Below are 50661 nucleotides of genomic sequence, written 5' to 3'. Positions count from 1 at the left end.
GAGACCAGTAAGTAAAAGACGTAATCTAAGATACCTATATAGTAATATTAGCTAGATTATTATTTAGAGCGCTTATTATAATATTAGCTAAGTTTAATTTAGAGCTAATCTAATTCAATATAGTAAATATATCTATATATACTAATATAAATAAAACAGGCTTTATATAATTACCTCTAGGGTATTTAAATCATAGTAGTATAAGAATTACTAACCTGTTAAAAGCCTTATATAGTCTATAAAGATTACTACTACTATAGTAAAGGCACCTTAAAAAGCGACTTTATAATTTTAGATTTACACTAGTTACTAGTAAGCTATACTGTTAGTAAGAGGGCGCTATTACCTTCTTTTTCTATATTAATAATTATGTCTTTATGTTCCTAAAGTCCGCCTAAAGTAAGGCTAACAAACTAATAAAGGGAATAAAAAAAAGGTACTACTTAAAGGGTAGTAATAAAATATAATAGTTTCTTAGTATAAAGGTTATTTATAACTATAAGTAGCATAAGATATAGCTTTTATAGGTAATATATATTAATAAGATCTTAAAGTTAATTAATAATAAAGTCTAGCTACTACTAGACTATATACTAATAGGTAATAAAAAGCTACTACTATTAAAGTAGACTACTATAACCTTTAAGATTACTAATTACTAACATAAAGTTAGTTTAATCCTATATATAGTAGTAATAATAAGGCTAGACGTTATATTTACTACTAGCTAGCTAGCGTAATTTAATTAAAACCTGTTAGGAGTATATTAGAGGGTAGTAAATTATATACTATAATACCTTTACTAAATAAAAGGACTTTACCTTAAATTTAGATCTAATAAAAAGATAATAGTTACCTCTAACGTAAGCTTTACTAATAATTTAATTAACTATAAGAGCTTATAGGCGTACGTAATTAAGATATTTAGTAGCCTTATTAGATAGAGAGTAAATAAGTAATAGACTATAATAACGTTAATAACTAAGGCTAAATTACTAGCACTATTATAAGTAGTAAAGAAGTTAATCTTTACTAACTAACTACTTAAAGAATTAATAATCTAAAATTAATTAACTAATAATATATATAATAAGCAAGCGCACTAGACAAGCAAGCGCGCTACTAAACCACGACTATCTAACTATCTGACTTTTCTTTTTTATTCTTTTACTAATAATAATAAAATTAACTTATAATAAAGCCTAGGTATAGCTAGCTGTCTAAGCGTATAAAAAAGATCTAAAACTTAGTATTTAAGCTATAGTAAAGATATATAACGTTAGTTATAATTTAGTAACGCGTTAATTAAAGGGTACACTATTATAATATAATATTATACCTAACTAATAGAATTTAATAGAACTTAAAGAGAGGAAGCTAGTTAAGTTTATTTTTAACTTAGATTCTTAATTATTTTCTTTTTACCTTAGTAGTGTTAAAGAAATAGCTAATTAACTACTTACTAACTATAATACGCCTTTAGTTAGTAAGCGCTAGGCCTTAAACTTTATTAAATAAACACTAGAGCTCTAAATACGTTTTTTTATAAGTATAACTATAAGAAGGCTTAATATAAAGATCTAGATATAATAAACATATAGTTTTACTTTATAGTAAATATAATTATAAAATATAGTATTATAAAGTCTAATATCTATAACTTTAATAAGACTAGCTTTATAATAGGCTAGATTATATCTAGAATAGTTATTATAAGCTTTAAAAGACGTTTAAATATAAAAATAGTATAGCCTAGAAATTAAGAATAGGTTATAGTTATTTAGGCTATTAGTTTATTTAGTTATAGTGTCTTATTATATATTATTATTAAAAGTAAAAATCTCCTTTTTACTTAGTATATAGAATTTAGTTTTTTACCTAACTAGGTTACTATAATATCTAAAAATAAATAAATAATAAATAAAAAAGGCCTAAATTAGCTTTAGTACTTTAATTAATATTTAAAGTTATATATAAAAAAGAAATATTACTTTTTTATTATTAATAGGTATAAAAGTTATTATTCTATAGACTTTAAGCTATATTATAAGGAAAATAATATTATTACTTTTTATATACTACCTTATTTATTTTATTTACTTTAGCCCTTAAATATTAGGTGTTTTAGGCCTTTAAAGCTAGCGTATAGTTAAGAAATTAAGGATAAGATATAATAAGGTAATACTTATATTATAAAGGATAACTTTTTTTTAGTATTTTATAACGCCTTTAAGTAAGCTCTTATAAAAGTAAATATTTAAGGAGGCTTTAGAGGGGTAAGACTTATCCCTCTAAGTCTAGAAAGTGTGCTATTAAAGCTAGATATTAAGTTATACACTTTAATACCTCTAGGATCTCTTCTAATAACACTACTAGCTTAGACTTCCTAAATATTATATAACATAATAGAGATATCTTCTTAAGGAACTCTTATTAAGGATTACTTTATTAATTATCTAGATAGCTCCTTAATATATAGATTAATAGCTACTAAGTATATTCTTAAAGGAGCGTTAGGAATTATATATAAGAATACTTTATTAAAGGCTAAAGTTAAAACCCTTTATAAGGAGAATAACCTACTTAACTAATATAAAAAAGTAAAAAAAACTTATTTAAAGTAAGGAGGAAGTCTTAGTATAGCTAATATATAGGATATTTAGTTATAAAGAGAGGTAATAACCTAAATTAAGAAGGAAACGTATTAGAGTAGTAGTTATAAATTAAGGATAAAAACAGGTAAACAGTAGTATAGCACCTATAGGAACGCTAGATATAATATATAAACGTACTAGTTTAATAAAGAAATATCTAAAGAATAGGATTCTAAGTAGTTTAAATTAATTTTATTATTTTATAATTACTTTTTAGTTATATTTATAAGGTAGCTATAATTAGGTAGCGCGCTTACTTATCTAGTGCGCTTACTTATTATATATGTTATACCTATTATAATCTAATATAATAACTAATAGATAATTAGATTAGTTAAAAAAGAGCTTATTTAATTATAGACGTAACTATAGTATATTAATATTTACTATTATTAGCTATAGCAGGAGATTACTAAAGGATAAATTAATATTATCTATACGCTATTAGCTAAGTTAATAGTAAATAGATTAATAAAGGCCTTACTATAGTAAAAGTAGTAATTATTTATTTAATAACTAGGACTATTTAACTAAAGTAAATAGATATAAAAAAGCTATAAAGCTAAATTACATAATAAAGAAGAGTAATTAACAAAAAGTAATTAATAAAAGGTAATTAATAAGGTAATTAATAATACTATTAGAGGCTAGGCATAACAGAGGAATAGGCTTTAGTAGGTATAGTTATAACTAGGATAGTTAACATATAAGGCTGTATTTACTAGATAAGTAAGGCTACTTTCCTCTATAATATTATTAAGAATACTATAAATAAATACTAAAAAGTTTATACTATAATACCTCTATAATAAAGAGGATTCTATAGTTATAAATTATATAGTTAGATTTACCTTAATTAGGGCTATAAATTTATTAAAAGGCTAACTAGAAAAGGTTAAATAATATAATCTAAAGTAGTAAAACCTCTATTTACTAGGGGACTAGCTATATTAGTAAATATATTTAAGGAGAATAGTAATTTTAAGGTAATTAAACCTTATACTTAGTAATCTATATTTAATAAAATAAAGGGATTAGCTTACTAAGTAAATTAATACCTACCTTTACTATATTTTATACTATTATAGCTCTAGGTAATTTACTATATTTTACGCTATCTATAGCTCTAAGCAGATATCTAATAACTAACTAATTATAAAGTTAGTAGGCTTTATAGACGTTACTATAATTAAGTCTTTCTACCTCTACCTAGGATTAAACCTAAGAGCTTTAATATAAGTTACTATTTTATATTACGTTATTAAGTAGTAGGTAATACTACTTAACTATACGCACTTTAGTTTTAGTTAGTTACCTAGGTAACTAAATAGGTAGATAGAGGTAATTTATAGTTATAGTAACTGTTATAATAGATTATAACTATAGATATTATTAATTAAGGGCTAGATTAACAGCTCTAAATAGCCTTAATCTAAGAGGGCGTGTTAAAGTAGGCTAATTAGCTAGAAATACACAGTCGCTTGTAGGGCAATTAGCTGCAAATACACTAGTTATTTCCTAGATAGATTTCTCCACTTAAATCAAGAGAAAATAATAATCCAGGCATTTACCCCTTTCCAAAGGGCCAATTAGCAATAGCCGCGTAACATAGTAGTAGATACACATATAACAGAGCAATCAATCAATCCAGGGTATCGCTGCCAATTACGCGCTTCAACACCATAGCCAAATATCTTACAAAAGGCATAAGTAATAAGGTTTAGGATATAGCTAAAGTAATAGAGGCGCTACTCCTTATAGTCCTACTTATCTATTAATAGGTTAATAAGGGGATATAGATACTATATATAGGTGTTATTATTAGTTATATTATTATAAATAATTAAACCTAGCTTTCTAGTAATACCCTAGTTATTATAGACCTTATAGATAGTAGTAGTAAGATTCTTACTATTATAGGCACTAATCTGCTCCCTTAGAGTAAGAAGATATTTCTAACGGTGCCCTTAGGGGTTAAGGAAGTATAAGGTAATTACTATAATAGCCTTATTATTAGGTAAAGTCTAGAGGTTAAAGTAGATATAAATCTTAGAGATAGATTAATTTAGCTGCTGCTAGATTATCCTTTTGCCTTATTAATATAGGCAATAGATATACTGCCTTATCTAATTTCTTCCTTATAATACCTAAGAGAATAATATACTATTATGTTACTAGAGTAGGCTCTTCAAGTAGAGGTCCTTAAAGATATTAATAGGTATATTTCTAGACATAATAAAAGTAGCAGTAAGGTTCTAAATAGCCTTAACCTTAGTAGTAAGGACTGTGCCATAGGAGACTTTTAGTTACTTATGCTAGGGAGAAGTAGTGTTATAGTTACTATTATTATTAATAGTAACAGAGGCCTTCTTTGTAATCCTATATAACTTTATAAGGTGCTCTAAAGCAGAGGTTGTTAAGGCAATAGAGAATATCTCTATATATCCCTTCTAGTTATAGATCCTATAGCACTAGAAGGATGACCTAGTATATAGATTAGGTTAACTATAACTATAGATCTTAACAAGAAAAACACTATAGTTTCTAATCTATAATAATCTTCTTTTACCTTTCTTTTTTACTAGCTAATACTTAGGGACAAAGATCCTGTTATGCTAACAGATAACAGGAAGATTATTAAGGGCAGGATAAGGTAGGAGAGTAACTAAAGATATATTCCTTACTTAGGTATATATAGTGTCTTAGGATTATCGGAGGGCAAGGGTATTTATTACTAGTAAAGTTATTATAAATAGCTTTAAGAAAAAGAAATAAATAGAGGTATAAAGAGGGAGTAAATAAATAAAAGGTCTAATAGGGGGGAGGGTAAGTATAAGGGGTTATAACTTATAGCAGAGTATTTACTATATATCTACATAAACACTAGGAATAATATTACTAGTAGGGATATAGTGTAGGTATTTAGCTTTAGAATAAATATATAGCAGAGGAATATATAGATAATCCGACTCTACATAAGTCAACTAACTAACCTAACTTTGGCCTTAAGGTTAGTTGGTTGAAGTGAAGCTATTCACAAAGTTGACGGGTTGGTTGACGAAGTTGGTTGATGGGGTTGATCTGAGTGAAGCGCTGATATGAGCTACATCAAAAGCTTCATTCCCCTCTTCTTAAACATTCATCCAATCAGTTTTGTAGGTTGTATAATTCCTTGGAACCTTGCGAGGCAAAGTCTAAGGTACCCCGCGCAGGTCGCCCCATTGGGTAGCTTCAGAAGCTTCCGAGGCAAACAGCCTCACCTTATCTGTCTCATCATTAGAGCATACTCAGTGTCCCATGCCATCGAAGATTGGTTTATACAGGCCATCTGAATTTTGTTACTCCACGAGGCCGGGATGTGACACTGATGCCGAAGTGCGGACAGAAGATGAAATCAACTCAAAATCATGAGCTCAAACTTTGCCAGGCCTGGCGCCAGAACGCGCAATTCATCTTTCCGCTTTCAAGGCTTTGGGTGCATATCGTAATTCTTTAAATCTTGAACGCCAGTCTTTTTGTTCCTCTACAGTCAAGTCTACAAAGCCCCGAGTACATTTTCAGAATGAAGTCAGTCACCAGCTTTTTGGCATTGTTTGCCGCATTGAGTTGTGCCCTCGGGGACAAGCCACCCTCGCCGAGAAGCATGTCGACAAAGGAATTTCGACGGGCGTTCTTGGATGCTGGCATCATTCCAGATGTCATGGGTTCTTTCAATCCCGCGGTGTCTTTTTATGCAGGCTACAAGTCCAGCGACGGCAACAAAACTCTCATGATGCCAGGTTCCATGCTCCAATTGATGGAGACTAAGCTTCCGTTCGAGTTCAGCGTTGAAAACATTATGAATGCACAGAACGTCACTCGGAATACCCGATACATTCTTTGTATGGTAAATAACTTCGTCGCGAGAAATCAACGTAAGATGCAATCGCTGATGGGAGCTTGCAGATTGGGCCCGACTCACCAACACGCGAGGAACCAACCGAGCGGAACGTGAGGTACTATCTCGCCGGTAACTTTACGGTGGAACAAACGAAATCTGAGATTCTCTCATCGGCATTGATTATGCACAACTCTACACCCGCTTTCAACGACTACATGGTACCAGACCCCAAATCAGGAAGCGGTATGCACAGATACGTGTACCTACTCTACGTTCAGCCCGAGAAGATGAATAAGATGGGGTTCGAGGCGATGGGTGTCGACATGAAGGAACGAAAGAAATTCAGCGTATGGGGCAATCCGAAGTCATTCAAGAAGACAGATTCTAAACTGATTCTCTCAGATTTCCCAACTCCGAAAACAGGCCGGTTTGGACCGGCCGATCGGGGGCACTTTCTTCACAGTGGACATGGCCAAGAACAGCGATGGAGGTGATGGCGGCAATAATGGCGCAGGTGGTGGAAACGGAGGAAGCACTGCCTCTATTGCGACTGTTGGCTCTATCTTCATGTTCATCACGTTGCTGACCACCATGTTTGTGTGGATGTAATCGGCTAGTAAACAAAACAGCGTGTTTGTCGGCGCATCTTAAAGCAGAACGCATGGGATTGTGATATCATTTATCGTCAAAAACGAGGAAGTTTGCTTCCATATGGTTTGGGGTACATTATCAGGATACGCTTTGTTGATTTTATTGGATATTGTACTGGTTTCCATTGAGATGCAGTGACTAGTTTGAATGAGAATGTTATCTTACCAAATCATGCCAAATACATGTCGTACTTTCGGATTCTCTGTCGTCCTATGCCGATGACTGGTTTCTTGAACCCAAGGTCTCTGCAGCAAGCCCCTTTTTGTTCATTTAGCATCGTCGGTTGATAGGAAGGAATGGCTGGGCATACAGGGCCTGAAGCTCATTGGTAGACTTTTGCATAACCTGTGCGCCTTGAAAGAGCAATACCAACCAATATATCGACCTGATTTACACCTATCACCGATTGTCTTGTCAACCAAAAGCCATCGGTTATCGAAATGGTATCAATCTCTCAGATGAGTTTCAGACTTTGTCACAGCTTTTCCCGATGGAAATTCAGCAAAATTAGAAGCCACAATGACTGTCTCCCCTGCCATTGATGACTTGGTGATAACCTCGTATCTAGTTGGATTATAATATTTCCGCCTACTCTCCAATCCAACTACGATATCGGAGAAACTAGTGATTTTGGAAAAAAGTAAAGTCAACCGCTCAGATTTCATAGGACTGAGAACTTGACAGTGATAACTTTGAGGTATTTTAGGCAGTCTTTCATCGACTAGTTAAGCAAACTCATACAACGACTGCTTATGTCAGCAGGGCCTCCATGTTCCTGACCGAGAATTCCGGCCCACCGCCTTTCCTCCTAGTCACCACGCGCGCTAACCGTCAACCTGAGTTCTTTCTCAGACTTCGTCTTGTTAGCTCTCAACTGTCACGCTTGCAGTTATTCGTCATACAGTACCTTGAGCGATTGCCTCCATTCGTTGACTCGGAGATTATGTCAGCTTTACCTAGGACATGGCGCGACAACGCGTACCTTGTCATCTCAAGCATCCAGCTTTCAGCAATTCTGCGTGAGTCCATGATCTTTCGAACATCGTTCAAAATCATTGCTACCTCTTCGATTTGCACTGCAAAGCTTTAATTGCACGGCCTTTGAGTTGAGCGAATGCCAATTGGCCCGCTGATGCTGTACCTAGTTGCCAAGTGGAATAACTTCGGTAGTTATTCCCATAATCCATCTCATCATTCTCACTATGTCCTGTGGGAGCACAAACTAACAAAATCCCCACTAGTGGTTGATCTGGTCCCTTTTTACCCGTCCAGCCTCTACGCAGACCCGTCGTCGCCCCTGCACTTCTTGCAGCTGCTCCGCGACTTCTACATCCAGACCTACAATGACCCCTATTTCGTCACGCCGCACGACGGCCTTCCCTCATGGTTCAAGCTGTTCACCTATATCGAGATCTTCTACCAGCTTCCCATGGCCATCTGGATGGTCTACGGGTTCTCTAGGCGGACAGGTACGACGCCCGGCTTCGAGCTCGCCGTCCTTGTCTTCGCCGTCGAGTGCGCCTTGACGACGCTGACCTGCATCTACGACACCCTTCACTGGGATCCGGCTGTGTATAGCCAAGCCCAGAAGAACGTCTTCATCTTTAACTTATATGGCCCTTGGGTCGTAATTCGTAAGTTCACATCCTCATCGAAGAGCCCATATCAGCACTGACAAGCGTAGCGGCACTGATGGGGGTAGACATGTGCCTGCGCATTATGAGAAGGGTGCAAGTCACAGACAAGGCGAAGTCGCAGTGAAAAGCGGATGTGTGTTTGATTCCAAGCAGCCGTGGTTCCATTGAGGATATCATGTCATCCTGCTCGGTCAGACAGCATGCCCGGTTCCAGTCAACCTGTCCCAAACTCCTTTCCAGTCCACATCGTACATTGTACAGTACAAGGCCATATCCCAGCTAAATTTTCGTTCCCAAGATGAACTCCGAGCGTTCGTTACAAAGGTCATTCAGAAAGGCGGCGTCAAATATACATGAATCGAAAACAATCATACAAATCCCCGCCTCGTGCGAGGCCTGTTCTAGTCCATCCGCTTGGCGGTCTTGGAGTATCCCCAACCATTACCGACACCGTTGAGGCCGTAGCCCAGCGGGGTAGCGCCGCCCAGACCCCTTCCCCGCAGCCTCTTGGGTAGCACGACGCCGAAGAAGTACGTCGCCGCGACGAGCACGCCGGCCATGAAGGACGTGGCGATATAGAAGATGGTGCTCGCGTAAATGTGGCCGCCCATGCCCTGCCACTCGACGTGGCCCTCCGACTTGGGCAGGTTTGGCGTGGGGAACCATCTCACAGAAAGCCGAAGGGGCAGCGGATCTCCAATGACCAGCCTCTGCGTGTAGATACCATCCATGTGGCTCAGCGGGCTTGTGCTGTACGCTGTGCCGGAGTCAAGAACGCCCGAGTCGTGCGGCCGCAGGTGGTGCTTGGGCATGCTGTGCAGCAGCACGTTCATGTGGGTGCTCACGTGTAGGTGGCTCCGCTGGAGGGTGCCGGCGAGGGCGAAGACAAGGGGGATGTGCTCCTGCTGGTACGGCTTCTCGCCGACGACCTCGATGGTGGGGGCGGGACGGGCCGGCAGGCGGCAGGCAAGGGGCGCGTCGTTGTGGATGAAGAACTCGAGCAGGTGGAAGAAGGGGTCCGAGACCATGGGGATGGTACAGTTCAACTCGCCCTCGTGGCCGTAGCGGAACTCGAGGGGCTTATTCGTCTCTTCGCATACGGGGAAGGGGATCCACTCGATTTCGTGGTTGGAGTTTTCGATGTGTTCGCCCGTTTCGCTGCAGGGAGGAGAGAGATGTGTTAGCTAGAGGCTGAGCCGATGGATGGGATAAAGTAGGTGCGAGGCCAATGACATCCCGCAAGCCGGCAAAGGCATCGAGCTATACTCACGAGCTGCGGTTCATGCACTCGACGTGGATGGGTGCGCCGTAGTGGTACGAAGGGAGGCCATCCTCAGGATGCGCAGCGACGAACTGGACCATGCAGCAGACAGCAAGGCCCAGCAGTACTTGCGCAAAGGACGCCATGATGCGGGCGGTATGCGTATTTTCGACTTCGTCTCTCGCAAGCAGCCGCAGCAGCAGGGACCACCACTGTGATGGAAAATGAAAAAGGGTCTTCTCAGGTCGACCGGGGCATTGCCTTGAATTGGAAAGGGACGCGCACGACGGAATGCGATCCCGGGACCATCTTTCCCCAGAGTTAGGCTTTGCAGGATGGGCATTCGAAAATAACAGCTGGCGCCGAGGCCCCCCTGCGCTCCGTCCGATCCCGATAAGGGATAAAGGTGGCCCCACCTCGTCGATGTCACGTGTAGCTTTGATACGGATATCGACTTTGGTTTCAACTCTTCACAACGTTAGGCCAGGTTGTTCAGTCTGGACGAGATGGACTTATTCGATTTGATCTACTCTATAACGAACTCTTTGTCCCATTCCTCACGTATGATACTCAGGCTCTTGCTCTGCTGTGTGGTTGCGAGCAAGCATTTGTTGAAAGGCCGGGCAGGCCTCGTCAGAGGCGTTGTTCGCCATGTTAAACATCATTTTAATGAACACCAGATTTTCCAAGGACCATAATGGCCATAGAATGAGGGCGTACTTACATAGAAGCAGGGTTTTCAATATAGAAGACTGGTAACGACCGCGGCGTCGATGCATTGTCACTGAATGCCAATCATGCTACTCGATGCCATTGCTGGTTGATATCGTCTTTCGGAATGTATCCTCGACACGTATTTGCATACTAGCGCATGATTAATGCCTGGGCCATCAGACACCGCCAGAAATCCATCTTTGATAGCTGAAAACATATATTTGGAACATTCATGCCTCTCCCATTCACGCTATATCTCCAAACTTTCACACTCGACATCATTGTCCACCACTTCTCTCAGGTAACCCGATCCTGCCACGTTCAGTCTAACTTCTGAAGCCTCCTGCAGTCGACCTAGTTTACTCAGCACCTCGATAAGTTCCAGTTGAACTTCTACTGCCCGAGGACGGTATCCAGCAAAACTTCCATGCTTTTCGACCAGGTAGTTAAGCATACGGATGCATTCTTCTGAATAAAAAATGCACGAGTCAAAATTGTCGGCGTCCTCATGGAATTGAGCCAAGTACCGTAGCATGTAAGCAACGTCATTGAGATACTCTGGATCCCAATCATGCCAGTGACATCCGTTTTTGGTCTGTATACGACGTATGTAGCGTTCGCATGAGTGCTCAAAGCCATCATAGCTCAACCACTCCATAGCACGTATGCGATACCATTCGACCGTCATGGCTTCGTATAAATTTTCCCCGAATAAACCAACAGCCTCGTCCCAGAGATCGCTGTAGATTTCGAGAACATTTTCAATGTCTGAGATTGAAATTTCATGGCTGTTCCCGCTCACGAGTGCAACTTGCCGTGCATACAGACTTTTCAAGTCATCAGAACCGCGGGTGGCTATGAAACAGTCCGCAGTCACGTCGCATAGTTGCTCCAGTGAGTGCGAGAACTGGGCTAGGGACTCGAGAAATATTGCGTGCGTGGTCTTCGCCATCGCTGTAATAGGCATTCCGGGCTTTTTGGCATTCAGCATTTGGGAAATGTGATGCAGATAAACCTGCAGCTCTTTGTTCCGCTCATAGGCGAATAGGTTCCACGGAACGTCTAAAAGCAACAGTCGGACGATCGTGCAACTTTCACTGTCGATGAGCATTTCAACCGTACGAAACGCCTCGCGAATGACAGCGCCATACTGTTGGAAATCTTCCACTTTCAGAAGTTCGTGGGCTAGTCGGAACTGACCCAGTAGATTTTGGTTCTCAGATGGGAATTCGTCGAACTTTGAGCAATTTCTCCAGACGGGGCATTGCCGCGCGCTCCCGTGGATGAGGTCACTGAGACTAACATAGAGCTCTTCCGTCCACCGTTGGCATTGGTTGCTGAATAGTATCAAGGTTGGAAGCGATGGATCCTGGTGGGCCTTTCGGTCTAAGCGTGAACCGTGGCAAGTATTATAGCCATACCCGGAAGAGCTCCGTGTCTGGTTCGTCAAACCTATCATACGTCGTCTTGTCGGCCGTTTGCAAGTAGGCTTTCCGCAACGAGTTTCCAAAAGTTCACCGTTGATGTGGCTCTGCTGGCGGCCTTTGGTGTTGTACTTTCTCCAGTTCCATCTCAAGAACTGTCGCTATTAGTATACAGTTAGTATGCTCCAGGGAGGTAGGGTCACGTGATATTCACGTAACACACCGCCTCCCTTAGAAGTATCTACCATCCCCCTGTAACAGGGGTATACCACCACTAAGTGCTAGAAGTCTAAATTCACTTTATAATAATAATAATAACTAATTCCTATAGTTATAATCTATAAAGTAATATAGGATATCCCTCTTTTGTAATTAACTAACACTAATTAGTATGTAATTAATTATAAGATTACTACTAATAATAAATTAGTAAGGTTTTTTTTATATAAAGTAGAGAGGATTAACTAGCCTATTAGTAAATAGTCCTCTATAAAATTAACCTTTATTATTATTATTACTATTATAATTTTTTTTACTTCCTTACTTTATTTTAACTAAGCTTTTATTAATAATAAGTAAAAAAGGGAAAAACAAAGAGCTACTACTAGTAATAGTAGGGCTATTAAATTAACTAGTAATAGATAACTATTCTTTATACCTATTATTATTATTATTATACTTCTTATAACCTCTCTCCCTTTTACTAGTATTTATTTACTATATTAACTTATTAATATAAGGTAACTATATTAACTTTAACCTGACTAAAATAGACCCCTAAAAGGTTAGATTATATATAATATATATAATTACTATATAGTTAGATAGTAACCTTTATAGCTATTATCTTTTTAGCGCTTTCTAATTAGACTTTATAGATTAGACTACTACTACTTTTAACGCTATAGGTACTAAAGCACTATTAATATTTTATAACTACCTTATTAATAATAAAGTTTTTATTAATCTAGTAAAAAGAAGGATTACACCTAAATTAGTAGACCTTCTTAATCCTAATTTCTATATATAGACTAAAAAGGATATTACTTTTACTTACTATAAGCGTCCTATCTTTAACTTATAAATAAAGAACCCTAAATTTATTAATAATATTACTAGTTAGTATATTTTACTTAAAGAAAAGTTAATAATTAAATAAGCCTTATTTACTGCTTTTTTAATATTATTATAAATAATAGCTAATACTACTTTATAAAGGTAGCTAACCTTATTTACCTTAACTTATCTACTAACAGTAGATTATTACTAGCTAAAGTAGGAGTAAAATAGCCTAACCTTACTCTTATAATAAAATAAAATCTACTAGATACTTACTAATCTAAACCTAGTACTTAGAGGTAATATAGGCACTTTATTTATTAATACCTTATTATATAACCTAAGAACCCCTTACCTTTATTACCTTTATTATAACTAGTATAGTAAGTAATTAAGTAGTTAGCTTATTATAATAAATAAGGTAAATCCTTAGTAAGATATACTATTTAATTTATTAAATAACCTTAAGCTTACTACTAACCTCTTACCTTAGGGCACTATATAGAGATTTTAATTATAAGGCTATAATAAGTTATAACGTTAGCTACTATATAGATCTAAATTTATACTTATCTCTTCCTCCTAACTATACCCCTATTAACTAACTAATCTTATAAAGCTACTAATAAATAAAACTAAGTATAGTAGTAAGTTATATAATATTCTTAATCTTAAGTTAAGTATTTTTTAAGATAACTATAGTAAGGTTAGGATTAAGTAATACTAACTTAGTCCTACTTTTTTTATTATATTAAAAGGTAAGGTATTTTTATTTTATATTAACTATATCTATAGTAATAGTATTTAAGATTTTAATAAGATAGTTAACTAAATTTATAACTACTTTAAGATATAAGAATAAATATAGACCTACCTATTTAAATAGTAAGAAATAACACTACCTTAAGTTATATATAATAATCTTATAATAACTAAGATCTAAGCCCTTAAGGAGCTTATTATAAAGCTTACCTTTATCTAATAGGCTCTCCTTTTATTATACTAAAATAATAAAGTACTAAGAAATTAGCTACTAAATACCTACTCTAGAGTTCCTAAGTGTAACCTTTACTTATATACTTTAGTTATAATATTAAAAGGAGTATATAGTTAATTATAATTATTAATTAGTACTACTATAAGATATTCTTACTATAGCTAGTACTTTATTAAATCTTTACTCTTATTACTTAATAATTAATATTAAGTAGACTATACCTACTAAGGCTAAGGCTATAATTAATAGTTTAGTAGTAACTATAGTAGTAGTAGTAACTATTACTATAATAATAATAATAGTAGTAATAGTAGTAACTATAATAGTAAGAAATACTATATTTACTATAAGCCTAGCTACTAGTTAATAAAACACACTACTAATAAAAGATATAAAGCGTACTAGTAATTTAAAGGTAATTAATATATAAAGGATATCTTAGCTACTATATATAGCGCCTTCCTTACTACTTATAAAGGCATAACACTATAAAAAAAAAAAGTAAAGATAATAAGAATAATAAAGATCTTTAATAGTATCTTTAAGGGGCCTACTTTATTATTAGTAGTAATAAAGAATAAGATAACAGTATATTTTATACTTTAACTACGTTTTTTAGTAGCACTAAAGTAAATAGTAATATACTTACTACTAACCTTACTAACTAAGCTATCTATTACTAATTAATAAAAATTAACCCTAATAGTACCTCTACTAAGTCACCTAGTACCTTTATACTAGATTATTACTTATTAGCTACCTTTTAAGGTATTTTACTAGATATAGGCATAGTAAGTTATTTAACTATAGGCTACTTATAAGCTATTACATTATAGTAAATTTAACTATCTATAAATATTAACACTATAGCTATAAGTAAAGTAAAGATTAGATTTAGTAATAGTAATACTATTACTTTATAAGGTATTATTATAGTAGAGACTTCTTTTAGGTATATTACTTTTTATATAATACCTACTAATATACCTTTCTTACTTTACTTAGCTAATATAGATTAGCTATTAATTTAATTCAATAACTTTATAAATACTCTTTAATAAGGTAAACTTATAGTGCTAGTTATATAAAAATAGGGCTACCTATAGATACTACTTAGCCTGCCTAAGTAAAGCCTTATAAGTTATTACCTAACTAACGTTAAGCTATGCTACCTTTATTAATAGTTTAGCTATTTATTAATTTACTAGCTATATAAGATCCTTTATAAGGCTAGCTATAAGATTAAAATAAAAGTAATTAAACACTTAATAAGAAATTATTATTAATATAATATACCTTAATAGTAACCTTATACTTTATATAGTTAATACTACTACTACCTTTAATATAGCCTACTTCTTTTATAATATTTTAGTAAAAACTATATAGGAGGCACTTTACTACTACTAGATTAATATTTACTAAGGTCCTCTAGATTAAGTTATTACTAATATAGGCTAGAACTTTATCTTAACTAAATTTTTATATAAGGCCTATATAATAGGCGTTAAAGTTAAGATTATCCTTATTAAAGCCTATTATAGTATTAAAAAGGTTAAAAGATACTACACTATACTCTAACAGGCGTATAAAATAATCTATAAGGAGTGCCTATCTATGAACTATAAGTCTACACTTTAAAGCGCTACTAAGGTAGTTAATAATACTACTAGCCTAAATAGCCTTATGCCTACCTTATTAGTATTTAGTGCTTACTTTTATATAACTACTAACTTTACCTTTTTACTTAAGATAATTTAATATATAACTACTATTTATAATATAACTAAAGATCTTTATAAATATAATATAATATAGTAAATTAATAAGGCTCTTACTACTTATAATAGCCTAGATACCTTTATAATAAAGGATCTGCCTTTAGGTAGTAATGTCTACGTCTAGTGTAAGAAAAGAGGTTAGTCTAGCCTATATAAGTTACTTACTACTTAAAGTAAAGACTTTACTATTAATATTAATAGCCTTTATGTTTTTTAATCTATATTAGTTAAGCTATATTATATAGTAAATAATAAAGAAAGAGGCTTAACTAAGTAACGCCTTTAATTTATTCTAAATAATAATAATAGTTATAGTAATAAACCTACTAAAAATACTATTATTATTATAACTAACTTAAGGTAGTAGCTATATACTAATAATCCTATTATTATATAACCTTAATTAGTAAATAGGTACGTTAGTTATTATAGACGTATATATTAGACTATTAATTATTAAATTATAAGGATTATAATAGTTACTTAATTAATTATATAATATGTTATATGTATCTAGTTAAGATCCTATAGGAGCAGGGAACTCCCCCTATTTCTTAGTTAGGAAATCCTAGAGAAATCCTAGCTATATGATTAGTGGATTTACCCTAAAAGTGGGGCCTTTTTACTGCCTATTCCCTAACAATTCGCCGTAGGGCAACTATGTATTCGCCGGTTAATTCACGTGTAATTCCGCCACATTTAACACCTTATACTACCTTCCTCTTAGTAAAGGAAGAAGCCTATTAAGCACTTATAATCTAGCTATATAAAAAAAAGGTTATTATAGCGCCTAGTAAGCTATTTAAGTAATTAGTAGCTACTAAGATTAATAGCCTTATTATATAAGGCGTCTTTAAATTTACTATAATTAACTAACTCTAGCTATATAAGTAAATTTTTAAATTATAAATTATAAATAAGGTAAAAGGCACTAATAAGAAGCCTTATAAGAAATTATAACTTATTATTTAAGGCTATACTAATAATAGTAAAGAGGCTATTCTTACTTAATTACTTACTATTTAGTAAGCTAGCTAATAGCTTATCCTTACGCTAGCCTCTTTTTTTTTATTAATAGTAAAGTTATATAGCTATATAATATTATATAGGCCTATATTTAATTTACTTCCTACCTTAACTATACTATTTATACTAAACTCCTAGCCTAAATCTATTATAAGTACCTTAATAATACTATTATAAAGGTTATTAAGCCTCTATATAGGATTACTAAGGTAGGTACGTACTAGTAGGCTACTTATAACTATTACTATAAGGAGAATCTTTAGATAGTCTTTACTATATATAACCTCTACCTTCTCTTATTATCTAATAAAAATCTATACTTTATACTTATTAGTATATAAATAGATAACACTATTAGCCTAATAGACCTTCTGTTTTCTAACTAAGAGAATAAGGAACTAACTAAGGTAAAATTTACTATAAGGGATAAGTTATTTCTTATTATTAATTAACTACTTACCTTTAACAGTAGGATTATTATAGTTATATTTACTATAGACACTTCTATTATACTTAGCTAGAAAAAGTAAAAAGTAAAGCTATAATTAATTAATATAAAGTTACCTATAGCCTACTAAGACTTTATCTAATAATAAGTATAAAGAGTATATATTACCTCTATTTACTAACCTAAAGTATACTATAACTTTTCTATTATAGCCTAATATAAGAAGCTAGATAATAAGGTAATTAAAGACCTTAACTATTAACTATAATAGTAAATAAACTTACTTAACTATAGTCTATAATTTATTTCTTTAAATCTTATATTAGCTAAGCTATTTATATTTATAAATAAATTACTTACTAATATTTATAATATAACTTTATAGTTAGGATTTATTATTTTTCTTATAAATAAAAAAGTTAATAATAACTAAGCTAAATTTTCTTTTTATAGTAACGTCTTTTATTTCTTATTTACTAAGTCTAAATAAGTTATATAAAGCGTCCTTATATCTAAAGTGTATAAAATAGTTATAGGTATTAATATAGCCTACACTATATCTAAAACTATTATAATAGTTACTTAGAAGCTTAATATCTTATTAATCTTAACTATTACTTATATAGACTTATATTTACTTTATAAATATTTAGTTAAGCTAGGAACTACTAAAGAGAAGCGTCTTATAATTAATATTATATTATTAAGATAGTCCTATAAGTAATATAAGCTTTATAAGGTCTAATAGATTACTAGTACTAATAACTTAGCTAATAGGTTTATAAAGGTATTTCTAAACTAAGCACTTAAAGGCCTAGTTATAAATAATAAAGCTAAGATATATATAAAAGGTTAGGTTATATAGGTATAATAGATTATAAAAGGTATATAGTAAAAAATAGATTATAAGTTATATAACTAACTAGACTATAATAGTAGTAAGTAAATCTATTTAATATAAGAATATACCTCTAATAGCTATAGCTAAGAAGAAATACCTCTAGATAAGATAGTGTAAGTCTATATAGTTTATAAGGAATAAAGAATATAAGAATATATAGTATATAACTATAAGAAGTGTAATACTTTAGGAGTTTTACTTTTATAACGTTTTTAGGCTTTTTAAAGCTAATCTAGATAGCTTTAGGCACTAGTAACTTTTACTATAATAAAAAGTTACTAGTGTTAGTATATAGTTAGTATACTCTAGGGAGGTAAGGTTATATAATATTTATATAACATACTGCCTCCCTTAGTAGTATCTACTATCCCCCTGTAATAGGGGTATACTACTACTAGGTGCTAGAAGTCTAGATTTACTTTATAATAGAAATAATAACTAATTCTTATAGTTATAATCTACAAAGTGATACGGGATATCCCTCTTCTGTGATTAACTAACAGTCGCTTATACATTCTCTCGCTTTTGATTCAATGTTAGTAAACCTTTATGCCCGACACTCGGTGTATTTAGAGAGACTTACGTAGCTGAGAAAGAGTGTTTCGATGACATTGTGCTTATAAGGTCCTTGAGTGGCAAGTTCTTGTCTAGATATAGGTTGCGGATGGTCTCCTTCTTTGACTCCCAGTCTTCTTGGCTTTCTGGACGCTGCATTGGAGCTTGGTTTCTGTCGGCCGGCATACTGACGAGAGACTTCGGAACAGGTGGTGCAAACGAAGTTGGTGCTGGGCGGAAGGCAAGGTCCTGTAGGAGGAGCATTGCAGCCCGGGGCGAGATGTTCGACTCAACATTGTCGCTGGGTCGTCAGAGAGTGTCGACATGTTCCAGTTGCCCTCGAACATACCGACGGTCTCCGGCATCAGGCTGAAGTCCAAAGTGATGCGTGGGTATGCAACCGAATACACGGACGAACCAAAAGTGGTTGAGAAGAACGACTGAATTAGGTGTTCTGGTCCAAGGAAGTAATATAATGTTTAGATTAACATGTTAGATGATCTGAATTTGATGCCAAAGGAATTCCGTGCCATCATATACTCTCCGCATTGTGGTAAGCCAAACGGTTCGCCATCACCTACACCATGAACTTGCGATCGGGCTACGGCTGTTGTAAGCCCAACTGATGACAAACAAGGCAACCGGGCCCATTTGTCCGCCCTGGCCTGCGAGGTCTTTTTAGACTCTTGGCCGACACCAATTGGTCGGCACGCGTTGGACGCCACGTTCTATACGGTGGTGCGTACATACCAAGGCGGCCAACAAAGCCCGGCACTTCCCTCTTTTTCTCTACGAGTAAAAGTTCCTCGCGTTCATACCCAATGTGGCGTTGAAGATGTTAAAAGTGAGGCTTTAGTTATTAAGTCATGCCACATACGTGCATATCCAGTCCCGAAGGTCTTTTTAGGGCCCCCGGTTGAAAGATAGTTATCCTCGGTGTAAGCAGTCAATTTGTAGAACGTCAACTATCCGAAACGATTTGCCTCACAACGGTCCGTTGGAAGGACCTCTCATCCAGTCTCGATCTGGCTGACACGTCATTCATTCTCATAACTTCACTTCCGCACAACCCCTGAAGCAACAATGCATGCATAACCCATTTCCCATCCCTTTCCCCCATACTTGTCCTCCAAATGCTGTCCAATCAGGGCCTTCACCTCCTCCAGCCCATGTGCCGCCCTCAACTCCTCGCTCCACTCGATGTTCAACAGGTACGCCGTGGCCGGCCCAAAGATGTCCAGCCAGTGCTTTGCGTTCCTGATTGGCATCGTCCCGCGCTCGACACGCACCTCCACGGCACAGAACCCGTTCTCCAAAAGGTACGTCCGCACCCACGCCTCGTCGTACCACCGCCCGACCTTGTGGACCTGGGACCAGTTCTTCTCGGGAAAGGGCGCTTCGAAGGGTAAGGAAGCGAAGGCGGTCCGCATGTCGACGACCCAGCTCGTGTGATCGGCGTGCGGCGTGACGCAGCCGAAGACGCCGCCGGGCCGGAGGATCCGGACGACGTCTTTGATGACGGTGTCCGGGCGCGGGATGACATGGAGACCGAGGCTGATGACGACGTGCGTGAATGAGTCGCTTTCCAGCCCAGAGTCCTGGCATAGTACACAAACATCAGTATGGTGGTTCATTCCGAGGGTTTAATAGAGTCTCCAACAAACCGTTGCATCTATGACTCTTCCCTGAGCCCCAGCCCATTGCTCGTTCTTGATCCTCTTCTTCACCAAGTCAACCATCATCGGCGACTCGTCGCCACAGACAATTTCGCTTTTCTGGAAAACCTGCCGCGGAACGGCTTTATACAGCTCCTGCGTCGCGGGCCCCGCCCCGCAGGCACTGTCTAGAAACGCAATGGGCTCGTGAGTCTCCGCGCCCAGCCCCATCTGCGAGACGAGCCGCGCGTTTAGTGGCCCCAATATGGTGCGGCTCGTATCGATCATGGTCTCTTCCCAGTGCGAGCCGATGGTCTTGTCCATGGCACGGAAGATGGGAACCTTGGGGCCGTCTGGATGGGTGTTTTTCGTTGTCATATTTACTTCCTCGATACTAACTCAGACGGCACAGGAATATTAGAAAGTTTCAAACCTAGGGCGATGCTTAGGCGGATTCTCTCTAGAAGTAAAATGTCGGCAACTTGTTGTTTAAATAGACCGGTATCAAATGACATGAGCGAATGTAGTACTTAAAAAGTTCCCGAAAAGTCGCCGCCTCACCGAGGAGGCAGTCTAGCGTGGACTCAAGCCAGCAGTCAGCAATCAGCATCATCTGGCACAAGGATGGATGACACCCAGTAATTACGATTTCTAAGAACATCTGACAGAAACGGGATTGCACTTGCGCCTAGATAAAAAGTCACCTGCATGCAGGGTGCCGCAAGAGCGCAGCCAAAGAGAGAAAGTAGCATCTTGAGATTGTGACATCAGTCGTGGACTCGTAGGATATCGCCATGATGAGGCCGCACGCCAACAACACAACATTACTATAGTCGGATCGAGGTAAACATCCGGCACCTGGGCGCTGGGAATGTCTTCATGATAGAAAAAAAATCAACTAGCCATCCAAAGGCTTAGCCCACATCGCCTATCCTAGCCGCGCCTGGCGAAACCCCATCCCCCATCAAATGCAAGGTTATCTTTTGCTCACTTATTCTTTATACACTTCCCAGGGTTCACCGCCCCCATGGGTTGAGGCCGCAATCAGTCTTCTTTGGTTTTATCACTCGTCTTCTTTTTAAAAAACCAACTCCCTTCTTCCCCCTAATGCAGCCAAATATCAGACATTACATGAAGCGTAAGCTTCCAGAAGGGCCTCTGTCAACAAGGCCTTCCACCTCTCTCCGAACCGTCCGTAGACGCCTCCGTATCTCCGCCAGGTCCATGCCACCAGGATTCGAGCCGTGGCCAGCAGGAGGAAGCGAGTTTTCGCATCGGCTAAGCAGATCCTTGACCCAGGCACCGATGGCCCCATCGCCCTTCATCGAGACACCGCCACGGCGCTTCACTTCGCGCTGCCAAACATCAACAGCGAATACAATGAGTTCGATGATGCGGTTGCGATTGTTGCCGCTGAAACCGTAGTCCTGTGTGTCAAACACACTCTCGAGGACGCGAGTGGCCATATCGTGAGAGACGCCAAGACTGAGGAACAGTTGCACTGGCCAGGTAGGGTCGGCGCCAATCTCAGCATCCTGGTGATGCTCAACAGCGTATCGGCAGATTTCGGGCAGAAGGACGGGTACGGGGAAGATGAAGCTGTCCAACGAGGTCCGGTGGGCAATGTTCTGGACCTTGACAGAAACAGATTCGTATGGTGAGGGGAGGACAGGAATGCCAGGTCCAGCTTCCTCCATCCGCTCAACCGCTTCCTCGTGGATCTGCTCGATAAGGCTGATCCAGGTTTGGGCGATCGTTGTCGGATTACGGTAGTCGGCGCTGTGGTAAATGAGGAGGCACAGATCATAATAGTTGGCTTGATCTGCGTACTGGTTAAAGAGCTAAAAGATGTCAGTTTTGTACTGCGACGGGGGTAACGTGACAACCTACGTCGGATAACGATACAACCTGGCCATCGAGCGCTTCCTCAATCTCTGCCTTTCGTTCGGGAGCAATGCGGCTGTCGGCTTTGAGCCTCTCCAAGAGATCGTCTTGAATATTGGCAATGTCGAGAAGCTCACTGACTTCGTGAGCAAGGACCTGCTGTTGTTGTCTACCGACACCGGCCGTGGCAACGTTGGCATTAGCCTTCGCCTTGCTAAGGAGGGTGATTCTGTCCTTAATGCCGATGGCGAAGTCGGATTGCGCAAGGTCGTTCTGAACTTGAGCAGCTTCAAAATACCGTTCCCGTTGTGTGTAGAATCTGCAGAGCAGGTCCGCATGTTCTACGTTGGTTCTGGCCAAGCTCTGGAGGTATGTAATGACGTGTGGCGATTCGATGGCGAGAATTCTATCGGTCCATCCTTGTTCAATGTACCACTCATAGAGGTCAAAGTGGAAGACCTCGTCGTCCGAGTCGTTCACCACACTGTAGGCTTCGAGGCGCTTGGTTCCGATCAGCGTCAGGCGCCCATCGATGGTCTCGGGCTCTCTGCTCGATGCAGCGTCCAGGTGCTGCAGAGCTTCGTGTATAAGTTCGTAACACTTCCGGCGTTCGGCGAAGGCATTCGCGCGAGGGTCGTTACCGGGCTTGCCATCGTGAACCCAAGAAAGAGCACTGTTTCCTCTGTCCTTTTCGCGGGCCACGGTCAAACAGAGTTGAATGGCGCCAGCGTAGTACTTGAGATCAATGTACTGAGACACAGCGTTGTGAAGGTTGGAAAAGGAGAGAGCGCCGGCGACACGTTCAAAGAGTCTTAAGCTCTCGTGCAGAAGCGTGCGAGAAGGGTTGCTGTTGAGCGGCTGCTCGGATGCTCTCTTCAGCTGCTCTTGGGCCTTGAAGATGACAACATCGTCAGGGCTGCAGAAGCTGCCGCAGCGTCTCCGCAGAGCGTCCGCCACCGTCTCGACATTGGAACCGCTCTCGATGTTGCGGTTGACAATCGACTTGACAAGAAGCTTGGCCAAGTCCTTTCCGGGAGCTTGGGAGAAGAGACTCTCGTATGTGAGGTTCCTCAAGTCTTGTTGGGCTGTCGCATCCAGCCTGGTAAAGATGTCGCTCACGCGCTCGTCAAAAAGCATCAAGACGAAAGAAATACCCTCTGAGATACTCTCCATCAGCTTTTGCAGCGCGTGCAGCGCCTGGTGCTCTGCCTGGAGAGCAACCTCCTCTTGCTTGCTGGCTACTCTCTGGAGGTCAGAAGGACCGGAGAGGCCCTGAATAAAGCTCTTGTTCGCGTCGAGAAACCTGCGGAGACGCTCCAGCTGCTCCTGAATAGAGTGAAGTCTTGAGATAGGGACCATGGAGTGGATTGCGATGCCACCAGCAGTGTTTGGCGCAGCAGCGACGACATGGTTCTTCCAAAGTGTACGAATGAGGCGGGTGAGGTACACACAGAGAGCATCATGTCTGGGAGACAGGCGAACCAAGGTTGTGTTGAGAGGGGTGCCGTCGGCCTCGGTGATGGTAGGTTGTCCGCCGAAATCGACAAACACGGCCCGAGCGCGGTCTTCCGTTGCCTGATCAATTGCGCGCGTGGCACCAGGTCTGGCATCCCCGCCATATCCGCAGGCAACAGCAAGGGCGCAAGAGATGGTCTCGACTCGTCCGTAGCGGGAAATGAATTTCCTAGTCTCCATCTCCAAGCCTTCGTCACCAACAGCTCCTCGAATAGCAGCAGCAAAGGTGTCTACCAGTCGTCGACGGCGAATGATGTGAACACCAGTGTTGGTGAGAACGGCGAATTCGGTACTAGGTTCGTCAAACTGGACCGCGAGCTCGTTTCCGAAGCCGATGGGCTGCTTGGCGGCAGCGAATGGCTTCGTCACCAAACCAACATCTTCGGCCCTACTTCCAATGTCGATCCAGTTTCCGTGCTCGTAGTACTTGAGCGTTGAAGAAGACGAGTTAGCCTTGATGCGGCCGGTTTCGGGGGCGGAGACGAAGAGGAGATCAATGTTTGGGTCGTTCTCCTTGACAACAAAGTCCAGAAAGTAGCCCGGCGCAAACCTAGCTCCCAATCTGCTCAATTCCAACGCTCTCGAGCCCAGGTCAATAACGGCATCACCGTTACTATTGGTACCTGAGCGTCCGGGCTTGTCTGAAGGAGGAAACTTGATGAACTGAACTTGCATGCTCTGAGGAGGTGTGTTGGAAGAGATGCCGCCGATCATGTACGAGGCGGAGCTTGTTGCGCTGAGGAAAAGTCGACAACCGGTGTTGGTGAGAGCCATGAGATGGAGCTTCGAGGCCTCGCGCGAGGGAATGGCGCTAATGGAAACAAAGGTTGTACGGTCGTTGAGCAGAGGAGATTGGGTGATCATGTGAGTGATGTCACGGAGACAGGCGTTCCTCTCTTTCTCGATAACTTTGGTGAGCTTGTCCGGCCCATCCATGTGATACGTGCGGATTGTAGATCGGGTCGACAGGGTGTAGACAAGTTTCCGTGAGTCGTCGATGACGATGCTCTGGAGGCCTTCTGGAGACTTGTGTGCCCAAAAACTGCTCTGAAGGGTGACAACCGACGACCATCCGGGGTTGGTGTGGTTGATTTTGCCGCACCTGCTTGAGAACCACTTCTCCTCTTGTTGATAGTAAAGCTCGTGGATGTCGGTATCATTGCTACCCCCGAAGAAGATACGACCATCGGCAGTGCCAGCAATGACCCTTACATCGGTACCTCGGAGGGGGAGGTTGAGCTTTGTACTGTATAGCGAGACGGTCTTCGTCCCTGACGGGGTGGGTTCGGCGGATAGACCAAGCAAGATCATCTCAGACGATGTTGCAACAACCAAAATGTGGGTGATGGTGTTAACAAAGATTCCGGGCTTGGGGGCAACGAGAGCGACAGCGTGGATCGTATGCGGCTGGTCCTCGAAACCGATCAGCTCGGGATCGGGGTGGGTGTAATCCCAGAGAAAGAGCGAGTTGTCAATAACAACCCAAGCATGATTGATCTCGGCGAACAAGCCCATTAGGGTCTGGAGCTGGCCGGTGTTATAGTGGCTAAAAACCTGGTTCGGAATCGGGTACATCTGGGTCTTGTGGAAGGGCGCCCATGGCGAGTCGAGAGTGTTGAAATCATATTCCGACGACGCTCCTGCTATGTGGTTGTCAATTCATCGTGTGTCAGTTGAGATGGCCCAGGAGTTTGGCAAGACTTACGCCTGCAGTAGGAGTCAAGCTCAGGGTAGTTCTCGTCGGATTGGAGGAATTGATTGACCGCTTGAGCGGCCCTTGTGACAGGCGGGAGGTTCTGCTGAGGGGGTTGCGACGACGAAGTTGACACCATTCCACCTCCCGTGCTCATCGACGAGATTGTCGCGGTGGCCAGGCTCGATGGTGGCCCGACTAAAGCGCTGCTACTTGCTGTTGCTGAGCTTCCCTGGCCTGTCTCGGCATCCACAAACAGTCGTCGCCTGGCGGGATCGTTCTCGTTGGCGAACCGCGAAGCTGCGGGCGTGTTGAAGAAGGCGCCCGGCACCGGCCGCGCCGGCGTCAACTGGGGGTATGACATGTTGTCGAACAACAGAGGGAATCGGGTGACTGGCTGGCGGGCAAACGCGTCGCAAACTGCGGCCAGTGATGGCGGATTGAAGTCGCGCTACCGAATCATCAACGGGTGATGGCAGGCTGTTTCCTGTCAATTGGCGTGTTTTCAGAGGGGGTAAATCGGCAAACGCGTTTGCAATGTTGGGACCTTGCACAGCTCAAGCTGGACAAAGAATAATTGCAGATACTAGGAGCTTCGGTGGCTCGGTAAGAAAAAGATAAAGGTGTTTCGGAGCCAGGGCAGCAAAAGTGCAGCAGTAAACAATTTCTGGCAGAGCTCAAAGAGGCTGGGGCGTCGGGTGCTTGGAATTTTCGTGCTGGAGTTGCGCTAAGCCTGATTAGGATACAAGGCTGAACCTGATGTTTCCGTACCGCGATTGACAATAGTTCTTGAGCTACCTTAGGATAGAGTATATCAGAGACATCGTGTTTTTTGATTGGTATTGAATTCTTTAACATATTCGGTTCGTGAACCCATGGTTCTAGTTTATTCTATGGCCAACATCCTCTTGGTGACACGATTTCTTCCTGGGTCACCTATACCGAGCTATCAATGCTTCCTAATGCCTTTCAGACCTAGCTATCAAATTGAACATTGAATCATTCCTCATTTGGCAACTTATTAACCCCAGAGGAGCTAGGTGTCGCATCCTTCTACATCGGCTTTGTGGCCCATTCATCACCATGACTACTGGCTCTTGTCTACTGCTTCTTGGCCTCGCGGGCGGCCTTCCTGAGCGCACGATTGCGAATGTCGACGTGCATCTTGAGGTTAAACCAGATACCCAGGCTGTGGGCAGCGCCGATGGTGCTCTCAACAGCCCAAAGCATCAGTGCATGCGTCCACCAGGGCGTGTAGGTGTAAGCAAAGTTCTGGTAGCCGCCGGAGCCAATCTTGCCAAGGGTCGCGCGGACAAAGTCCTTGGGCTTGGGAATCATGGCGCTCGAGCGGCGAACTTTGCTCATGGCGGTGGTGATGAGGTAGCTGAGGACGAGCTGGACGTCGACGCCCTGTGGCTTCAGCTCGGCAGCGAGAGAGCTGCTCCAGTGCTGGAGGAAAGCCTTGCTGCCGGAGTATGTGGCCAGGTATGGGGTGGGCATCCAGCCAGCAAAGGAGCCCATGGTGAGTATGAGACCACGCTTGCGCTGCTGCATGATGGGCGCGACGACCTGGGTGGTCTTGAGAGTGCCGAGGCAGTTGATGGACACGATGCTCTGGAGTTCGTTGCGGGGGGTCTCGAGGAAGGGGATGGGGATGCTGTGGCTCTGGCCGACGTTGTTGATCAGGATGCCAACGTCGAGACCGTTGATGAGCTGGGCCAGTCTGTCGTAGTCGGCGTCGTCGTCGCGGGAGAAATCCATGGCAAGCACCTTGACCTGGATCTTGCCCGAGAACTTGGCCTCGATCTCGTGAGCGAGAGTTTCGAGCTTGGATTGGGTTCGAGAGACGAGGACGAGGTTGAAGCCCTTGCTGGCAAGCTGGTAGGCAAACTCTTTGCCAAGACCATCGGATGCGCCGGTCACAACGGCCCAGGTGCCTGGCTTGCCATACTTGCGAAGCTGTTGTGAAGAACTGTGTGAGCATCTACTCCTCTACTAGTCACTGGGCGACGGGGAGGGCCACTTACACTAGTTCCGCTAAGCAGAAAGACTCCAAGAAGGAACTTGACGTAGCTCAGGGCTTTGGAGGTGAGAAAAAGGGCGCCAACACCAGCGAGAAGAAGCTGAACAGACTGGGGCACGTAGGCTAGATTATCAATCAATCCTGCCATGATAACTACCGCCACAGGGCCTAGGTCAATATTTTGAGTGTGTAAAGAGAAAAAGGACGAAGAGTGGAGGGCGGCGCAGAGGACCTGGAAATTGCGTCTCGTCCGTGAGATAGGTGAGCACGGACAAAATGTTGAGATGCGCGAATGTTGGAAATCGAATATCCCCCCAGCCACACCTCGGCACCTGCCTCATTTTGTTGAACTTTCACACTACCTAATTGCCTGTTACAGTGGTACAGAGGTACCTTGGAACGCTGGAGGGGCAGAAAGCTCTGACCAATCGTTGGACAACCAGCTCTAGCCAGCCACAGCTACCCAAGGTCAAGCCACAGCCAATTTCGAATTGACAGCCGATGCATTGCGAAGCTATATGATTTTCCACTCTTCTCTGTGGATGCGCCGCAACTCTATCACCAACGCTTCACGCCAATTAACCTAAATCGAGCCTCTAAAACCCCAAGATCAGTCGCAATGCCGTCCTACGCTGATTACCTTCCTTCGGCGAAGGGTGGTATTCTGCCCTACTACATGCTCCTTGTAATGAACCAAGCTATGGCTTCCACGATCATGTCACTGACTATGCTGCCCCTTAGCTTTCCCTAATCTCTATTGGCAACTCAGTGCAGAACCTCATGACCCTGCACTACTCGCGCCGCCTCTACGACGGCAAATACGTCCGCAACACGAAACTCCCCGCCCGATCCGCCACGTTCAATCCGGAGGACTCGGTGGACAAGTACGTTCCCGCCCCCGCAGGCGCGACAGACATTATTGATCAGGCAACGCCCCTTGCGGCCCGTTGCTTCGGCACCTGGACATTCCTTACGAGCATAGTCCGTCTCTACGCTGCGTATCACCTGCGTCATGCGCACATGTATGACCTCGCCATCTGGACATACGTTGTTGCGCTGGGCCACTTTGCCAGCGAGCTGTTCATCTTCAAGAGCATGTCCTTCGGCCTGCCACAGATATTCCCCTTTACTCTGGCTACTACTGCTCTGATTTGGATGCCACTGGTTCGCCCCTTCTACGTCGACAGCCCTTAGGCTGTTCGCAGGAAACCGGGGCGTGACTAAAACTGGACAAAAGACAACACTCATATCATATACTCTACAAACAAAAGTGCGGCGACGGCGTGCGGACATGGGTAGTGTGTCTGCATAAGAAGGATGTTCACCAGATGCTGGCTACTCAGCTACTCGGGCAGATCGATGCGCTATTGCGACTATGTTGATAATAACACAAGAAACCTAATATCCTTCATCGGGAATCGCACGTGATTGACGCAGTTGTATGCATTCCTATTCTACTGGATGGCTTTGCGGTACAGCTCGCCGCCGGTGGCCCGGAGCCGAGCGGCGGCTTGTTCGGGGGTGATGTCACGCTGGGGCTCTGCCATCATCTCGTAGCCGACAAGGAACTTTCGAACGGTGGCAGAGCGCAGCAGAGGCGGGTAGAAGTGCATATGGAGGTAGCTGTTCTCTGCCTCCTCCTCGGTGGCATCAAGTGGTGCTTGGTGAATACCGGAACCTATCATGGCGTTAGCTACTTGGCAACGAAGCAGGTCTTGGGCCTACTTACTGTAGGGGAAGTGCGTCTCGAAGAGATTGTCATATCTCCTTGCGACCTCCTGGATGGCTTCGGCAAACTGCAAGCGCTCCTCGGCGGACAAGTCCACCAGAGCGCGAACGTGTCTCTTGGGCAGAACCAGGACCTCGAACGGCCACACACCCCACCAAGGGACAACGACAAGGAAGTGTTCGTTCTCGAAGACAGTGCGCTCTTTCTTCTCCAACTCAACCTTGACATAGTCGCCCAGTAGGTGCCGTCCGGCATGCTGGTCGCGGTACTTGGCCATCTGCTTCAGCTCGGTGCCGGGCTCCTCGGGCATTGTGGACGTCGCCCAGACCTGGCAGTGCGGGTGAGGGTTCGAGCATCCCATGGCAGCACCCTTGTTCTCAAAGATCTGCATGTACCGTAGGCTGTGCTTGGGCGGCGGCACTGTGCTTTCGGGGGTTGGGGCAGGGATTTCGAGGGCGGCAGCGACCTTGGAGAGTGGGTTCGAAGAGGAGAGGTGGGAAGCGTAGATTTGCGTCCACACGTCGATGACAGGAGCGATCTCTTGGGTCGTCATGTCGGCAAGGGTAACATGGTGCTTCTCAGAAAAGGTGAGGACGTAGCATTTGCCCGTGGCCGCTTCGGCGCGAAGCAGCGACGATGCAATGTCTAAGGAACTGTTAAATATGCTCTGTTCTGGTTCGTACCGCGGGACGACATACCGTTGGTTTCTACCTCAGGCTTGTACTCGGCCTGCTCCTCCTTGACAGCGCTGTAGTCATTGACGAAGACAAAGGTGTTCTTGTAGTCGGGGTTCGAATCGCCTACCGCCCTGGAGTTCCGGGGGCAGAGGTAGCACTTGTCAAAGTCAGCATTTGATGATTATGGGCTGCGTGCGACCCAAGGTAGCTTGCCTTGGGGTCATATTCGGGAAGCGTCGTGGTAGATGGCCCCTCCTGCTGACCTCTGTTCGTCTCAGCGCATGCTGTATTAGGCTTTTGTTCGGCGCATTCTTACTGCCAGGGGCGCTTGGTCCGGTGGGGGGAGACCAGCAACCAAGTGTCCTTCAAAGGGTTGTACCGTCGGTGGGAAATGTCGTCGAGAATCTTTTCAGGCATTGCAGCTGAGTGAGACGGCTATTCACTATAGTGTGGTGGCGCTGGTGATGGTAGCGGGGTAGTTTTGCGACGAAAGGAAGGGACCGGTTCCGTGCTCAGCTCAGCTCTAAAAGATGGGACGTGACAACTCAAGAACTGGAAGGAGATAAAGTCCAGACGAGGCGAGATATTATTATAAGCAAGTCACGTTGTTGGTTCCGTTGTGAGGCTAACGCAGAATGGACGAGATTCTGCACGAGACTCCATTCGCCGGCTGCGACCTGCCGAGGGACAGAAAGACCGATGAAGCTGCCATAGACAACTCATCAAGAGTCTGATCCCTGCTTTGATGGTTTCGTGACGGCGCCTGCCGGGGGTTGCTGGAGAGAGGATGGAGGGACAGATGAAGAAATGCCCCGCGAACCCCACCATTTGAAAAGCGCACCACTGCTGGGCGGGCGGCCTTATGCGCTGTAAGACGAACAGCGGCGGGAAACAGGCGGAAAGCGTGAACCTTGGAAGAACAGCATTGCGGGACCAGAATGAATGGTCCAGCAGTGATTGAAAGACCTAAAGAGGTATGCCCCTTTGTCGTAGGATCTCATGGGTGTCACGACTGCCTCGGCTATGTTCGATGCATAACAAAACGCTTGGGGGCGATTATCCCATTGTAGGAAAATTAGTACATGCCTAGGTAGAAGGCCAGGATTGGTCCATAGTAGTAGCCCAGAGGGACGGGGCGGGGATGGCGGAGCCGGTCGGAAAACACAGAGGTCTACCATATAATTATGTAATCATGTCGCTGCAAAGCTATCTGTGGCGGTGCAGTCAGTGGCAAACCACTCTGTGGCTGACCACGGAAAGACTTCGGGATAACCTTCTCTCCAAGTTCCGCCATCGATCCCCGGATTGGAGTCGGTTGGAGCCTAGCTGTGATTTGATGTTTCCGATGCTCAACCTTGGAAACCAGTTAGTCCATGGCAACACGCCCGTTCGCGCCTCATCATCCGAAAACCCATCAATACCATCGACACCATCAAAGAGCCTTCCACCCGCATCGACTACCACCAACTGCTTACATTAAATCACTAAGCCCAAGTAAATAAGGTCATCGTATGCATTCTCCCGCATCGCATTAACACGGTCGCTGTCGGATCAGCCTAGCCAGGGGCTGGCCTCCACGTCTCCACCGCAGCACTGGACGAGATGGGCGTCATCAGAAAGAAAACCGTCACTCGGGGCGGTGAGGGTGGTGTCAAGTATCATTGCGATATTTGCTCTGTAGATATCACATCCACGGTAAGTCCTTTGTTATTTTTGCCATGGCCGGCTGGGGTTTGCCCCGCTGTTGTGTTCCGGCGCAACACGGCCGTACGATAGTCGCGTATCCCATGTTTCGCACAACACTCACGGACTGCCTTTCCCTGCATCTAGGTACGCATCAGATGCGCTCACTCTGCTTGCAACGACTACGATCTCTGCGTCCAATGCTTTTCCCATGGAAAGTCCAGTTCAAATCACAAGCCCGAAACACATCCATATCGAGTTATCGAACAAAACTCGTTTCCCATCTTCGACCGCGATTGGGGTGCCGACGAAGAACTACTTCTGCTCGAGGGCGCAGAGATATATGGCTTGGGATCATGGGCCGACATTGCAGACCACATTGGTGGCTTCCGCCACAAGGACGAAGTAAGGGACCACTACCTCAAAGTCTACGTTGACTCGCCACGGTTTCCGCTGCCGAAACGATGCAGTCCGCACGATATGGACCTTGCGAACGAGATCTCTAGAGAGGATTTCCAAGCAAAGAAGAAGCGCAGGATAGAAGAGCGGAAAGAAGCCGCCAAAAACGCGCCCACATTACAGCCGAAGACAAAACCGACTGCTTCCGTACCGTCTTGTCACGAAATTCAAGGCTACATGCCTGGCCGTTTGGAGTTCGAGACCGAATATGCCAACGAGGCCGAAGAAGCAGTGCAGCTTATGCAGTTCGACCCAGGCGATGGCCTCAACCCCCGAACAGGCGAGCTTGAGCCGGAAATGGAGCTGAAGCTGACAGTCATGGACATTTACAACTGCCGTCTCACGCAACGTGTGGACAGGAAAAAGGTCATTTTTGAGCACAACTTGTTGGAATACCGTGAGAATACCAAAGTGGAGAAGAAGAGGAGCAAGGAAGAGAGGGACCTCTTGAACAAGGCCAAGCCTTTCGCTCGGATGATGAACCACGACGACTTCGAAAGCTTGTGCCAAGGCCTGATTGACGAGCTTAACTTACGGCAGGCCATTCAACAGCTCCAGGAGTGGCGAAGCGTGCGCATTGGCGACTTGCGCAGTGGGGAGAAGTATGAGACGGAAAAGGCGCAACGGGCACAGAAGGCTGTACCCATGGGATCCATGGACAGGGACCGCCTGGCCTCGGCACAGCGGTCTAAGGCAGCTGCTGTACCCGACCCTCCGAGCGGTGCCGCCCTGCTTGTGGCTCCCGAGCTGCCTATCCGGTCGGCGCCAGCCCCCGACGGCACCAACGGTACCATTCCGCCCAGGGAACCCAGGGAGCCTAATGGGGACAGCAAACCCCAGACCAATGGCAACGCCAATGGAGCTTCCACAAACGGTACGGTCGTTGTTGCCAACGGCACAGGTCCGTCAGGCCCTATGACACGGCAGAGATACATGGCCCCGGCCCTGCCGGGCGTCACGCCACTTCAGCTCACCCAGGACGGTGCGCCGGATTTGCACCTCCTGACGCCAGAGGAGGCTAAGCTCTGCGAAGTGGTGCGGTTGCAGCCGAAGCCGTACCTGATGATCAAAGAACAGATCCTCAAGGAGGCCCTCAAGAGCAACGGCACTCTGAAGAAGAAGCAGGCCAAAGAGATATGTAGGCTCGACTCACAAAAGGGTGGTCGCATATTCGACTTCTTTATCAACGCTGGATGGGTCGGTCGCGCGTAAAGGGCTACCACTGTAGCTGGGTGACAGATTTTGGCTGGTTTTCAGGCCTGAGGTTTCCGCTGGGTGGTTGGCTCTGGCGTCGTGTCGGAATGGGCGACGAAGCTCCGATTTTTTGGACTAGGGCGTTTGACAACAGTTATTAAGGAGCTTGTTTAGCTATCGTGTATGAAGATACCAATCTATGATCGTAGAAATTGATGCGCTTCGGGCCCATTCCCAAACCCGCACCATCTGCTAAAGCTTTTCTCTTCTTCTTCTTCTTCTTCTTCTTCTTCTTCTGTGAAGTGTAGACGATGGGTATTTGTGCGGCGGAGCTTATGAGGAAGCAAGGCATGAACTATCAAACGGGTATATGCACTTCCTGTAAACAAAGTGTATATACAGATGGCGCCGAGCTTTTGAATGCACTGGGAGGTCTTGGAATGTGCAACACGCTCAAATCCTTTTCCAGCACTTGATTCATCCCTCAACATCTTGCCAGTCTCTACGTTTTTCCTCCGCTCCATCACAAAAACAATATGCTTAGAGCATGGCAGCACCGAAAAAGCCGGCAGCGGCAGCGGCAGCGGCAACGAGCATGCCGGTCTCTCGGGGCGCGGCAGCAGCAGGGACCGCAGTCGAGGGCACGGCCGAGGTCTCACCGGCGCCAGCGGTGGTGGCCGTAGCTGTGGCGGTGGCGGTGGCTGTTGCGGTAGCCACGCCGCTGGCCTGGCTGGTGATGTGACCGAGAGCGGTGGAGCAAATGGAGGCGCCGAACTGGGCGATGAGGGCGGAGATTTCGGGGACGTCACTGCAGGCGCCCCAGAGGGCGCGGATCTCAGTGATGTGGGCGTCCTCCCATGACTGCAGGGCGGAGGAGTAGGAGGTAAGGACCTCGCCGATGGAGCCAGTGACGGAGGGGAACTGGCACGGGTCGGTGACCTGGGGGATGTTGGCGCCGGCGCCGGTGGCGAGGGCATCGGGGATGGGTGGGAAGTCGGCGGTGACGGTGGCGTGCTCGGAGACGGCGGCGATGCAGGACGCCTCGTCGCGGGCCTCGAGGGCGGCGGCGCCGCGTCGTAGGTTCTGGGGGAAGGAGCCGGAGAGGTCTCCGATGGCCAGGGCGCCGGTGGCTGCGCCGGCGGCGACGAGGAGGATCTTGGACTGCATCTTGGCTTTGGCGGTGGTAAGTGGCCTCGGGGTAGGGACAAGAGTCGTGAAGTTGAAGATGGGACTGGTGAAACCCAGAAAGAGTCCAGCTCCTAGGGCGCCGGTGAAGAGAAAAGCATGCTTTTAAATCTTTCACAATCCTTCCATATGCATGTTGTTACACCCTTGTTCGTGTTTATTGCCCCCATACCTAACATACCCCTCCCGCCTAGCCTAGATACAACCACACACACCACACCCATAATGACATCTGATAGGTTCCGACGCGGAAGCGTCTCTTGGCGTATGTGAAGCCGAGCCGCCGAGGCGATAGTGACCAGACACTCAATCTCGTTTGGCAATGCCAGCAGCCCCTGATCCAGAAAAGGGAGAAAAGAGGTTGGCTGGCCTTTGGCCCTCTCTGTCACAGCACCTACGGCAGCCTGTGTGCACGGCAGTAATGCAATAATCGACCACACGTTAGAATGTTGGATCATGGGCTTCGGCTGCTGGCGGCACTGCAGCACAATGGAATGAGGGCGTTTTCCGAGGCATGTGAGGCAAAGGCGAATGAGGAAAAGGCAGTGAGATGGTTCTTAGACACGCGACACCTGAAAGGCGCAGCGCGCCAGGGACCACCAGGAGGTGACGGTTGAATTGCCCGGTTACGGGCTAGCAAAGCATTTCTAGCTGATGTATCCGTAAGCTCTTGTCAAGTTGTCACGTAACCTAGAAGCATGTCACAGGACGAGATGTTGGGACTTTTACCGCCAGAGTGGGCCGTGGAAAACAGGCAGAAGCTCCTTATTCCAAGAGGCTTGGATCTCAGAAGTAGTATCCGTACAGTGTTACCTATGTTGGGTGCCTGGGAATCGGCAGGGATCAGCTCCGAATCCTGCTGCCCCGTACAACTCCACTGGCCTAGCCTCTCTCAGCTTCTGATTGCTTTCCTTGAAGGCAGGCATGCTCCAGTTCGGGTGGCGTGGCCTCATGATGTTGTTCTCCTTGGGGCCAATGGCGCTATGAAGTTCCCACGCTCTAAGATTGCGTGAGGCGCTCGGGGTGTTGAACGATGGGGAACCAACATTTGTGAAAGCAATGTGATTATGTAGTGGGGGCGGAGATGGATAATGGGGAATGGTTTCGATCCTCTACATAGTATTCCACTGAAAGAGGAACCTGCCCCAGGAGACGCGGGGCTTTGATTCCTACGCCACGCAGCTTTCTCCATCATTTGAATCCACAGAGAGGCAGCGTAAACGATAACAGCACGAATTGATGGCGCGCCGGCTTTCTTAGCTTTCCTCATGTGAGTAAAGTGACGTTGATCGCCGCCCAGCTCAGGGATCGAGACACTGCCACGAGGTCTATGGGCGCTGCGGCTGTGCCACACCTCGAACCATCAGAATACTGCTGTATTAATCAGTGGTGCTCAGATAGCAAGGCCAGCGCTGTTGCTTGGGGACCAGGGATCTCGCTCGAAAGGAATCTTAATGTTTTCTTGGCGACAGAGCGACACTGCTGCGCCGCGTCTCAATGACGTGTTGCTAGTGCTGACCGGTGATATCTCTACGGTCATTGGTTAGGCTACTTGTAGGTGCATGGCTAGCCAGTGTCGCCCAAATTCGCGCGTCATTTGAGACAGGGAAAAGGTATCCCTCAGGCTGCAGCTCACGTTAGTTAACTATTCTACCTATGTTTGGTCAGTGAAGGGCAGGCCGTTCCATCCTGTGAGGCTCCGCAGGCGGGATCATCACATTAATCAAGTGAATATCTCGGATAGATTGGTCCAAGCGTTATGCCAGGGCGTCATGTTGCTGTTCAATGAGTGCACCAGGAGATTCGAGCTCGGTCTCCCGTTGTACCATATGTAATAGCAATGAAAGGGATTGGCCGACTAGATTTCACTCTTTGTATGTCAGCAAAGAGATATATAACATGTATTGCTCTAGCTGTAGACGGCTACTGTAGAGTAGGCTGATGTCAAAGCTACTATGTACATCCTTGGACCTGCTGTTAACTGCTACACAGTCCGCTAGTGGCCATCCGCCCGGCGTAAGCTGCATGTGTAGCCGTTTAGCTAGGTATTTGACGGCGTGTCTTAAGATAGGGCTGACATGCATGAAGAAGTTGATGTATTATTGGACCGGACTGCCGGGGATCGACAACAGAATAACTGAGCTTGCTTTCTGTTGATGCTCGTCTCTCGGGTGACGTTGTCCGGGTCCCGTTGTGAGGCTTTGATGCGGCTTTTTATTACCGACGGGTAACCCAGCCAGAGTAGCTGGGAATATCTGGAGCCTCCAAACCCACGCCAAGCCATCTCCAATATGAAGAGCAGCTCTAGTCTTACGATTGTCCTAGGTTGGCTCCTTGTGGCTTTGGCCCAGGGCCACACCATCATCAGCTATCCAGGATGGAGAGGCAACACCTTCGTCACGAATGAGACATATCCCTTTGGGATGCAGTGGACTTACCCATGTATGCCTTCTTCCAACCTCATGCTGCGAGTCAGATGCGGCAGCTCGTATCGTTAAAATGTCAATCGGGCTAACATGGCAACAAAGGCGGCGGGCTCGGTGTGACACAGAATCGAACTTACTGGCCCATCGATGGCGGCGCCATTGCTGTACAACCAGGCTGGAACTCAGGCCACAAGACGGCGCTGATGTACATCAACCTTGGTCTCGGCGAGGAGCCCAAAAGCTACACAACAGTGATGGTCCCCAGATTCCTCCTGACGGGGCCGACGAACAAGCAGTACGAGGGCACATTCTGTCTCCCAAAGGTCCCCATCCCGGAGGGCGTAACCCTGAATGAGGGCGACATGGCGTCGATCCAGGTCGTCCAGGCTGCACAGCATGGTGCTACCCTCTTCAGTGTACGTGCAACTGTATCTTCGTGTCCCTGAGGCGACCAATGCCCACTGGCCGAAGTGAGACTGATCAAGCGGTAGTGTGTCGACGTTATTTTCACTAGAGACCAGTCCAAGGTTGCGGAGGTGACTGGTGACAACTGTTTCAACTCCACCGACCTTAAGATTGAAGCCGCCACTCTGGAGACGAACTCTTCGCCAATCACCAAGCCTTCTACGATAACGACTGCGCCCCCATCTCCGACGAGTGTTGCATCGCGTACAATGATTGGGGTATCGTGGCTGGTGAGCTTACTTCTAGTCATGTAAGCCACTGAGCCTTATCAAAAGGGGTACGGGTTTCTCTTGAATGGGGTTTGCCATTTTTATGGCGTTAGTCTACGTAAGACAAATTGTCATAGGCTGCTGGGATCTGTCGTAATATTGAATAGAGGCACAGTCGCTACACCGAGGCAGAGTCTTAAGGAAACTATCAGCGTTGTTTTCTTCTTTGTTGGCCACGACATTATGTCGAAATCTTTTATAATTCTCGTATCATTTGAATCCACATGCCATGTTTGGGTAGTCTTGCTGGATTAACTGTGTGCGTACGTTCAGAATGAACTCTGCGTTTCAATGGCAACTTGCTGGGAGGAAGGGGCAGGTTGCAAATTTACACAGAGATATCAGCAAGGTTGTCAGCATCCTCGAAGAAACCATCAGTCAAATCCGATAACGACGTCGATAAAGAATACCGTCGTTGACGGACGAAGACTATAGGTGGCAGCAGGCTGTCCATCGGCTCATCTAAAGGGAAGATGGTGGTACGATTCCGGCTGCGAAGGAGAGTGAGTACGCGGGAAGGTACTTGCATTACATTCAGCACATATAATCCGCTTGTCACACTATTCCGCCGTGATACATTGCTTTCGCTCAACAGCTTCTTTGAGCTACTTAATCGTCATGGATAGATAGTAAAGCCGGCATAAGAAAACTAAAACTCTCAATAGTAGTCTTTACAGGAGACCTTTCCATGTCTAAGTGGTACAGACTTCATTTTATTGATTGAATTCAATATGAAGACTCTTAAGTGTGGATGTGCCGTGGTATCACATTGATCATGACCATCATAGGTGACACAGGGAGGTTGGTATTTCATGCCCATACTCGTATCAAGATCACTGTGCAGAAAGCTTGGAAAATCCAATCGCACAGTATCACATTGATGACCAAGCTTTCTCGAGATTTCTCTCCAGTACTCGATGGCCTCTCTTCTGGTGTAATCACTCTCAATACGTGTTCCGTTTGTGTCAACCTCTACTTGCCAACCCATATAATCGGGGCCTTGATCTTGATTTCTGTTCCATTCAATGGCATTGCTGGCTTTGTGGGCATTGGGGTTACCACTGACAACAGAGCTTGCATAGTAACTAGAAAGGACTGTCCCAGATCCGGGATATTACCTATCTGGCTCATCCCAAGCATAGGGAACATCGGCACTGTTTGAGATGCCAATGTGCGGGGTGATATTATCATTGGTGTTCCAGTGCATCTTCCATACCGGAATGCCCTCCGCTGAAAGACAGTAGGCGATATCTTGTGCAATGCTAATGTATGTAGTGTGACCATGTGCGTCAGACGGCCTTGTGAACTGAGCAGACTGCCCCTGGAATTCACGTGGGGAGATTCAGGTTTAGCCTGGGGGTCGGGGTACAGGTGGTCGAAGATCTGTCTATCGCTCTCGTTGAGGGAGTATACATGTTGAAAAACCACGCCCAGGCTTCGTAGTCTGTTGTCAGTTTTGTTGGTACATATATGCTACCATCATTAGTGTTGAAGTATACCAAGGTAGGGAGGCAATTCCATAAGCCCAGGTCCCAAGTCTCGGACGGAAGGCGGGGGATAATGGAAGCGTCTAATTAACAGCATGTCGGCACTGGAATTGAAGCAGCCGCAAAGGCCGAACGAAGAAATACATACTTGAAACGGGCTGAAAAGGTTGAGTGCTGTTGTACCGGTAGTCGGCATATAGGCCAGTAGCCGTTTTCTCGATGCGTTCAGCATTAACCGCTATCAGTCACCCAGGCTGGGACTTAGCAGTCTCGTCAATTTGACAGCCGACTCGATCAAAAAACTGCTAAAACTGTGTGACGATGAAAGGATCCGATGTGACTGGCAAAGAGCGGCCAGTCGGGCTACCCGACTGGAAGATTGCGTAGTGGAAGTGCGAGGGCGAAGGATGGGGTTTTTGATAGTGAAAGCCGATTGAGTACGCACCAGCCGACTTACCTGTCAGATTAATACGCTCTGGGTCGCCACTAAACGACGAGACATATATATGAACGAAGCAGAGAAGTTGGTGCTGATTTTGGAGCCCAAGATTGTCAATGCCGAGTGCGGAAAAGGCATCATTCTGTAGTTGATGGTCACAACCATAAGAGGCTCTCGTGAGGCTGTGACAAACGAAGCTCGGTGGAACATTATGCCAGCGCCATTGCGAAACAGACCTAGCAACCAGGTTAGCATCCCCCCTTCCCCGGCCTCTCAGCAAGAAGCAAATAACCCTATTCCATGGATCCAGACCAAAACAGGCAGTTTCTTGTCTGGGCTTACAACGGATGGCCTGTAAACATTGAGATTCAAACAGTCTTCGCCATATACCGATTCAGTCTTGACATACTGGATACAAAATTTCCTGTCAGACTTGGCGTCTCGTGTCCCGTTGAATGCAGAGGGCCACTGGACTGAACTGAAACGGAGCTTACCGATGGGCTGCTCCGCATACTTGATGCCATACCAAACGCCAAAGGGTGCCGCCAGAGCACGGGTATCCGGAACTGGTTGTGTTGAGAGTTGTTCCGGAAAACGACTCAAATGATGGCAAGTGAGCTACCAAATAGCTATTCGAAGAGAAGGAAGCACCATAAGCGGCAGACGAGAGTACTCTGGCCCTGATGAGGTTGGCCTTTACCCATGACACCCCCAAGCTGGACCGTGACACCATAATATTAATGCGATTGTAATTGAGATTGACCGAGTAAATATACTCATAGCATAATCATAGGAGCTTGAGAGCCGATTGTAGTTCCTCCCAGTGATCCAATTAAGCCTCGGCTTCTTTACCTTTCATAAGAGGTCACAGTCCATTAGACTGGACCAAGAGCCGATCTTGCGCCAGTAGTTAACCTCTCTGTCGCAAAAACAACACCATTAATCGCAAGCAGCAATTAACACCTAATATATCCTATAACACACCGCCTTAGACTTATACTATTCCTAGGGCAAATCTACAACTCTTATTAATATTAGACCTTTTAATTAGGTATATCTTACTAAAGTCTAGGTAGTTCAGTCTAATCTATAACATAAAAAACGTAAAGAGGAGGTGTTAGTAGGATTTAAACCTATAAGGTCTATAACGCTTAGATGCTAACTCTAGGGCTATACTATTATAGCACACTAGAGAAAACTAGGCTTATAACTGTTATAAAAACAACGCTATTAATTATAAGTAGTAATTAACACCTAATATGTCCTGTAATACTCTCTTACTATTAGTATCCTTATAGATCCCACTATGGAACATGGAAAGATAGGTATGGAACTCTGATTACGATTGATGGTGCAAGAGTATGGGAAATGACGAGAACCGCAACTACGTCATCTCTGGAACTAGCATATAGAGAGTTGGAGAAGAACAAATGTGTTGGTTAGAAAACAGCGGATAGGTTTGCGTCTTCTTCTTCTTTTATAACAGTTCTTTGACTACTATAAAGAAGCAAGGCCTTGAGCGTTGCAAACATGTTCAAGCAGAGGCCCTGAGCTTTTGACTTTTAGCCTAAGGCTGTCCTTTCGTGATCAGCATTGAATCGCAGAGTTGAGGGACAGAAAAGATGATCAATCTTCCAGGAATAAGCGATGTGATTCTGTCTTAGTCTTACTATAAATTCAGAAAAGCGGAGACATGAGAAGTTGCTGCTTCATAACCGCCCTCTGCTGGCAACGGGTCGCTAATTCGTGGCCTTTGCGAGACCTCCTGTTGTCACATTCTCCAGCTCCTCCAGTTGCGGACGCCAAATACGTACATGGCTGGAATGCACGAGACCGGAAAACGAACCTTCACTTGATAGTAGTTTGTCTGCGATGAATGCGTTATTATGGGGTAAAGATCCTGAACCTGAATATTATCCATTGTTTTGATATGGATCGGCCAACGAGATTTCTCAACAAACTAAATGATGCTCCCTTCATAGAAGTATTACGAGAGAAAGATACCTGAGTCGCTGTTCAGATTGTAAACATAGAATAATGGGTAGTTATAAAATTCGGCTATCTGTAATATGTTGAAACCATCCCAAGCTGATCGAAACAGCATTCTTTTGTCCAGCAGTAGCAATTGTGTGAAGAAAATCCTACCCCTTCGAACAGAGACTCGTATTTGGGCGGTGGAAAATTCAAGCTCGGTATTTTGCAAGGAGTCCACACCATGACCCGGAATGATGACTTCCATAATGTACAAGGAGCAAATTCATGTGTCTGTTTGCGCAGTTATTTAAAACGCTGACTAACGTACGCCACTTCATCTAGTATTTATCCGTCTTTGGCATTGCCTCATTGTGAGGTATTCCAGATCCACGTGAGAACGGCTCCAAATTGCTCTGTTTTTATCATTCGTCATGTAGACCCTATTCTCTATTCATCATTACGGGGCATCCACCCGACCTCTTGCCATCTACCACGTCGCTATGCAGCTTACTTATCTCATCGGGCGATAGCTTGACGGCTTGTGCTACTGCCTCGTCAAACCTGGCTTCCGGCCCGCGGTTGTCAGTCTTAGGCTCTTTTCTGACCACTCCATCCGGAGCAATTTGCCGGAACATCTGCAGCGAGTCGAACCAAGTGTCAACAGCCTGCAAGCGAAGTTGCTCATCCACCCTTGCGACTGTCACGCCCTCAATGTCAATGGGGCCACCGTGGGCCCGCGCCGTGACTCTGTCGCCTTTGCTACAAATGATAACCCTCTGGTCAGTTTCTAGCATTGAGGAAATGGTTCAATAGCGGAGAAAAAGTTGAATATAGCGTTTCGACGACTTACTCGTTGAATCCAACGTAGTCGTTCTTCATCACTCCCCAGTGGCGCCACCTAAACGCCACACAGGGCGGGCCACTGTAAACTTCGAGAACCTCCCAAGCAAAGTTGGGCATCATTCTTTTGAAAGTCTTATGGCTTGATGCAAAATCCGAGTAATCAGGGCTGTAGTACTCGTTGGGCGCAATGACAGCATTATACGTGCCAACGTTGAGCATGTGCTCGCCCGTCTGTGGCGGACCACCGTTGATGGAAAATGTGTAATTGGCGTGGTCGATGGTCCGCCAGTCATCGAGCTTTGTCTTGAAAGAAGCCTCGACTTCCCAGTTTTTGACCAGGTTCTCCACAATCTCTTCAAGACTGCCAGCCTTATGGCTCATCTTTTTGCCTGAAGCCCTTGTTAGCATATGAAAGGACGCAAACCACAGTCTACATCTAAATGTGACGTACCTTCCCTCCAAACCTTGCGTGTCTTTGTATAGTCCGGCGGTCTTCCATATCTCCACTGAACTCCTTTGTCGCTGAAAACTGCGTTTGGCGTCGTGACATAGTCCGGTAACGCAGTACGAACCGGGGCCGTAGCCTCCGGTGTGAGGTCTTGAGTGCTCACACGAACCATCGTGATGAATGAAGATCGACTATGAGAAAACTTCAGAGACGATTACGAGAAGTTTGCTCCCTAATAAGATCTTGAAGAACCCGCCAAAAAGAGCGCTGTCACACAAAAGGAATGAGATGTCTCAGATGACTATGGAGAAAAGAGAGACACGGATGACGAGAATACAAATACCTTTCCACTCGGGGGCAATGCTACCGACCAAGCCTTTCCCTTGAAACGCAAATCGCAACGGGGTGCTGCGCCAGAAGTGCCTTCCAGCGGACCACTTTTCGCCCCAGGCTGGATCGAGCACCTCTGCGCGCGTCGGTAGATGGGACGCCGGGTGAGCTTCGAACGTCCGAGCCCTGGAACGCACCTCAATAGTCGTAGTGTGGCAGTGTACAGTGTAGAACAGCCTGGAACCAGGTACGAGTGCCAAAGCGGACAAATGCTATGTTACACGACGTTGGACACTAGAAGCAAACAAGTTCAGATTATGCAATCTAATTTGCTGGGCGTCGTCCCGGGAAGCGAATCCTGGCTCATCTGACTTGGTTAGCAAATTGATTGATTCAGATATCCCGACTGCGTGGGAGGAAAAATAGGAATATGCATGTTACCGAAGAGGATGAGATTCCGAGGCGCTGACTATAGGAGTGAGGTTGTCAAAAGTTTCGACTTTACAAGAGGTGTGACTAGGCAGTCTGCAAATATACTCATTCCCCACTTACTTAGAGTAGCCTCAAGTGGTTTCTTTTATATTTCAAATCCCGAAGGGCTCACCGGGCCCTGGCACTGCTCCCGTCCCAAAAAGGAAAAATGCGGGAGGGATACACGAGAATGCTGGCACTTGTTGGGAGAAACGCAGGGAGGAAAGGGAGGCTGCGATCCGGTGAATTCATTGGGCGCCAAAGAGTTGATAATCAGCCAGATCGATGAATTGAACAGACCTCGATGTTGTGTTTCCTCTTCTGGCTGGCCTTAATGTCTTTGATTTATCAGGTCTGCCATGGCTTTGTGCAAATGTCTTGGCTTGATAGCCATGCGGAAACGCAGCGAAAGGTACTTTCCGACGTTGTCACAACCAATAGTCTACGAGCCTCTGAGACATTGAGTCTATCCGGAGTCATGGCTTGCACAAAAAGAAAGCGGTTTGTGTGCTAGTGCCACTTCACCTCGTGGTCTGGCACGCTGGAAAAGTGAATCAACGCACTTCGCCACGCGAGAACGGGTCATGCACCTTGTGCTACTCCCAAGTGTAATCATCATCATCATCGTTGAGGCGGAAGTAACTTCTTGGCCCCAACCTGACCGAACCCCTGCTCTTGATTCGAGCTGGGGAGATCACAGGACTTTGACACTTGAGGCAACAGAATAGCCCCCTATCGGGCATCGTGGTTGGCCCAAGATAGCCTTTCAAGCCACGGATTTGCATTCGTCCTCCTGGCCGTTGAAAGTAGAGTTTGATGATACCAAATTCTGCTAGTGCCGAAGCCGGCCCCTTTTGGGTCAAAGCCCTACCCGAGGTGGGCTGGCTTTATTCAACAAATAACACCTTTGGGCAGTTAGACAAGAGAGAAGTCTACCGGTGTTACATAGCTTTGGGTCTCTTAATCCGATGCAACCTGTGTTCACCGCTGTCGGCCGAGTCCTAGCATGCCGGCGTATCCGGAGACTCCGAGGGGAGGGAGCGCGGAAAGGATTCCTAATGGGCCGCAGAACCTGCTAAATTAGTCAATACTTGCCTCATGTACCTGGCGGTCTACATGCAACAGGCGATCTTGCGCCTAAAAGAAATAACAAGGCCCACGGCCACTGAAGCAGGTGCCTGTAGCAAGGCGCGGTTTGTACGTCCTTTACCGCATCTGTTAGACCACACTTAGGAAGCCAGCCACACGCGTGCATCTCAGGTAAGCCACTTTTTGTAACCTTTCTCCCCGAGGCCACGGTATGGCCGGCAACCCACATTGCGGCGAGCCTTACGACGTCTCAAGTCTCAATGAGGATCCCGATGTACAACTGCCGGACGCTGAAGAGCTTTTGGGCACTTGAAATCACTGAAAGATCTCGTTGAAAATCTGGACATGGAAGACGGAATGATTCGATAGGATAGTCGTCGTTGGAATATTTGTATTGTAGGGGTCTAAGTCATCCTAGGCTCCCTTTGTCCCTTCTAGAGAGTTTCTCAGAGTTACGTCAATAATTAACAGAAGAAGAAGAAGAAGAAAAAGAAGAAGAAACCGGAAATATATTCAGACGCCCATATCGAATTTCATTGTGTAAGGTCATCCAAAGTCTGATCTGCCGTTTCAACTGCCTACTATCAAACTCCGCAAGTAGAGGAACCTAAACCCTGATAACTACACAAATATGGGGGGGGGGGGTTGCCCTCAAAGAAAAGGTTGACTGCGAAATTCGAAGAAATGACTCTCGTTATATTGTCCAGAAGTCCACTGATAAGTCGAGAAGATGGGATATGTGCACTTGGCTAATGAGTCGATAGTATAGCGTAGCCAAGAAATCAACTGGAAACTGGGACAATCGCAAAATTGTAAAGCCGAATGCAAGTACCTGCGCCAGCATGGGTCGAATTAATGTCTAATGTGTGTATCTGAAATTACTGTAATATGATATGTATAATCTCGGCCTACAGATAGGTATATGCAAACTGAGAATCTAGTCAGCGATCCCTTCTGTGCTAACTCCTAAATATCGGTCTCCTGAATCCAAGTGTCAGAGGCAGGGATAGTATCAAGTAAAGGAGTCAGTAATAGGCGTAGTTAGGGTTTAATTATAATAATTATTCTAATATACCTCCTCTAACCTCTATCTTCTATAGAGTTTTCCCCTTTTGTTATTCCTTTAGTGACTAGTTTATTTAGTCCTAGTCCTACTTTAGTGCCCCCTTAGGGCCCTGCTTTAGGCACCTAATATAATCCCCCCCCTCTAAGGTCCTACCTTTAGGACCTTAAGCAGGCTATCTACTAGTAGCCCCCTTATTAGCTACTTAGACTATTTAATAGCTAAGTCTTATACTTAACTTTTAATCTCTTAGGGCCTTAAGTAGGCTACTTATTAGTAGTCCCTTTATTAGCTACTTAAACTATTTAATAGCTAAGCCTTATACCTTATACTTATCCTTTAGTATCTTAAAAGACGTCTAGAAATACTTATTAAGCCTAATAAGCTACTAGATAAGTAGTTATCTTTTTAGCTAACTATTTATTTTTAGCTTTACTTTTATATTATTACGTTTTAGCTAAGCTTTAACTACTACTTTTTTAGTATAGTTTAGTCTTTTAGCTTAAAGTATAAGTCTTATATTATCTTACTTAGTAAAAAACTACTTATTTTATAATAAGGACACTTTATTTACTTATAATACTTTTTAATACTTTTTATTAACTAGGCCTTATAGTACTTCCTTAAGTATTATATATCTTTTATTATTTTTATTATTATAATATTTAGCTTTTTTATTAACTATTTATTAAGCCTTAAGTTATATTACTTTTATAATAAAAAAGAATTTTTATTTTACTTTTTATAATTAGTATTAATAACTTTTTAGTTTTAGCTAGCTTTTCTTATTAAGGCTTATTTAGTTTTAACTTTATAAGCTTAAGTTATTATTATAACTAGAATTCTTTTTAATACTAACTTAAAATAAGTAATTTAAATTAACTTAGGTTTTTATTAATTTCTTTATTACTTATTTTTTTTATAATACTTTTATATTATTATTTTTTATTACTACTATTACTACTACTACTTAGTAGTAATAGTAATAGTAATAGCACTAGTAATAGTACTAATACTACTAGCTTTTTTACTATTACTATTATATTTACTACTATATCTACTAATACTACTAATACTACTAATATTACTACTTTTACTACCTTTAAGGGCACTAAAGGCCTTATTATTACCCCCTTATTACCTCTTTAGTCTATTAGCTTTTTAAATAAAAAAGATAAAAATAACTATACTATAGTTTATTTTATTTTATACTACTACTACCTTTAAGCTATATTTCTTTAGTATATAAATATAGCTAACACTAAGGCTAAGTTTCCTTATTACCTTAAGACTACTAGTAAGTATTTAATACCTTAGTGCCTCTTAAGAGCCTTTTTTTACTTATATCTTAGTCCTAATTATACTATTAGCTACTAGAAATAAGTACTCTTAGTATATTAAGATATATAATAAAAAGTATATTTATATAAGTATTTTTATATTTTTTTTTTATTAGTAAGAGGTACTTTAGTAACCCCTTACTAACTTCTTATAGGCTACTTATATTATAACTTTTACTACTTTTACTTTTAAGAATATCTTTAAGGCCTTTTACTATAATAACACTATATATACTAACTACTACTACTATAAAGTATATCTTTTTTAGTACCTTATAACTACCTCTTAATTAACTTTTTATATAAAAAAAAGTTACTACTACTTAAACTATAGTTAAAAAAGCCTTTAAAAAAAAGTAAATACTACTAAGGCCCTTAACACTAAGTATAAGGCTAAGGCTAAAAAAAAAGTAGCTTTTTTATAGCTATAAGGTTATAGCCCTTAAGGCTTTTACTACTACTACTACCTCTCTAGCTAAGTTAGCTAAGGTAGCTACTATAGCGCTTTAGTACTAAAATATACTTCTTAAGAAGCAGACTAAGGCTATTAAGGCCTAAGGTACTTTTTTTTTTAAGTAAGCTACTACTTACTTTTAAGTTATATATAATTTTTTTTTAGTAACTTTTTACTACTTTTTAGTTACTAACTTTTATTTTAGTATACTACTAATCTTAACTTTTAGTTTAAAAGTAATATAGCCTTTAGTGTACTTAGTAAAAGTAAAAATAAAAAGGAGAAGTAAGTACTACTACCCTCTTAGTGCCTCTCTCTCTCCCTTAGGCCTTCTCTTAGTTTTATTTTCTTTTTCTTAGCTACTATAGACTTTAAATACCTAGCCTTTAGGCTATATACTTCTTAGCCTTAGTGCTAAAAAATAATAAAAAGATCTAGCCCCTTAGGCTAAGTACTTACTTCTACTTAGTGTTTTTTTTATACCCTTTAAGTAACCTCTTACTTATAGTCTTACTATAAATTCTTAAATATATTTTTTTATAGCTTTTATAAATTTTCTTTTTTACTATATCTTTTCTATTTAATAAGGTACTACTTATTTTATTATAGTCCTTTATATATTACTATTTAGTTTACTTTATATATATCCTTTTTTTTAATTTAAATAAGCTAAGGCTTTACTAGTACTTCTTTAAACTTTTTTAGTTAGGATAGTAAAAATATATTATAAATATAGTACTTTATTTTTATATCTAGCTTATAAGCTTTTTTACTAGTAACTACTTATATTATTATAAAAAGTTTAAAATACTTATTTACTAGCTTTTTTAATAGTTATTTTTACTTAATAAATTTAGCTAATAATAAGACTTTTTTTCTTATCTTAAACTTAATATTTTTTTTTTTAGTTATACTACTTTTTATAAGTCTAGCTTATAGACTTTAGTATACTAATAATAGTAGCCTTTTAGCTTCTTAGCTTCTTAACCTTTTTATAAGCTATAAGGACCTTTACTAGTTTTTATCCTATTAGTCTTATATTATAAGGGTTTTATAAGGTATAACTTATAAGGGCTTCTACTAGTAATACCTTAGTTACTTTATACTATACCTTATTATAAATAAATTCTATTATTAGAAGCTATTTAACCTAATTATCTTACTTTATATTATAAAAAGCTTATAAGAAGTATTTTATATTTTAATTTTACTACTTTATTTATTTATCTATTTAGGGGTAGTAATTAGTACTAAGTTTTTACTTAATAGCTAGCTAGTAGTATACTACTACTTAAAAATAGCTAGTAAATAAGAATCTTTTATTTAATATTATTACTATAAGGATACTAAATCTTAAAAACACCTTATTTACTAAGAGGGTTACTAGCTAGTCTACTATAATAGTTTTTTAAGTAGGTAGGTAGATAGTATACTTTATAAGCTTATTTACTGCTACTAAATTACTATTATATACCTTACTATTAAAGCCTTTTAACTTTAGTAGCTTTATAATAAAGTCTATAGTTATATATTCTTATAGCTAGCTAGGCACTAATAAAGGTACTAGCTTTTTATATAGTAAGTAGTGCCTTAGTTTAGTTTACTAGTATATTATATAGGGAATTAATAGGGGGGTGTTATAAATTAATATAAAGGCGTTACCCTTATAGAGGCGTTATTTTCTATTTTTTTAATTAGCTTAAAATTTATTATTAGTATAACTAAATTCTACTAGACCTATATAAGGTAGCTTATCTTTTTCCTCCCTCCTTACTACTAAATTAATCTAACCTTAGTTTTATTTATACTCCTTATTTACTATAGTATTACTAGTAAAAGCTAGAGGTCTTTTATAGCACTAAACTTAGCCTATTCTATAGCGCCTAACTTAACTAACTTATCCTCTTAGTATAAGTTAGACCTTTTAAAAGTAATAACTAACTAATTATAACCTAATCTTATTATTTAGTGCCTCTTTATTATCTCTTATATTAATAAGTAGCTATCTTAGTGTTAGCTAATTTTATAAAGCTAGAGACCCTTAAGGGCAGTATAACCTTATTACTAAGCTCTTACTTAATACCTTATATAATATATAACCTCTTGTATACTATAAACTATATTACTTTAGTATAAAGCTAATACTCTACCTTATATACTATTTCCTTAAGGGAATAATAAAGACCTAACAGACTACTCTCTTATAACTTTCTTTAGAGCCTAGCCTCTTTTTCCCTAATAAAAAGTCCTAGCTACCTTTTTATCTTACTAAATAGTAGTTTAATAGTGCCCTTAAGCTTATTAAATAGGCTTTTAGAACTACTTAGTAGGCTCTTAGAAGTACTTAGTAGGCTCTTAGGACTACTTAAGAGGCCCTTAGGACTAATTAATAGCTAATAAAAGCACTCCTCTAATAATAAGACTTTATTTTTAATAGCTTAAATAATAAGGTCCTTAAGCTAATTTATTATATTAATTACCTTAATAATAATCCTCTTCTTAAAGTAAAGTATCTTTTTAAACTATAGCCTCTTACTATACTAAAAGTAACTAATCTTTTTTTTCTTTTATACTTAATATACTAAACCTACTAATACTTAGTAATCTAAAATAAACCTTTAACGCCCTCTTTAATTAAGTTAATACCTTTATAAAGGCTAATAAATTTAGTATTATAAAAAAGAACTAATATAAAGCTTAAGGCTAAATTATATAATATACTATTTAATATAACTAATTTAGGAGCCCTAGGCCTTTAAGAGGTAATAGTATTTAATAGTATATATCTTAAAAATATAGTTACTAATAGTAAGTTATTATAAAGGCCTAAGAGGAAGGTAAGTAGTTATTATATTATTATCTAAAGACTTTAGAGAGT

At 42.6% G+C, this 50661-nt stretch overlaps 14 protein-coding genes across 14 annotated transcripts; 5 read left to right on the top strand and 9 right to left on the bottom strand.

Annotated features, from left to right (window-relative positions):
- Positions 1 to 6216: 6216 nt before the first annotated feature.
- GLRG_11720 (uncharacterized protein) lies at positions 6217 to 7143 on the top strand (the record flags this gene model as incomplete). Its single annotated transcript, XM_008102416.1, has 3 exons — positions 6217 to 6540; positions 6600 to 6881; positions 6937 to 7143. 3 exons carry the CDS (start codon positions 6217 to 6219, stop codon positions 7141 to 7143), a joined length of 813 nt encoding a protein of 270 aa, XP_008100607.1.
- A 985-nt stretch (positions 7144 to 8128) lies between these two features.
- Positions 8129 to 8946, top strand: GLRG_11719 (uncharacterized protein; the record flags this gene model as incomplete). The annotated part of the gene is made up of 3 exons (XM_008102415.1): positions 8129 to 8204; positions 8427 to 8819; positions 8870 to 8946. 3 exons carry the CDS (start codon positions 8129 to 8131, stop codon positions 8944 to 8946), a joined length of 546 nt encoding a protein of 181 aa, XP_008100606.1.
- A 277-nt stretch (positions 8947 to 9223) lies between these two features.
- Positions 9224 to 10229, bottom strand: GLRG_11718 (uncharacterized protein; the record flags this gene model as incomplete). The annotated part of the gene is made up of 2 exons (XM_008102414.1): positions 9224 to 9980; positions 10093 to 10229. The coding sequence occupies 2 exons, from the start codon at positions 10227 to 10229 to the stop codon at positions 9224 to 9226; spliced, it is 894 nt and encodes a 297-aa protein (XP_008100605.1).
- An 818-nt stretch (positions 10230 to 11047) lies between these two features.
- On the bottom strand, positions 11048 to 11788 carry GLRG_11717 (uncharacterized protein; the record flags this gene model as incomplete). The annotated part of the gene is made up of 1 exon (XM_008102413.1): positions 11048 to 11788. The coding sequence occupies one exon, from the start codon at positions 11786 to 11788 to the stop codon at positions 11048 to 11050; it is 741 nt and encodes a 246-aa protein (XP_008100604.1).
- An 8255-nt stretch (positions 11789 to 20043) lies between these two features.
- GLRG_11716 (methyltransferase domain-containing protein) lies at positions 20044 to 21021 on the bottom strand (the record flags this gene model as incomplete). Its single annotated transcript, XM_008102412.1, has 2 exons — positions 20044 to 20586; positions 20653 to 21021. 2 exons carry the CDS (start codon positions 21019 to 21021, stop codon positions 20044 to 20046), a joined length of 912 nt encoding a protein of 303 aa, XP_008100603.1.
- A 749-nt stretch (positions 21022 to 21770) lies between these two features.
- On the bottom strand, positions 21771 to 26099 carry GLRG_11715 (non-repetitive/WGA-negative nucleoporin; the record flags this gene model as incomplete). Its single annotated transcript, XM_008102411.1, has 3 exons — positions 21771 to 22484; positions 22534 to 25685; positions 25748 to 26099. 3 exons carry the CDS (start codon positions 26097 to 26099, stop codon positions 21771 to 21773), a joined length of 4218 nt encoding a protein of 1405 aa, XP_008100602.1.
- Positions 26100 to 26836: 737 nt separating this feature from the next.
- Positions 26837 to 27906, bottom strand: GLRG_11714 (short chain dehydrogenase; the record flags this gene model as incomplete). Its single annotated transcript, XM_008102410.1, has 2 exons — positions 26837 to 27694; positions 27763 to 27906. The coding sequence occupies 2 exons, from the start codon at positions 27904 to 27906 to the stop codon at positions 26837 to 26839; spliced, it is 1002 nt and encodes a 333-aa protein (XP_008100601.1).
- A 471-nt stretch (positions 27907 to 28377) lies between these two features.
- GLRG_11713 (Erg28 like protein) lies at positions 28378 to 28952 on the top strand (the record flags this gene model as incomplete). Its single annotated transcript, XM_008102409.1, has 2 exons — positions 28378 to 28443; positions 28500 to 28952. 2 exons carry the CDS (start codon positions 28378 to 28380, stop codon positions 28950 to 28952), a joined length of 519 nt encoding a protein of 172 aa, XP_008100600.1.
- A 260-nt stretch (positions 28953 to 29212) lies between these two features.
- GLRG_11712 (galactose-1-phosphate uridylyltransferase) lies at positions 29213 to 30581 on the bottom strand (the record flags this gene model as incomplete). The annotated part of the gene is made up of 5 exons (XM_008102408.1): positions 29213 to 29436; positions 29488 to 30132; positions 30186 to 30321; positions 30378 to 30429; positions 30481 to 30581. The coding sequence occupies 5 exons, from the start codon at positions 30579 to 30581 to the stop codon at positions 29213 to 29215; spliced, it is 1158 nt and encodes a 385-aa protein (XP_008100599.1).
- A 1185-nt stretch (positions 30582 to 31766) lies between these two features.
- On the top strand, positions 31767 to 33518 carry GLRG_11711 (uncharacterized protein; the record flags this gene model as incomplete). The annotated part of the gene is made up of 2 exons (XM_008102407.1): positions 31767 to 31859; positions 31995 to 33518. The coding sequence occupies 2 exons, from the start codon at positions 31767 to 31769 to the stop codon at positions 33516 to 33518; spliced, it is 1617 nt and encodes a 538-aa protein (XP_008100598.1).
- Positions 33519 to 34040: 522 nt separating this feature from the next.
- On the bottom strand, positions 34041 to 34667 carry GLRG_11710 (uncharacterized protein; the record flags this gene model as incomplete). The annotated part of the gene is made up of 1 exon (XM_008102406.1): positions 34041 to 34667. One exon carries the CDS (start codon positions 34665 to 34667, stop codon positions 34041 to 34043), a length of 627 nt encoding a protein of 208 aa, XP_008100597.1.
- A 2309-nt stretch (positions 34668 to 36976) lies between these two features.
- Positions 36977 to 37830, top strand: GLRG_11709 (uncharacterized protein; the record flags this gene model as incomplete). The annotated part of the gene is made up of 3 exons (XM_008102405.1): positions 36977 to 37127; positions 37214 to 37527; positions 37603 to 37830. The coding sequence occupies 3 exons, from the start codon at positions 36977 to 36979 to the stop codon at positions 37828 to 37830; spliced, it is 693 nt and encodes a 230-aa protein (XP_008100596.1).
- A 1807-nt stretch (positions 37831 to 39637) lies between these two features.
- On the bottom strand, positions 39638 to 40326 carry GLRG_11708 (acetylcholinesterase; the record flags this gene model as incomplete). Its single annotated transcript, XM_008102404.1, has 2 exons — positions 39638 to 40007; positions 40064 to 40326. Coding segments are annotated over 2 exons (633 nt in total), but the record flags the coding sequence as incomplete, so codon positions are not given.
- A 1859-nt stretch (positions 40327 to 42185) lies between these two features.
- On the bottom strand, positions 42186 to 43208 carry GLRG_11707 (uncharacterized protein; the record flags this gene model as incomplete). The annotated part of the gene is made up of 3 exons (XM_008102403.1): positions 42186 to 42504; positions 42596 to 42977; positions 43040 to 43208. 3 exons carry the CDS (start codon positions 43206 to 43208, stop codon positions 42186 to 42188), a joined length of 870 nt encoding a protein of 289 aa, XP_008100594.1.
- Positions 43209 to 50661: the final 7453 nt, after the last annotated feature.

The sequence above is a fragment of the Colletotrichum graminicola genome (genome assembly GCF_000149035.1).
Source record: "Colletotrichum graminicola M1.001 genomic scaffold supercont1.110, whole genome shotgun sequence".
Taxonomy (NCBI): Eukaryota; Fungi; Ascomycota; class Sordariomycetes; order Glomerellales; family Glomerellaceae; genus Colletotrichum; species Colletotrichum graminicola.
The sequence above is the reverse complement of the archived record's forward strand: the minus strand, read 5'-3'. Positions and strand labels throughout refer to the sequence as shown.